At 35.3% G+C, this 72,089-nt stretch overlaps 1 protein-coding gene and 1 pseudogene across 1 annotated transcript; one reads left to right on the forward strand and one right to left on the reverse strand.

The window, feature by feature from the left end:
* Window positions 1-24,747: 24,747 nt before the first annotated feature.
* LOC125813516 (YTH domain-containing protein ECT1-like) lies at window positions 24,748-35,761 on the forward strand. The gene is made up of 8 exons (XM_049493007.1): window positions 24,748-25,009; window positions 29,593-29,630; window positions 29,736-29,910; window positions 30,738-30,814; window positions 30,906-31,406; window positions 33,450-33,974; window positions 34,270-34,482; window positions 34,836-35,761. The coding sequence occupies exons 1-8, from the start codon at window positions 24,955-24,957 to the stop codon at window positions 35,064-35,066; spliced, it is 1,815 nt and encodes a 604-aa protein (XP_049348964.1). The 5' UTR covers window positions 24,748-24,954; the 3' UTR covers window positions 35,067-35,761.
* Window positions 35,762-36,701: 940 nt separating this feature from the next.
* Window positions 36,702-46,005, reverse strand: LOC125813517 (serine/threonine-protein kinase STY13-like; annotated as a pseudogene).
* Between the last annotated feature and the right edge of the window lie 26,084 nt (window positions 46,006-72,089).

Consider the following 72,089-nt stretch of genomic DNA (forward strand, 5'->3'; position numbering starts at 1 on the left):
TCCACTGAAACTTAGCTACCTTGTGTGTTAGCTTAGTTAAAGGTGCAGAAATAGAAGAAAATCCTTCAACGAACCTTCTATAATAACCTGCCAACCCTAGGAAGCTACGAACCTCTATGGGTGTTGTTGCTCTTGGCCAATCTTTCACGGCCTCTATCTTTTGTGAATCAACCCTTATTCCTTCATCAGATACAATATGACCCAAGAACGCCACTGATTTTAACCAAAATTCACATTTAGAGAAATTGGCATACAACCGTCGATCACGAAGAACTTGTAATACCTGTTGTAAGTGATTTGCATGGTCCTCTTCTGATCTTGAATACACCAAGATATCATCTATAAATATTATCACAAATACGTCCAAGAATGGCTTGAACACCCTATTCATCAAATCCATAAAAATTGTCGGTGCATTTGTTAGCCCAAATGACATAACGAGAAATTCGAAATGACCATATCGTGTTTGAAAAGCTGTCTTGGGTATATCCTTCTCCTTCACCCTCACTTGGTGATAACCTGTTCTCAAGTCAATTTTTGAAAAGCACTTGGCACCTTGTAACTGATCAAACAAATCATCAATTTTGGGGAGGGGGTATTTATTCTTAATTAGTAGGAAATCGAAAAGCCTTACATACCTTGTTGTACCACCTTGTAGTTACCTTGAAGTACCTTCCTTTCTTTTCAAATACTTATCTACAATAGAGTAGGTGATAAACTAGTATTAGTAGTTTCTAAACATGCTTAGGCAGTCCAATCTCACTCAATAATAATGCTCGGGCAGCAAACCCGTAATTACCAAACTAAGGGTGTTCTTTCAATCCATGCCTTATTTTATTGCATTTGTACACTACACAACTATATTTCAATATCAACAATTTACACCCTTTCCAGACATCAACCAAGCTGTCCCCAATATGTTTACACATCAACCTGTCCCAAAACAGTCCTAACAATCCAACAAACAATAGAGGACGTGAAACCATAGTTTCCCATCATCATCCCACGAGTTCTTATCAACAGTATACTTAAAATATCATAATTAGACTCGTGTTTAAGGAAGACAAAAATAGGGCAGTCACTTTACCTTAATTCTTAGAACTCGTTTTCTTTTAACTTTAACTCTTCAATAACTTGAGTTTCCCTTTAAGAACCCTAGGAAACTTGTGGCTGCTGCTATGCTTTGAAAGAGAGAGGAGAAGCTTAGAGAAAAATCTGATTTTTTTATCTATTCTTAAAAGTGAGGAAATGGCCAGCAACTTGGGAATTATAAAGGTCTTATTTTTCCCCACCTCTTAAGTTTTAATATCAACCACTAACTTGTCAAAGTGGTCCAAGTAGGTGATGCATCTGCTTGGAATTATATATACACAAAATGGGCCCTTTATGTACTCATCTTGGGCTAGAATCTTTCCCCTTTCTAATATTAAGCCATGGGCCAGAATTATACCCATAATTTGGGTCTTAATCTTTATTGGGCTCAAGTAGTTGGACTTGGATAGATTGGTGTGAGGCCTCATCTCCATTCCCTTTTCCTTTTTATTTAATTTGGGCCTCAAGTGAGCCCACTAATGCATGAACTAATCTTCCCCATCTACCTAGCCCATTTGAGCTAAGCAAGTAGGTGACACCTGCTAGCTTTATAAAGTCCAACAAGCACCTCAATTCTTTTATTCGTTTTCTGAGCGTAATCTCCTTAGTTTAACTCAAAACTTATATACACTTGATCACCTTAACTTTTAGACTTACATATATCCCTTCGATCAAGAATTTAAATACTTCTAAAATTTAACGTTCACATGATCATGCGATATTGCAATGTACGGTAGTTACCCTTATAATTTCTTTATTGTCACCATTCATCTAGGAAATCAAGTTCATTACTTATACCACCAAGCTAAATCAAGTTCCATATGTGTAGAACTTGTACACGTAAAATACGGGGTGTTACAAATTTGATCGATTATAGGCAAATATAGACATATGGGTAATTGCAACTATTAGTAAATAGCTAGATATTAGTGAGTAGGTTGGACTATAAGGGAGGTAATTTTCTCTCGAACAATTACCCTGAATCAAGTGATTTCTCCCGAACATCAACAAACATGCAAATTAAGAGCAACCCATACCTTAATCCATTCACTCTTTCGAGCTAAATGTGTGAGATTGGGTTTAAGATTACTCTCTCGAGCTAAACCCAGATCAACCCAATACCCACAAACCATCAATCAAATTTCTTAGTTCTAAAACCTCTCTCTCTCGCAAGCTAAGAACACAAACATAGAACTGCATTTGCAACTACAATTCTTAAATTAAACCACAATTGATGATTAAACCCACTTTTAAATAGCATTTAAACTAACAATTAGACATTATAAAAAAGGTAAAAACCGTTACCAAATTGATTATCCATCAACTAGGTAAGAGTAATTTCGTCTTTACAATGCTCCAATTTATGAATCTCAAAGACCCACTTCCAATTTCTCAAAAGTGAATTTCTTCAATCCTTCAAGCTAAAGAAAACTCAAGAGAAAATTGTCTCAGATGTCTAAAAATTAAAAGGATTACTTAATAAAGGATTCCTTGATACTAACTAAATGTTCAAAATCCTATTTATAGTTGCCAAAAATGTGCTATGAAAGCCCATTCGGCGAAGTAAGTCGGGCTCGCCGAACCACTCGGCGAGCCGCCCTTTGGTCTCTTCCATCACCTTTTTGCTTCGGCATTCAACATCCTCAAGTTCTGTAACTTTGGGCGATCTATCTTGGCTTCGCAGAATAACTCGACGATCTGTCGACTGCTCTTTTTCATCGCCAACTTGGGTTCATTCCTTCAGGGCTTGGCAAACTGGAACTTTAGGCGGTTAGATAGCCATTCAGCAATTTGCCAAGTGACCTTGGCGATCACCAGGCTTGCCTTTCTTCATTCTTCCAGTTTGTTTTGTTTAGTTTTGCATGTTAGTGTCCTTGCTTTGTTCCTCAATCCATGTACAGGAAAATTAAGGATTTTTCATCAGTTTATGGCACAGATTAAGCATTTAAGGACACTAAATTTATATAACAAAGCCTTAAATGAGTCCAAATCATTTGCCTTCATTGATGCATATTAACTCTTTAACATCACTTCTGAGCTTAAAATAGGCATTGAGGACACTAATTCCTTGAATATTAAGTTTAAATGAGCCCATAACTTAAAACTTTTACTTGTCCTCAAGTAAAACACAAGATCAATCCAGTCAACATGGATGCCTACAAATAGTGATACTTGAGACTCAACATGAATGCACACGAGGTTTAATCTACCCAAGGCATGTTCAATTGTGCATTAAAAGTTTCAAACTATAACTAGTCATCATCAAATAGAAGTCAAGCTCACAATGCTTGCTTCAAATGCAAATTTAGTACGCCACAAATGACTTTTAGCGGCCATTATTTAAGGGTATTACCATAATTGCCTCCAATTAGTATTATACAGTCAACTTATCCCTGCAATTAAACATTAGTCGGTAAACACCACCTTTTTAGTGACATTTAGTAAAAATGCCCAACAAAAGTTAGTGTCAACTGAAAAGCAACGTCCATTATTTTATCTTTTTCTTTTACTTATGGCCCGGTAAAATCTCATCTCAAACCTAGATCTCCATAGCCTCCGATCTGAAGCCTCTGATCTCCTTCCATGGTACTCTATTTGTCCCTCCATTATGCTTTCATCGAATCACCTCTTGTTGTTATATACCAGTGAGGTAATAAAAAAATTCTAGGGTTTGGATCTCTCTCTTCCTATATTTTAGGGTCTTAATCCGAAGACATAACCCAACTAGTATGTGGATGCACAGTACATTGCCTTCAGTCTACTTGATGGTTCGTTACTCAAACACTCCGATTGTTTCAATCAGGTTGGTTTGATTATCATTTTCATTTAGTTTTGAAGTTTTTATCAAATGTGATATTATGTTGTGTTTGGTTGAACATTTAGGCGCTTACAATTCTCCTAATGTTAAGTTCAATTTTAAGGTAATCCTGATTGATTTTTATGTTATGTTTTGTCCCATTGTTTGAATAGAAGTTTATAATTCTCCCACTGTTAAGTTCAGTTCTAGCTAATTTTTGTTGATTAATGGGAAAAAAAGTTCAGGTGTCATGTAATCTTAGCTTTGTAGAAAGGGATTGAAGTGTATACTTTTCTGGCTATCAGGCTCAATTTTAGCTATTTTTTGTTGATCTATGAGCTCCTTTTTTGGTGTTTTTGAGTGCTATTTTCCATATGAGTTTTGTAGAAAATGATACATTTTCCTTAGATTTTTTGCTATTGTTCTAATCCACAAAATATAAAGTGTCGCCTTCGATATGGAAGGTCATATTTTCAAATTGAATGACAGGTACAATGTCCCTCTCAAGCACTTTCTAAACACACATTAGGTGTTTAAATTCAGTCAAGGTTGTTCTATCACAAAAGGAAAGAGACATTCATTTTAAGACAGACTAAAAGAGAATGTAAGACAAATAAATTGAAACAGAAGGATTAACTAATTTCTGTCATATTGATGAACCTATTACTATTGAGTATCAAGGGACAAATCTCTTTCCTAGTAACTTGTTTTAATACATTCCCATAAATGTGAATTTATTTTAAGACACCATGGAAGCCACTACTTGTAGTTTGTTTAGAATGATAAATACTCCATGGAAATCTCTGTCAACTAAATGATTTTAGTACTAACTTTCGCTAAAGATTCCAAAAGCTTTTGAGATTACAACACCAAAGTTCATTAGCCTATCTTGTTGCTTAGCTCATGAATTGGCAGAACTACAAAAGGACTAAGTATCACTTGTTGCTAACGATTCCAAAATCTCCCACTAATTGTGAATAGAAGATGCAGATCAGTAAGCTTAGCTTTTGGGTAAAATAGTTGTATAGGCAGGATCTATGCTAATGGAAGGAATAGGATTGAATTTTAGGGTAGAGACAGGAAGATAAAGAGGTGGGGATTGAGCATAATAGGCTTCAAAGCAACTGCTTTAGGTGACAGTCATGTAGAGAAGTTGAAAAGTTCTATGATGTCGTGGTCTATCCCTCCGATCATACTTTTGATATTCTCTCTATCCATTTGATCATACTTTCAACATGGATTTTGTTTCACAACGTTTATTGTTGTCATGAATTCTTGAGTCCTAACAATTGTCTTAATTATTTTGAATTTAGGGGCTTACGAGAAGAATGATTACCTAATGGTTTCGTGCAATTGAGGGCTAAATCAAATGAGGTCTATGGTGAGTGACTTACTTAATAAATATCAATTTAGTGGCTTGTATTGGAGTATTTTGATTAGAGTAACTATTGTGAGTTATATAGTTAACAATATTCTTTGTTGGTTATCTCTTCCTCTTGTTTACGAGGCTATTGATTATCAACTGATTTATTAATTGTGATATGATGTTTTATATCTGAACTAGGTATGTGAAGGAATCATGGTTGGTGCTTTTATATTGTTTCTGTGTTTAAAATTTTAGTCACCTGGTTCTTTGTTAGTAAGCTATGCATTTTGTATGTCAATATCGTGTCATCTGACCATCTGCATCTAAATGTGTACAGTGGGATATTTTTATTCTTTCAAATGGTGAGATTATTCAAGAAATGACACATTACAAATAGTTGTGATCCAGGAAGCTAGGAAGTTGACAGAGTTTCCCATTGTAGTGGTTTGATTTCGTTATTTTCTCCATTGTAGAACATATTCTTTCTATATTGAGAATTCATATTTTCTTTTACTGCTACAGGAAAAGAAAGTGGATTTATTAGAATTGATTGTTCTTATTTTAAGGATGTTGCCTCATGTTTTTGATGAATTGAGCCAGTATTGGAACACAGACAAGTTCAAGGCGATGTCCGAACAAGCCAAAAAGGCTAGAGGCAGTCCTAAGGGTGCTTCATTGCACACAGGAGGTGCAAAGCGTTGGAACAATTACAAGAGAGATGGTAAGTTCTAATTCAAACTTTTAAATAAATAATTAGTTGATTAATATCGTTATAAATTTCATTTTTTATTTATAGGAAAAAGAAATGGGGCGCACTCCCCTTGAACTGGAGGTTTTCAATATGACTCATGTGAAGAAGAAAGAAAATGAGTCGGATCCGGATATGTGGGTGGAGGAAAGGGCCGAACGAACTTTTGTAAGTTAATTAATTAATATGAATAATGAATATGAATAGTGAAAATTTATATATATATATATATATATACTAGTTTTATGGCACGTGCGTTGCACGTGTGTATCGTATATATAGTATATGATGTTATAAAATATTACTAAATTAAAACTTTTTAGTAAATAATTATAATTGAACAAACATAGGACATGTGTTTTTAAAGTATTAATACATATTGTATTTTAAGATCAAAATGACCAGATATCATTAAAACATTTTAAAATACATTCAAAGTTTACATATGGGAGCAAGTGACATTTCTTTAATAATATTATTTCTTACTTCACTCAATTTTATAAACAAATTTAACCAACAAAATAGAAAAAAATATATCCATTAAAAAAATGTCACCAATAGCCGTTCCTCTTGAGGTTATGAACATAAATGATGTACACCGTTTAAGTATAAATTTTATCTTAAATATTCATACTTGAAATTTGGTATACGCATGACACTAATAAGGATTACCATAAGTATTTCAATATTTTATCTTTATATGTAACATATCTTTTACAAAAAATTATTATTTTATTAATATTTGAGTAAGACTATCATACAGTGGTAATTTTACCAAAATGTGTACTTGGTTGTTATCATGAATGATGGTTATATATATACTTAAATAGAACAATTTAATTTTAATATATGAATAACATCACCTATGGTGAAAAATATTTCATTTCATTAAGTTTCTACCTTATCTTTGTGGAATTGTAGTCTTCTCTTTTTTTCTGCCGCATATATATTATATAGTTGTTGTCTAATTGTCACGACCCGGGGCTACCCCCTAGAAGTAATACGACGTAATTGACCCCGAAGGGGTCGCATACAAGCCTCATAGAATTCATGAACATTAAAGCATAGGAAAAAGTGCAAAAATTTAAAACTTTTCTTTACAATCGAAGTCTCTTTAAAAAACGAAAGAGTATCTATGATACTATGTCTCAAACCATCTATTATACTTGGAATAAAACTCTTTAATACAAACTTAGGGACACAACCCTTAAAAAAGTCTAAAAACATAAAAGTAAGGACAATAAGGGACATGTGGTTAAGCCCTCAAATACAATGAGGACTCACCAATCTTCTTCTTCTTGATCTCTTATGAACTTAGCCACGAGGATTGAATCCAATATCTCCAAAGCCTACACTTGGTGAAAATGTAGAAAGAAGGGGTTAGTACAAAAAGTACTAAGTATGGAAGTCATGCACAAAACCATTTAAAACATGCATGAAAAGGGACATTTCAATTGAAATCGTGTTTTATGCCATGTTGAACATCATCTTTGAAATAGTTGGAGAATGTAACTAATAAGACAACTCACATACATTTCAATATAACATGAGAGATATTATTATAATAACAAGCATAGTCTCCAACATCAATATAATACAAATCCCAATCTTCACAATACATAGCCTCCAATCACATGGTAGTGCAAGTCAAATACCAAGATCATCCCATCATTAAGTAATCATCATATGATCAATCCCTAAGAAACACTTGTTCAATGTATAGTAACTAACATGCATTACAATGTACAACACAAGCTAAGATCACTTTTATACTCTTTTAATAGTAGATCCATTGGAACTTAACCTTTTTCTGAGTTAACTTAGTCAATGAAGAGGCTATGGATGAAAATCCTTCCACAAACCTTTTGTAATAACCTGCTAGACCCAAGAAACTTCTGATATCTGTAGCAGAGGTAGGTCTGGGCCATTGTTTCACTGCTTCTATCTTCTGGGAATCTACTCAAATTCCTTCACTAGACACAACATGCCCAAGGAAGGCAACTGATTGTAACCAAAACTCACACTTGTTAAATTTTGCATATAACTGGCGATCTTTGAGAGGTTGGAGAACAACTCTCAAATGACTTGCATGTTCTTCCTCATTCCTAGAGTAAATGAGGATATCATCAATAAAGACGATAACGAATAAGTCCAAGTACTGCTTGAACACTCTGTTCATCAAATCCATGAAAGCTGCATGAGCATTGGTTAGTCCAAATGACATAACTACAAATTCGTAATGACCATACCGAGTTCTGAAGGTTGTCTTCGAAATGTCACTATCTCTGACTCTAAGCTGATGATAACCTGATCTGAGGTCTATCTTTGAGAAATGACTAGCACCCTAAAGTTGGTCAAACAAGTCATCAATCCTGGGGATGGGATACTTATTCTTGATTGTGACTTTGTTCAACTGCCTATAGTCAATACACATTCTGAGAGAACCATCTTTCTTCTTCACGAACAACACTGGTGCACCCCATGGGGAAATACTGGGTCTGATGAAACCCTTATCTAGAAGGTCTTTCAACTGTTCTTTCAATTCCTTAAGCTTAGCTGGAGCCATTCTGTAAGGAGAGATAGAGATAGGTTGGGTATCTGGAAGGAGATCAATTCCAAAGTCTATTTCCCTTTCGGGAGGAACTCCAGAAAGATCTTCTGGAAACACTTCTGGAAACTCACTGACTACAGGAACTGACTCAAGAGTTAGGGATTCGGAACTAGAATCCTTAACCCGAACTAGATGATAGAGATAACCCTTAGAGATCATCTTTCTGGCCTTAAGGTAAGAAATGAATCGACCCATAGGCGCTAAGCTACTACCCTTCCATTCTAGGATTGGTTCATCTGGAAACTGAAAACGAACAATCCTAGTTCTACAATCGACTGAGGCATAACATGAATGTAACCAATCCATGCCTAGAATGACATCGAAGTCTACCATTTCTAACTCTACAAGATCTGTTGAGGTGACTTTCTGAGAGACTGTGACAGGGCAATTTCTGTATACCCGTCTTGCTATAACTGGGTCACCGACTGGAGTAGAGACTGAGAAGGGTTCTGAAAGAGTTTCTGGGCTAACACTGAATTGGATTGCTATGTAAGGAGTTACAAGAGGCAAAGTAGCCCCTGAATCTTTCCATTAAGTGAACCATACGTGAGCCACATCCTTAAGCTGGTAGGATGCCAACTCAACCCTACCATTACTAGTCACTTACATCACTCCAAAGATCTTCTTGTCCTCATCAATGAAGTTTTGTGGGTCTTCACCAACTTGTGACCCTAAAACTTAGGTGGATTCATCCTTATAAATATCTCAAACTCTAGCTGCCACTGATACACCATTTCTATTAGTAGGAATTGGAACCTGCTGATTGTTCTTGTTGGTCATACTCTGAGCCAATAGTTGGATCGCATTCTGAAACTCTTCATTCTTAACCTCATGGTCTGGGACTAGAGGAATTGCGTTAGCATTCCTGGCGTTAGCTCTACGGGGAGGCATGATCTTAAGCGCATAACGATGGATTAGAAAGGAGATCATACCAACGCACGATAGAATATCAAGAAAGTGAAGTTTTCCTAAAACACTTCATAGACTCCCTCTCATTAGATGTGGTGCACTTCACACCCATGAAAATGACTCTACTTAGTGCGGCTTTTCAGACATCCTAGGACACTTAAACCTAGTGCTCTGATACCAAGTTTGTCACGCCCCGAGCTACCCCCAAGACGCGGACACGGGACCTAGGACCACAAATGATCCCAAGCTAACCCTGCTGGCATGATTATGAGCATACTAAAGATAATAAACTGATGCGGAAGCTAATTCATAAATAAATCTGAAAAGATGGGGAATACACATATACTATAACTGAATATATCAAATCTGAGAGTTTAATACAAAAGAAATATCAAACTCAAAACACTAAGCTGAATCTAACTATGTCTGAAATAAGCCTCTAAACTTACTAGAAATGTTGGGACATGCCCCAACTAGATCTAGCAAAACTGAAACTAAAGACTAAAAGCGATAAAGATAAACATGTCACTAGTCCTCGAAGAATGAGGACTCACCACTGATGCTGCTGAACTAAAGATCGAGAACCGATCTAAGCGTGATCTGTATCGTAGAACATGAACCTACATCACGAGAAGATGTAGCGCACGTATGCGTCAGTACTTGAAAGGTACTGAGCAGGCAGGATAGAGTAAAGCTGAAAGAACATATAACTGAACAAAGCAATGAAATAATCTGAACATGATATAGATACTGAATATTGAGCTAACTGAATGCAATGACCAATTTATAACATGCTGACTGAATACTGAATGTACTGATAAATGGTCAATGCAATAGAATCTGACTGAACTGTGGGAGCTACTAATAACTGACATAAAACCACATGAGCTAAATGTGGAGTCCGATGTATACGCCCCATCGAGAGAACCCAATATACCCTGCCAGAGGTATAGAGGCATGCTGGTGTGATCACTAAACGGATGTTGCCCACAGAGGGGACTTACACCTACGTGGCTCGTAGTTCTGGGACTATATGGGTACGCTGAAACCCTAGTCCAACTCGGTATTATGCTACTCCCAATGAATTAAGTGGTTAACTGGTTATGACTGAATTTCTGTAAATACTAGATAGCTCGAAACTGAACATGCAAACTGAGAATGCAACAATTAATCTGATAATGATGCATTCATAAACTGAGGCATGTATAACTGAATATATTATGACTGAAATACTGAATAACTCAAAATACTGGCATGTAGATACTCATACTTGAAAACCCCTTTTTGAAAACAATTCAACATCATATTATACTATGATCATTGATGACTTGGGAGGTCATACTGCATAAACATTGATGGTATATCCAGATACCATACTATTCATGCATTGATGACCTACTCAATTGTCATACTAATCATGTTTTAGAAGCTCTTTCTCAAAACTCATCTTAACTTTCTCAAAAACTCAGTTTAAAACTCAAGTGTTGTCTTAAAGAAAAGCTTCTCATGATTTATAACTCAAAATAGGGTTTATGCTGAAATATACTGATAATGTGGCATAAAATTGGAGCATGTATATCTGAATAACTGAAATATCTGACCTAGCATATGTAATTCAAGAACTAATGAAATACATAGCTAGGGTTCTGAAATTTATGTAAGAAACTGAGCAATAACATGATAATCTGATTTGGAACATTTAAATAACTAATTCATGATGATCTGTTGAAATTCTAGAAACCCTAGGTTTGTTCATAATCATGGAATCAAGAATCTGACTGAATTCTAGGGACCTAATGGGCGAAAGGAACCCACTAGTGAAATCCCACATACCTGGTGACGAATTCCACAGAGAAATCTTTCGATTTCGGGGCTGGAATTGATGGAACCTTATTGCGTTCTTGAACTAGGGTTCTTGACCTTTTTCTCCTCTCTTGCTTCTAATTTTCTAAGTTTGATTAATGATTTTGACTAAGGTAAGTTCTAGTTATGTTTCTAGGCTTAAACTGATTAAAACCTCATGATTTAGGGTCTAAACGACGTATCTTAGGGGTTAAATGAAATAGGAAAAGACCAAAAGACCCCTGAATTAGCTGCTGTCGGAGTGACTGACGGACGGGACTGACGATCCGTCAATCAATCGACGGTCCGTCGATTGGGTCCGTAGGTCGAGTCTGCCCGATAGGGTTTCACTAAAACGGAAATAACTTTTTACTCGGAGGTCGAAATTTAGCAAACTTGGTGGCGTTGGAAAGATAATTCAATTATATATCTAAACATAGGTCATGGGACACATAATTCATTTTGTGCTAAGAGTTATGACCATCTGAAGTTGACCCATCAATATTTTTCAGCTAACCTGCTGACCCTCATCTACGGTCAGACCTACGGACCGTGGATTGAATGACGGTCCGTGCTGGTCGACCGTACTTTGTGTCAGAGGCTAGGTAAGGGAAGTCTCGATCCACGGACACAGACCACGGACCGTGGTCTGATCTACGGACCGTGAGTCTGTCCGTGAGTTGGGACTTAGCCAAATTTTCTGACTGAGTTCTGGGGAAGTTTTCTGTCACGAACCACGGACCTGCAGGACGGACCGTGAGTCCATCTACGGTCCGTGGATGGTGTCCGTGAGTGCCACCTGTAACACCAGAAATCTGAAATCTCTATTTTCGGACACGGGGTGTTACATACTTCATCCTTAGACCTCATTATAATAAATAGTCACAATTAAGGATATAGTCATGTACATTACTTGAATTATAAGGAAAGTCATGCATAACAACTATCCAATCAATATACATGCATGTATTCAAATCTCATCAAAATGCAAAGGAACCATCATATAACATCCTATTAAGCCTACTTGTGCAATGTAAAAGTGAAGTCTCATACCCCTACTCCTACTAAAGAAAGCTCATTAAGAAGTCATAGCATAGTTCATATTTCATTCATTATCTTTATTATATAGGGAAAAGTAGCCTTAACCGACATAGACCATGTGAGCTACATGAAATCCGATGTCGTGTAAACCCACATCGAGAAAGGTGTCCTACTTGCCTAAGGTAGGACTAAAATGTCTAGCTATAAGGTGGATCCACTATCTAAGGTCCTATGTTGGCACATAGTTATAGGATAGGGAGATTGCTTCTAGAAATCCACCCTATTGCATTGGCGGAGGGACTTTTATCTCATGAGTTCCCTAGTGGATGACCCTCCCTATTGCATTGGCGGAAGGGCCCTTCTCTCATTGTCCATATCCATTTGGTGCTAAGCAATATTTCCCAAATTATACGTCATTAGTCTTGAATTGTATTTACAAGTGTGAAAGAGTTCTCTACCCTTCGATCAATACAATTCATAATATAGCTCATTGATCCATTAAAGTGAGAATGTACTTTCAACTTTAGAATCATAATTAGTATGTGAGAATAACTTTCACACCAAGATCATGTGTTCTCATGATATTAGACTTTCAATCAACACAATAGGATCAACATGGTTTATGTACATTTCATGCATAATAATGAGTAAAGGTGCATATGAGAACTATATTTTCAATTAACACCATTTGATTACATCATAACCATGTTTATGCATGAAGTGTATGTGTGTGTAATTGTCCTTGCACAACCCAACAACAACACTATCATCATCCGAGACAATTCATATAATATCAAGTGTAAGGGTAGGGGAAGAACATCCTTTCAACAATACCAACTTTACACATTAGTCATAGGAGAATTACTTTCTAAGTGAATCAATAGTTTATACACATCTTGCATTCATGCACAAACCTTCACAATATGCCCTTCAAGGGCTATGGATTAACTTATCCCAACATATAGCAATAGCACAATAGATGATCCAACAACTCATCAATACATTAATCACATCATGATTGGCACATTATACTTCAAGTATTCATCAACATGCACATAATATCATGATCAAGTCAATTCATGTCTAGAAGCATTTCCCTAAACCAATTCAAGTCTAGGTGTTCTAATCTAAGGCATTACATGAAGAAACTCATCATTCTTGGAGGATCACCTTTAAACTTTCAATTTGTCTCTTTCATGACACAACCCTAGACTATATCAATTCACCTTAGAAATCTTAGGTTAATCAAGTATACATGTAGAATCATACTTAGTCATATCTAGGGTTTGTAGGGAAGATGAGCCTTATCTCAACACCACAAAACACATGACAAGTAAGCACCTCCACCTTTCAAGTGGATCAACAATTCATACATAGGATACATGATAAGTAAACACCTCCACCATAAGTGGATCAACAATTCATAACTAGAATACCTATCACATGGAATTCCTTCATTCATGGCCCTCAAGGCTATCATCAATATTCGACCCTACTTCTTGAAATTAGAACATTATATATGGTAAAATCATGATATAATAACCAATTCAAAGTAAACTTATTAGATTATCAACCTACATTCATCAATCAAGCCATACAAGGGTTTATAATTGAGGAAGAAGGGGAAAACATGGGTCATAAGGGGATTTTGTTCATAAACCAACAATACACCATGAATACACCCACAAATTATCATATCTAAACATAAACAATCACAATTAAACAATTGAAACGTTTTTAGAAGGTGACCCATGCTATTGATTGAAAACCTAGAAATTGGGGAATTTGAAAACATAGTTGAAGGGGCATCTTAGTGATAGCTAACCAAGAATGAAGAACTCCCATACCTTAGGTGTAGAATCCTTTCAAAATCCTATGAAAAATCTTCCATCTTCAATCCCTAGATTGATCTCTTCTTGGTTCTTCAATGGAGGTTCTAGAGAGAAGATTCTTGGAGGGAAAGGTAGTTGGGTTTTTGATTTAGGGTCTTTAGTTGAATGAGTTAAAGTGATTAGTTTAGGGTCCATTAAACTTATATAGGAGGTAATTTAACTAATTAACCGACCTATATTAACCCCTAATCAATTAAATAATTCCCAAACACCTAACTTAAACTAAAAATCTGTAAAAATTGGCAGCATTCACGCTCACCCATCCATGGACCGTGGATGGGTCTACTGGATGTCAATCACCTCCGTGGTTGGGGTCTGAGCTTCATTTGCAGGGATGTTTCAGGCCTTGACCCACACCCATGACCTATGGGGCGTCACGCAACCTACTGGCCGTGAATGGCTATTCGTATGTCACAAGAAACTGTTTTTGGGGGGCGCTGTTTTGTAATGTGCTGAAGGCTTAGTTTAGGGGGTCTATTAACTACTTATAGTAGGTTAATTAACTAACTAACCATCCATGCTAACCCCTAAACTAAGTACTGACTTAACCTCCTAAGCTCTAACTAAAAGTTGTCAAAATGCAGTCCAACCCACGCCCACCTTCCATGGACCGTGGATCAATCCACTAGCCGTGGTTGGCTTCTGTGGTTTGGGAATGTGGCTCTAAATGTTGCAGGCTTCAAGTAAAACTAAGTATGGACCTACTCCCTTCATCTATGAACTGTGGTCTGGTCTACTGGACGTGGAAAACATTTGTAGGTCACCACTTAGGTGATCAAACCTTGCTGTCTATGCAGCTTTGGGGGACTGTTTTGTGGTCCTCCTCAAGGACCCCTCGAGTGGTCTTTGGGGATTCGTACTCGGACGTTTAACCCCTAAACATAAAGTTCTAAGTATGAGAGTCACTTCTACAAGTTTTCACCCTCATACAACACTCTAAACTTCAACGACAAGGTTCTTAGAACTCACTATTTCAACTTACTAGTTTCCGGATGTTTTGGTCGTTTCTTGACGTTTGACCTCCAAACTCCTAAATCTAAACTTGAAAAGCCATATTACATCATTTGATCAAGTTTACAACTTTGACTCACATGTGAGGCTCTAGTTTCATCTGCTAGATTACGCCAAGCTTTCGTTAGGTCTTACTAGTTTCTACGGGGTGTTACACTAATGAAAGTATCTAGTATCTTACAAAAGTTGTATCATGATATAAAATATTTAAATTTTTCAATAATAAAAATTAATAGATGAATAAAATGTAAAGTATTATTTATAGAATCATTAATTTGATTTAAGATCATTTTATGATCAATCACTATTTTCTTATCTATTTTTATATAACTAGTAAGGAGTGTATCTTGTGACATAAAGAAAAATTATATGGAACAATACATAGAGACGAAATATGTTCATGCTATATTCACTCTAGTTTTTCATTTGATTTAAATCTCTTGCCACCAACACTTTACTTTCTCCGTTCATTTTTACGTACATATCTATTAAAAGTAATTATTATTATGGCTATGTTATCATATTATAAGTGAAAGTGAAAATCTATTTTTGAAATAGTGAATTTAATATCAAAACTAATAATTCAATGGACTACGTTGATACCCATTGTTTTAGAAAAATTAGGAAGAAATTCCTCTGTTTGAGGGAAAAGAATAAAAAATAAGAAAACAAAGAAGAAATATCTTACTCAAATAATAAGCCTTTTTTCATATTTGTTTAATATTATTGTCTCTCCCACAACTTTTCGTCACTATTAACTCATGAAAATGGTAAGAAAAATACGAGTGTGAATTGATAAATGATTTGCTACAATTTTTTCACCAACTTTTTCTTATGAGGTACCTCGAATTTCGTTGAATTTCGAACTTAATCATTTTTTGCAAATAACACTCGAGATTTTTTAAGAAGAAGAGGAATAGAGAACTTAAAGAAATTGTTGTTTAAAAGTGTGAGGAAACCCCTCTTTTTATAGCTACCAAATAGTAATATGAATAGGTGTTAATTGTGCCTTATCCGAAAAGTCACAACCTTTCGAAAAAGTCACTACTTATCGGGAAAGTCACATCCTTTTGAAAAAGGCACAACTCATCAGAAAATGCACAACCCTTTGGAAAAGTCACAACCCTTTGAAAAAATCATAACCCTTCAGAAAAGTCACAACTCATTGAAAAAGTCACAACCCATAAAAACATGTCACAACCCTTTGGAAAAGTCACAATCCAATTTGAAAAAGTATCTACTTTCAATATAATAAAATTAATTAAATTGATAAATAAAATAAATTGAGTATTTTTAATTGGGGGTATTATACTAATTCAACATTTAAGTTTGAGAGTTCATGCTTTTAAGGTAGTATATAATATAATATAATATATATATATTGATGCTAATTTTTATTTTTAATATATAGGGGGAGTATATCAGTACCTGAACTGCCCATTCAAATTTAGACAGAAAAAGTGGTAGGGGGGACACACAAGGGAAGAGTCTATGGTCGAGGCTCTCGAAACGATGTACGACTACTCCTATCAGACTTAGAAGGTATTGGATCGTCACGTCAAGTTGAGGCACTTGAAGGTGTTCAGATTGCTGCTATGTAGGTACAAATAGCAAAACTTATTGCAACACTGGAAGAGTCTAAGCAAAGAAGAGTAGCTAAACAAAAAGGCATGAGTGCGACCGTTCAGCAAATCAAAGAACAAGTGTTGAACCTCGCTCGTTGACCTACCGCTACATCGTCCCCTGCCGAGGGCACCAACAACGAGAGTGAGGAGGAGGATAATTATATAGATCGCACTCCTTGATTAGCTTCTATAGCTTTAGTTTATGAACTTTTTTAAAAGAAAATTGAAACGAATTTCGAAAGACTTTATAAGTTTTTGAATTGTGATTTAGATATTTGCGGGTCCTTGCCGCTACATGAGTGTTAGCTCATGCTCAAAACTCCTCTGACACGTGTCATGACCCGAGCCTACACCCTGGACGTGGCCGGCACTCGAGACTCGAGAACCATTGTTGGTCCCAAAGCGAAGCCCCATCCTGGTTGACTACAAGCGGAAGACTAACTTAAGCATCCAAAGCTTAAAACAAAATAAAATTCATGAAAACTTAAATACAAAGCTTGAACTTATAATAAAACTCTGAATAATATACTATACTCGCCAAAAATAGGCAACTTAAATCTTTAAAACATTTAATACTGAAACTCTACTGTCTATCTATGAAGCCTCTAAATGACAAAGATGGAAGTCGGGACAAAACCCACGGCATCCTGACAAAAGTGAAAAGTAAGTGAAATCCTCCGGAAGCAAGAAGGCTCACCATAGCTACCTTGAACTCCATGTGGTATCAACGAAGCTCCTATTGATGATCCTGAATGCCTGAATCTGCATCATGAAATAATGCAGGCCAAATTGCTCAGTACATGGAATGTATGAGCATGTAAGGGGAATTCTAAAGCATAAACATAAGTTTGAACTTGATAAAAAGGAAACATACTTACCTCTTTTCAAACTTACTCAACTCAAGGAATACTCAAGGATATTCAAAACTACTCAACTTACTCAACTCAGAAGTACTCAAGGATAAGATAATCAACTCAGAGATTAGATACTCAACTCAAAGATATGATACTCGACTCTGGGTACTAAACTCTAGATACTCAGCTCAATATAAAGCAACAATATACATGTAATATATGGAAAGCTTATAAAATAGTAGAAATCAACTCAGTGTATTAAAGAATACAATAACAACTCAATTTATATATAATAAAATATAATATAACTCTGTGGGAGTTTCTCTAACCGACAACCACAACTATAAGCCTAAGTATATATGATACAGCGTCTTGCCCACTCTGCCAGAACTGTCCTATACTTCGTCGTCATATAGAACACCTTAACTAAGTGGATCCACTAGTCTATGCTAAAAATCACTAAGGATTCATCTAAAAAGTATGATTTTTTTTTACCCATGATGGCTACATGGTTTATGGAGACTTGAGTTATCTGAACTTGTCCCCATATCAGTGCTCAATACTACTCCCAAAATATACTAGCCATATGTTTAAAAACATAACTTTTTTGTGGTTTGAGATAATTACTCAAAAATCTATCTCTTAAAAGAGATGGTACTCAAACTGCTCAAAACTCTTTTGAAAATCTCAGTCTCCTCTTATCTTAAATGTGAAAACACTTACTCTTGGGAATACTTAGTTCTCATATATCATTTTAAAGAAAATGAACTCAACTCTGCTCTTTCTCAAAAACATTTTCAAAATCATATTATAATATGACCATTGATAACTCGGGAAGTCATACTGCATAAACATTGATGATATATCTATACCATATTGCTCATACATTGATGGCATACTCAATTGTCATACTAATCATGTTTTAGAAAACTCTTTTCTCAAAACTCATATTTACTTTCTCAAAACTCATTATAAGAACTCAATTTTTGTCTGTGAAAAGTTTTTCAAAATTTATAACTCAAATCATAGGTTTCATGCGGAATTATGGACATGAATGACTCGACTCAAGAATGTTAATGATATCTCTCATCTCAAGACTGCTCGACTCATAGGGTTCATGCGGAATTTTGGACATGAACTATTCAACTCAAGGAACTTCATGGGTAACATTTAGTAGTCCCATAAGTAGGAATATAATCTCAAAAGTATTAGGAACTCAATGCTCAAAGACTTAGAACTTGAAGATACTACTTCGCAAAAAAATACTCAACTGATGGAGTTCATGCGGTATTTATGGGCATGAACGACTCGACTCAAGGGTCTAAATAACAATATGGAACTCAAGAATACGACTCTTCTCATTCTCATACTTACTTCCTCAAAACTTAGCTCAAATCGATAGTTGATCTCAAAGGATTTACAATTGAACTCAAAGATTTTCTTGAACTCTACTCTTAACTCTTTCTTGAATTTGAATTATGAATTCAAGAGTTATGATTCATGATATGAAGGATCTCAATAACAATATAGCAATTCGATAATTAGGAATAGAACTTTTTAAAGAAACATGAACTCAAGAACTCAAAATCAACTTATCTCAAGAATACTCAAATCTAGGGAAAGTATCCTAGATTACTCTTTTACTGATCTGAAAGTAGATTAGGGCGTGAGGACGAACTAGTCCAACATTATATGATAGCCTTATATACTTGAAAGAACAAGGTTCTTGAAGAATCTTGAAAAATCTTGAAGAAAAACTTGATTAGAAGACTTGAAACCCTAGCTTGAAGGTAAACGATCAAGAAAACATTTCTTGAGATTCTTGAATTAGTTTCTTGAAATCTCTATGGCCAAAATTTATTATTTTCATTACTGATTCATAATTGTATGGAACTTGAGTTAGAAAGAATGGAATCTTGGAGAAAAACTCACCTTGAAGAAGAATCTTGAAAAAGATTGAAAGAATCTTGAATGGGGTCTTGTACTTTGATTTTTCCTTAGGATTTTGTCTTAGGGTTTGAGATAGAAGAGAATGATGAATTAAAATATGAAAATCTGATTGTTTTGAGCCTTTTATTAGTCAAGAAATTCGTTTAGGATTTTCTTGGATGTAAAAAAACAAAAACAACCCTTTTTAATATTTCCCCGTCGGCTAATTCGTAACAACATTGTATAGGTTACTAAAATAGTCATAACTTTTTACGAAGAAATTGGATTGACATGAAATTGGTGGCGTTGGAAAGTAAATTCAAGTACCTTTAATTTAATAGGTTATGTCTCACGTAAATCTTTATATTCTAAGAGATATAGTCGTTTGAAGTTGACCCAGGTAGAATCTTACATCAAAACATAATCGGTAAGGAAACTTCAAGAACACTTATCAAGAACTCATCAAGAAATTAGATTGCTCAATATTTATGGATCGATTCGCAAGAGAACCTCATGACTGGCGTGTGGGTGAATGAACCAACACTATGGAAGCTTACATACCTCAAAGAATTAGGTTCTTGGCGAAATCTTGAATTTCTTGAACGAACGCTTAAAACTTTGAATTTTTTTCTCCTCTTGAATCTTCTCTCTAAAAACCTAAATGCTTTTGGGGATGAATGAAACTAATTCTAATCAATTTAGACTCCTAAAATTTTACTAAAAATGCTTAAATTCGATTGGGTAAGGAAAAGACCAAAATACCCCTCATATTTTCAGACAACTTTTCTTAATTGGCAGCTCGACTTCAAACGGGCATATCTCCCTCATCCGACCTCAACTTAGCAAACTTGGTGGCATTAGAAATATAATTCGAAGACCTTTCATTAACTATATTGTATGTCATCTAACTTATCTTGTACTGAGAGTTATGGTCATTTGAAGTTGACCCAAAACTCATAATTTAAGCATAACTTGCAAAATTTCAGATTTTATTATTTCCAATTTAGTTCTTTTTGGAACTCAAGGTTATACATCTAGTGACCTTAACACTTAATAAACTTTTAATTCCTTGATAAAATCTCACTCACTACGAAGAACGGTTCGAGTCTTAGTTCGAATTTTTTTTGGGGTGTTACAACACGAGTTCTAGTCGTTGCGCTGCAGTCCGTTTTCTGGCCTCATGTTTTGAAGATTAATTTAAGTTTGTTATTTTATATCTTGTGTGGGATGTTTATTATGTATTTTTTTTATTGGGCTAAATTAATTTGATTCGAATTGAATTTAATTTACGGGTGGGCAGCAGAAGCAGAAAAAGCGACGGACAGGGTGGTTTTGTCCGTCACTTTTGTGCATTTTTTTCTAAAAAAACAAGAAAAGTGACGGAAAGAGTCCTTTAGTCCGTCGCTTTTTTGGGTTTTTCAAAATTTAATTTCCAGAAAAGCGACGAACGGCATCTCCTTGTCCGTCACTTTTCAAGATTTAAAAATATTATAAAATTAAAAATAAGCAACATAATTTGTCGCTTTTTGGAAATTAAAAAAATTACAAATATAAAAAAAGTGACGGACTTATTCAAAATATTTTCTTGAAAAAAAATCAGAAAGCGACGCATTCCGTCGCTTTTTGAAAAACGTCAAGCCAAAAAGTGGCGAACTTGACTGCGTCGCTTTTCCGCCGATTTTGACCAAAAAAGCGACGCAGTCTGTCGCTATTGGGCATCGTTTTTTGGCAGTTTTTTAGTAGTGTCTATTACACTTGAGCTTTCTCCTTGTTGTAATATGTAGCTTGTTTTTGGTCAACAAACAATTAACATAACACATAATCGAACCCAAATGGCCTAAATACACCCCGATTAGAAAAAGCCCATGCCAAAATCATGATCATCCCACTCAATTTAGGGCTTTCCCACAATTTATTCACCTAAAACTACTGATTCCATGGTTACATTAATGAATTACGATAAATAAATTAAGAACAAATATTTTTATAAACAACCCAGGATCTTACACTCCAAAATTCTCATAAACTCAAATTTTCCTACCTTAGGATGAACCCAAACCCTCCCCTAGGGCCAAAAATACCGCATCTAATACTTAGAAATCAAAGTACCAAATTGGGGAAATGAATTACCTACCTTTACGAGGTCCCTGATGAAAAACCCGCTGAATTTCACCCTATGTTGCCCTTGATTTTTCCCAAAATGTGATTGTAGAATAATGAGCGGTTTTGGAGAATTTTTTGCATTAACTATGACTAACCTCGCTATTGCGGTTCAATTCCGCTAATAGTGGTGGCTTTGTAGCAGGACTTTTTGCTATAGCGGGAATTAATTCCACCATTATAGCGGTGTGTACCTGCTATGGTGGCTTACATGCACAGAAACTCGAAATCTCCCAAAAATGTCTATTTCGCAACACACCTTCAAACTTTGACGTTTCAAACCAATCACTTCACGTTAAGTTAAGTATCAAAAGTTCTACTCACCTGAATTCACTTAAGAAAAGTCCTTGAACTCCTTAGCATCGTCTTAGCCAATAGAAAAACAAACTCAAGCTTAGACATTTACCCAATCCTTCCCCGAATTTCCCTAGATCTCGCCTTGCTCATATTCATCTGAATTTCTCCTAGCCTGAAATTTTTAACGCACTACTCCAAAGGTTTTCTTGTCCGAGTTCTTTCATTAACCATTCCTCCATAACGATGAGGGAGGTCATTACTAATTAAGATTCAAATATTTATTCAGTGTTAAAAATAAGATCAAACAAAATTATTAGACCTTAGTTTAATTGGACATGCCGTTAAATAATTGAAAACAATTGTGTTATTTTTAATCTTAGACTACACATATGAACATAGCAAAAATATCTTTGAATTTTATAGTGTAAAAAATATCATATTATTTTTGTGGAGGTTTTTTGAAAATCTCAATTGGTTTATAAAACAGACAAGGGCCTAAAATGCCTCTCAACTATTCTGATTGGTAAAAATTACACCCTCCATCCACCTTTCGGCTCCCAAATTCCCCCGACGTCAATCTTTGGGCTCAAAAATACCCTTGATATTAACCATTTGGCTCATATTATTTTTAACAGCTCCCCTAAAGTAAAATCATTACATATTTATTTATCATGTTGCCTAATCTGATTGGTCCAAATTTAAGCTCTTCTCAAATAAATAATAAAAAACCACATATAATTCATATTTTGACCAATATGCTTGAAAATAATATTCAAAAGATTATTAATTTTATGATATCTCTCTATTGACCTATTTTAAATCAATACTCAATTTATTATAACCCAACTCATAACTTGAAATTTATCTAAAATTCGTGTTTGAATGTCCATCTAAAAAATGAATATTATTTTTATAAGTATAAAATTTTCTATTAATTATCCAATTGTCTTGTTTATTCCCTCTTTTTATTATTTTTTAATCTCTTATTCTTGATTAGGATATCGGAGACTCAAACTTGAAATGAACTTACATGTTCATATTCTTTTAATTTATATCGTCATCACGGTGGGGTAGGGGTGGGAATAAGAGTAGATTATTTTGAATTTTGGGTACACACAAGAGAAAAAATGCTATTTAATTATGTTCTATTGAACTATATGAACGTCCTCATTATTTTCCTTCTTTTTTCTCCCTTGTTTTGTTGAAAATAAAAAATCAAAATTTAAATGGTGGAAAAGATCCAAGAAGAAAAAAGAGTGGCAGAGAGAGAAAGTGGGAGAGGGGGAGGTGATTTTACTATGAAACTCAAAATTAAGTCAATCATATAACCTCATATATTAAATAAATTATTTTAATGAAAAATGACCTAAAATATCCTTAAACTATGAAATTTGGTAAAATATTTCTCTCACATCCACCTTATGAGTGTGGACCGTTAGAAATAAGAGTATTTTTTAGCCAAAAAATTGACCTCAAGGGTATTTGAGAGCCATAAGGTTGACGAAGAGTAGTTTTATACCAATTCAAATAGTTGAAGGGCAGTTTAGGCTCTTTTCCATTTATAAAACAATACTTCAATGTGTGTTTGACATGCAATTTGTATGTCCATGTACAATCCATATTTGACCCGCGCATGTCAACTTGATATTAAAACTAACCTAGGCTTCGACATATGACACAACATGTGGATCGTATATGTCCAATATCTGACTCGTATGTTGTTCCGCACTCCAGAATTATGGCTTCAAAATTTGACTTCTCAATATGTCACATAGGACCTAACATGTGGTATGTATGTAGTTTCGTGATTTGTGTGTCAATTTCATATTAACACATATTTCCCAAACTTAATATTTTCAGTTTTCTTCAACTTCAATCCTTATTGTCCATCTAATACATACTAAGACATCAACTTTAACATATGCTTACATGTGATTTATTATAAAACAAGTCGAATTATAAGAAATTTGATGGTTCAAATCTATCCCAAATTTACAGAGTGTTACAATTGAGTTGTCATATTTTAACACAAATAAGCTTAAACGATTAATTATATCGAATCCATAACCACAATATTAACTCCATCCGGATGGTAATTGATAATGTGGAAGATAATAATAATATTGATGGTAAGCACTAAGATGTCATCTTTGTAGAAATCTTTGAAAAAATTAACATTTGTTATAAAGTTTAATTATTTAAATCTATTAAATATTTTATATACAAAAAAAAAGACAAATGCACTTTCTTTAAATTTATTTATCTCATTTGCTAATTTTCTTTTTTCTTTTTCTTTCTTTTTCTTTAGTTTCATACATTTCTTTCAATATTGCCAGCTCTTTTTCTAGTTCTATTATTTTAGTATTTTTTACTTCTTCTAATTGTTGTACTTTCTTTTTTGCTTGTTGTTTTATTTTTTCAATTTTCGTTTTTCTATCTATTTCTTCATTTTCTTTTGTTATTCTTATCATAACAGTTAAACTATCTTCTAATTTTATTGTTTCTTTTGTCACCTATTTTCTTATATCTTTTTTCTAAATTAGAAAATATTATCTTTATTTTTAATCTGTCGTAGAAGTGAAACGGTAAGTTGGAAGTTGTGGGAAGTAAATACCCTAAACCCCTTTTTTATGTCTAATTGTTTTCATTTCAAACCCTCCCGCGAAGCAAAATCTCCCCTTTTCTCTTTGATTCTTCAATTCGAATAAGAGAATTGGGGATTTGGGGTTTTCGTATCTTACTTCTCAAAATCATCCTCGATTCCATTTTCAATTCAATTGATGGAGGATACCAATCAACAGAACATCGATCCATTCACTTCTGTATCATCTTCAGGTTTGTACATTTCTTATCCCTTTTACTTTTGTGGTTTATGCTGTATCAACAGTGGATCTATGGTTTAAAGGAAGTGAGGGAGGGTATTTTTCAATGAATTTTTCGATATAGAGAGACCTTGATTACGAGGTTCTGTTTTGGCTGGAGTCTGCTTGTGCTGACCTTGTTTTATCTTGTTGATTTGAAGATTCATTTGGGTGTTGTTTGATGATCAAATAGGATTAGTCCTATGCACAAAGTGCTTCCCTTTGGGTTTTTGTAAAAATGTTTTTTTTTTTCTGGAATTTGTATACTGGGTCACTGAAATAGTAACTCTACTATTGAGATAAAGCTCGCCCTTTGCTGTTTGTCTGATTGTGTGAGTGGGATCTTTATTTCTTGGTCTTGCAAAGGATTGGTTTCTCTTTCAAGATTTCCAGAAAGGATTATATGGGTTCTTTTAGGTTGTATCTTGTTGACAACAACATACCCTGTGAAATCCCACAATTGGGGTCTGGGGAGGATAGGGAGTATGCAGACCATACCCCTACCTCTGGGGAGGGTTATATCTTGTTAAGTTGGCTATAATTACAAGGACCCTTTGTGGTATCTCAAAAAATAATTACAAGGACTTCTGTTACAGTAAGTTGTTTTAATGGAATTTTGTATGGGTATCATCTATTGAAGGTGATTTCTGAAGAATTGTTATCATTTAGAAATCATGATGTGTAGTTTTAGTATGATAAGATATGCAACAAGATTATGATTGTCGTCCCTCACTAATATCTCATCCCAGAATTGACAAAGGAGCAAGAACCCTAACAATTTTTTCTACACTGAATCAGTGAAACTGCCTTTGTCGACTGGATGTGTACCCCATACAAAGTACATACTGCATATTTTTATAAACATATAAATGTATGAGTGTATCAGTTGGTACTCCTATAACATCTGAACAAGTAAAATCACAGTTTTACCCAATTTCTCTTAAAGTACATAGATAATAACGTGTAAGATGATAATCTGAGATGGTTTGTCATGTTTTACGTAGAGATTAGATGCACAATCTGTAGTATATTATGACTCATTGTAATGAAAGGGGATGAAGTCATCCTAAAGTTGTATGAACAAATTTTCTCCACAGACAAATATTTCAGAACAATCTGGCGATAAGTCAGAGCAGAACACAATGGAAATTGAAACAAAACATCCTTGTAGCTTCTTGGTAATAACAAATAGTTGGGATTAGATCTTAGTTGTTATTGGTATACTTACATTAGGTCCATCTTTTGGAAGGAATCGTTGATTCTAGTCTTAAAAATGATCATGTAAGGATGAATATGAGAGAACATTGAGTTTTAGAGGCTGACCACTGGATTTAATAACACAAAGGATGAGAATCCCAAAACTAAAGTATGAACTAAATTAATGCAGAAGCAGAACTAGGAAACAGATTGAAAAGGCTAAACAAGAATTTAAAAGATGAGGGAAGATTTAAGGAATTAGCTTCAAGAATTACCAAGAAAGCAAGTTCTAAAGATTGACAAGATCCAAGTAAGAACGAATTAGTTACTGGATGAAAACCAAACGCCTTTACTTGAGAAACGAATCAAACATAGAATCGAATCTTGAACACTTTGTGAGTAATGTTAGCTATTAGTAATGAGTACTAATCACCTTCTAAGAATACCAAGAAGAAACCAAATATATCAAAGAAGAAGTCATCTTATTATCTTGAACTATGAACTAGGTAGGTTGAAAGATAAATCCCAAAGCAATCTGCCACAAAGGTTCAAAAGAACTCAATATTAATATTCTTCAAATGTTAGTTACAATGAAGCAACAAAGCACCCCTTTACGTTGTAGTTTATACAGTAGTAAGGGGGCTAGTCAAAGACAATTAAATAGGAGTGATATTCCCTAGGGGCATAGAAGGCTGCCCACACTTGGTCCAATGCAGTCAACATAGAAATAAACAACTCTTAAGTATCAATTCTAGAAACTAGGTAAAAACGCACACTAGTTTTGGGCTGCTGCATTTTCGCCTTTTTAAGGCAGATTTGAGCCCATTCCGCCTCTTGGACTTCAATTTGGGCCTCTAAATAGATGTAAGACTTGGACAAAAGATCTTTTTTTTGGGTTGGAGCTTTTCTTCCATCACAAGACACTTACTAATTGCCAATTGCAGGTCATTGAGTTTGTCTTGAAATTTCTTTGTTTGGGATCTTGTCAAGGGTCTTCTTAGAACTTTCAAAGTTTCATCCATGTCCTTTAATGACATTGAGATACTATCAGGATTGATGACTTTATTGAGACTTGCCAGCATGCATAAATACATCCTTATGTGATAAATATGAATTTTCTTGAATTGTTGTCATTGAGAATCTAGCTCGATTTTAGAGACTTCAAAGTGAAATAGAGAAGTATGGGTAGAAACTGGTAGCAGTATAATCACACCTAGATCAACTTCATCTCAGAAAAAGTAAATTAAGAGCCTCTGAACAGTTGATGTTTGAATTGTGTAACTACTGCAGTTTGACATTGCAAAAGTAATGTAATATCCCAAATATTTATATTGGACATAATAATCTTTTGACTGTGGGTGGGCATAGTTTGGGCCAACCCTAAATCCAAGCTGAAATTTGAACTTCTTGGATATTTCGTTTGGATTATGGATTGGACTTCAAATTTTATTTTTAAAATTTATGGACATCGGATTCAGTACTACGAATGTTTGGATATCTGAATAGCCAAAATTTGTATACCTTATATTCATCCATTTCCAAAGGTTCAACAGATTAGTGCCCTACATCCCTACTTACTATAGTATTAAGTCTAATATGGAATTACACAACACAACATTACCAAGTTAAAATTAAATAAAATATGGAATTACACAACATGGCCATAAAAAGTTATACATTTCAAGGAGCAAACTATTAGGTGAATTGAGGTTGTTAATTGTCATGGATTGCCTTAAAGGTTCAAAAGTCAACCTAAATATCCAAATCGATTAATCCAAAACCAGACTTAGTTGATTTCTTCCCATTTGTCCTAGCTTTGGTGGACAGAGTTACCTGATACTTGTTGGTGAGAGGTGCCAGGTATTCTAGGATTAGGACCACAAAATTAGCTGATATTTGTTGGTGGGAGGTGGCAAGCATCCAGGTATCCTAAAGAAAAAATGGTGGAGTCCCACACTGCATATTGTGGACTGTGTGGAAGGAAAGGATAGCAGAACCTTTGAAGATAGGTCCAATTCCATTCATAGAGTTAAATAGAAATTGTGTTATATCTTTTTAGTTTTGGTGTAAAGAGAGAGACAGAGGAATCAGAGATTGTAGATCTTTTAGGTTCTCTATAAGTAGTTTCTCCCCCTTTTTGTTCCCCTTTTGAAGGTAGTCTGCATATCCTCAATGGTGAGGAATACAACATTACTGGTTTCCAAAAAAAAAACCTATGCTCTTGGGCTGTGGATACTGGATCATCTCATTCTAATTTAGAGTGGTCAATAAAGCCTTAGGTGAACATCCTCTTAATTTTAGCACAAGTCTAACTCACGGTCAAAGATTCAAAAAGTCACTCTGGTTGACGGGTTCGAATTTCTGAACCATGACCCCCAACAGATTTAGCGAGAGAGAGGATTCCAAAATGCTAATCAAAATTAAGTTTTGGTACCATTTTGCCCTCTGAATCGAAGATCTGCTTGAAAACCCTAGGACTAAGACTTCCTCAGCTCCCCTCACATTTCCACTATAAAAGTTTACTCATGATTACATAATAAACTCAAATAAAAGGTCAGAATCATTAGCTCGACGATTTGGGTTGAAAATCCCTTTTGTGTTTGCTTACTGTATTGCTCCTCTCTGTTTCTTTTTTTGTATCTTCTAATGTCATTCATTATCTCATGATTACATAATAAACTCAAATAAAAGGTCAGAATCATTAACTCGACGATCTGGGTTGAAAATCTCTTTTGTGTTTGCTTACTGCAAGTATTTGGGATATTACAAGTTCTTAATTCTACTATAAACCCTTTTTTATACAAATTGAACACCTTGGGATCTTAAATTCTTAATTGAAATGTTGTTGGGATTCATTTTTATCCTTAAACAATTTTTGAAAATATATTTATGAAAAGGCTGTCTTTTTCAAGTTTTCTTTAGAGTGGAGCATCATTTCCAATTATGCGATCCAAATTTTTAGCAATAGTTCCAAATCTTTCCACAAAGCACAGACGTTTGAGGTTTTACTCTCTTATTGTAGCCTTTGGGAGAAAGAATCCTGCTACCCCATTGCCTTGCACAGCAGAGTCTCTGCATTTATCATTTGAATTTGTCCCTGTGAAATCCATTCTTCATCTTTGTTCTTTTGCTTATCAAGTAAATGAATAAAGCTGCCCACGAATTGGACAGTTGGGTTGTTTAAGACCTACCGCGTGTGTGTGTGTCAAAAAAAAATTCCTGTGAGTGAAATGAAGTTAGATTTAGCAGGGTCCTCTCATGTAATGTTTTCACACTTTTATAAAATATCTACATATTATTGAGTTATTACTGCAACATTTTGGTTTTGACAAATAACTGGCTTGTTTGATGTGGGTATAGGTGAAAGAGTTGTGGAGCCGCATAATGCTGCAGAACAGGTATACTGCTAATAGTTCTCAGTGTTATTATAATTTATCTTTTGTATAGTTTTGCCAGCATAAATTACGTACTCAGTTGGTACTTTTGTTTTTATCCATTATCAGCCTATTTCACCTAAAGATGAAAGGATTGGTTCTGCAAATGCTTCTCCAGATGCAGCAATCCCTGGGGCTTCAAGAAATGCTCAAGATCACCCTGTTACCTCTGAAGGTGGAGCTATACCCACCTTTTATCCACTCAATTCATATTCTCCTCAGGACCAAGGTCTTTACTATGGAGGTTAGTTCCTGTGGCTAATGTTAAGTTGATGTTGCAGTTCACCCAATTTCACATGAATACAGTCAGATGCCGAAGAATGAGTTTTTAGTAGATCATTTCTCCCTCTTTTACAAGTGGTCCTTGTGTATCATTGTAGTACATCCTGTGATATTCTAATATACCAAAAGGTTGTTACTTCTAAAATAGTTCAATGCTTTTGGGATACTAGCTTAATGCATGCAAATATGCTTTTGTGAAATCCGAAAAAGTTTTTCTTGTCTTCGTTGTTTGGTTCAACTTCTAATAGATTTGATCTTTTATGGTTGACAAGCTTTCTGCTCTCTCCCTTTACATATTTCAATTTGTTCCACTAAAATCTCAATGCAATGTGATTGGATAAATGTAATGTAACCTTTTTTCTTGGTTGCATTTTCTTGATGTTACTACGTCTTGCCATCTCTTTCTTTACCAGATCACTAGTTTTGAGCTTTATTTGATTGTGAAGGTAATGGAAATAAAAGTACTACAGTACTTGAAGTTTTGATTAATGGTTGATTGTGATTTGTAAAGTAAAAGACAATTTTTACTCACTAGATGGTACCTCTGCCAATGGATTCACCATCTTTTTTGTACTTCTTGACCTTAATTCTAGGATTTCGTTTGTTAAACGCCGTCCCCCTCCTATTGGTTTTATGGGGGCAGTACACAAAAATCTACAGTACTTGAAGTTTTGAATAATGGTTGACATTGATTGTGATTTGTGAAGTGAAAGGCAAGATTTTACTCACTAGAAGGTACTTCTGCCAATGAATTCACCATCTGTAACCTTTATTTGCCTTCTGGCTCAGGTTACGACAATGGCACTGGAAGTTGGGTTGAACAATCTAATGATGGCAACGTGAACAACTTGCATGTTGTTCCACCAGTAAGTTTTGATTCCAGTTTTTTGTGTGTGGTAGCATTTATATTCCAAACAGTGGGTCACCGAATATTAATTTCTCCTTGACCCTTTGCAGGGAATGTTCAATGAAAATCCACTCTTTTTCCCTCCTGGTTATGGCTTTGATCCACAGATGGCATTTGGACAGTTCTCCCCCATTGCTAGTCCTCTTTCTCCTTTTATGATAGATGGTCAGTTATACTCGCACCAGATTCCAGTTTCTCCACCTTACTATGCACCACCTGTTTCCCCTGGCTTGCCCCATGTTACATCAGCTCTTCCAGCTTCACAGCCTGATCTGGTGGCACCAGGAAGCACTGGCCATGAAATTGATGGCACACATTTTGGGCCAGGATCAGGTTACTACATCCCTGTTGGACCGTTTGGTGGAGGTGAGCTTTCAGGAAGCAGCAACATGGGTTTCTACAATTACCAAGGTGAAGTTGGATCTGGTCAATCTTTACCTAATCGACCTAACCCCGTGGACTCTGGAAGATACATGTCTCAAATGACATCTGCGGGACTATATCCACCACCAGTTGGCATACTTGGATCGTATGAGCAAAATGCCATGCAGGTTTGTATCATTTTTCTTTTCACTGGTAAATCGAGTGAAAGAGAGGCAATGAATTGGGAAATATCTGTTACTTATTCTAATGATAAGTGTTTTATCAACTCAAATATCATTTTCATAATATGATTATATGCTACTGCATGCACCAAAAGTTATACTACCCTAATAACTAGCCAACCCAGTTTTAGTGCATAGCCTAGTAAGAGATTTATGTTGTACTTATTTCAATGTAAGCTTGTTCATTAGTGGAAAAGTTTTAACTTATCGGAAAAATTAAGGGTAAGCACCACTTCAGGCATTAAAGATAGCATTTAAAACTATCAATTATGACTTATCTGGCTTTACATATTTCATTCCTTCTTTAACTTTCACCTTACCTCACGCTAATGGATACAACTAGGTTTAGCAATGTAGCCTGGACTCATCTTGACGAATTATTCGTGCCACAATCACTAAGGCTTCATAGGTGTTTTGCTAAGTCATTAAATAGCTAGTTAAAAGTTTGTATTCACAAGATTCAAAGCCTTTATTTTCAATAGCTTTAGTATTGGATATTGGCATATGTCCAATCCGAATGCTTTTTGAATGTTTCCATCATTTGTAGTAGAAAATACGATATTGTCTTATGTATCTCATCAGTACCCTGTTTGGTAATGTCTGATAGGATAGCATTAGGATTAAGGAGTATGTATGGCAATTCTATTTGTAGGAGAGAAATAAGAGGACTTTTGACGGGCTTTTGTGTAGAACTAAAAGTTACCTTTTGTTTTGGTTATACTTGGGACTGATGAGAATATACTATATTGTACAGATGGTTTAATATTTTGAGTTTCAACGGAAATTCCTTATATATGTGAATTATCAGTGAAATAATTTGACTAGTAAAACTTCTTATTACCAATAAATTGGACACATCATGTGCACAACACTATATATAAGAAGATGCCTATCCAAATTCATCTTAGATTCGAAATAACAACGGATTATCTTATTTTAATAGCATTGGAACTGTCAACTGTTCCCATTTGGTGGCACGATAAGAAACCAAGAAAATGATCCTAATGTGTTTCATCTCTTTAGAAATGGCCTTGTGAATAAAATCCTGCCTATAGTTTCTTACTTTGGATTTTAAGATGTACAGATATCAACACTAATTTATGGCCCCTTTTATCAAACAGTATAATATCGTTTTTCTCCTTGTAGATGTCATATTTGTTGTCTCTTTTTTGTAATTTTAAAAAAAAGTAATGATACTAATAGCTTATCTACATAACTAACGGTGATGGTTTTAGTGTACACAACAAATATTTGGGAATTATGAAGCATTAGTCTTTCGCTCCCACCTTTAAATGATTCTACTTTAGTACTCCCTCCGTCCCTATTTAGTTGTCCATATTTCCTCTTTTAGTTGTCCCTATTTAGTTGTCCATTTTGACAAATCAAGAAAGGACAACAAACTTTTTCCTATTATACCCTTATTTAAATAAAGTTGTCATAAATAAAGTAAATAAACTTATGAACTTCCCAGCATTGATTAGTTATCTTGAGTGAATTTATTTTAGAATTGTAAATTGTACTATAAGGGTAAAATTGTAACTTCACTATGCTAATCATTGTTGCCTTAATCTGTGTGTCATTTCTAAAGTGGACAACTAAATAGGGACGGAGAGAGTATTGTTAACCACAATGATTGGGTTTGAAATGATAGCCGTATGTTCTTATGTACCTTCTTACTCTTTACATTCTGCTTATTGTACTCAACAAAATAAAGAACATGAGTGCATATTATAACTGCAAAATCTAGATGATGGTCATTAGACACTCGATTCACTACCTTAAAAATGAGATTTAGTCGATGATATATTATTTCTCCTAACTTCAATACTGAGATGCACCATCCCGGAAACACAACTGACTTTTGTCATCTGAAATAAAAAATTATATACAGGGTTATCTTAGGACCTGCCTTGTGTGTCTCTTGAGTTGTTTATCGTCAGTAGCTCCTGCTGTTATGAATGACTTAACTACTTATTTGATCTAAACTAGGCTTCACATCAAGGTCTTGGCTTTACACCGGGCTCCTCATCCAGGCAGTATTCCCAAGGCAGTCTTTATCCTAGTGCGAACTATGGTAGTGGGTCCAGTTCTTTGTGGGAACCTGGTCACAGAAATTGGCTGACTCCAGACAGAGGTGGAAGACGTGAAAGGGATCGGCATTCTGTCAACATTTCCACTGAATCACTTGGTATGGCAAGTGAACGAAACCGAGGACCAAGGGCATTAAAGCCAAAGAGCAAGGCTTCCATTGAGGATAGCTCGTCTTCTGTTATTCGTACAGAAGTTGAGTTAACTTCTATTTTGCAGCCTGACCAGTACAATCGGCCTGGATTTGTCACTGATTATGAGCATGCTAAATTCTTTGTCATCAAGTCTTTCAGTGAAGATAATGTTCACAAAAGTATCAAGTATAGTGTCTGGGCTAGCACTCCTCAGGGAAATAGAAAGCTTGATGCTGCTTATGCTGAAGCAAAAGAGATGAATGCTAATTGTCCGGTTTTTCTCTTTTTTTCGGTATGTTCCTTCAATACTTATATTGTTGCCATGTTAATTTAAAGAATGCAGTACTCTCCTGGGAAATGGTTCATATAAGTTGACAACATTTGTCATTATTCTCGGAGGACACCCAAATATAATGTCTTTCAGTTTTTTTTTTCTTTTTCCGCTTCTGATTTTTCTATTGCATAGCCTGGGGGTCATTATCATTGGAAAATTTGTAAACACCAATGTCTGCTAAAAAATATTGATACACTTCTATATGATAGACATGCTTAACTTTTGAGATTTTATTTTTTGGATACAACTCTAGGTCAATGCTAGTGGACAATTTTGTGGGGTTGCTGAGATGGTTGGACCTATTGATTTTGAGAACAACGCGGAGTACTGGCAGCAGGACCGATGGAGTGGGAAATTTCCTGTTAAATGGCATGTCATTAAGGATGTTCCTAACAGTCAGTTTCGTCACATACTTCTGGAACATAATGACAACAAGCCAGTGACTCACAGCCGGGATTCCCAAGAGGTACATGTCTTCTACTATACTCCTTGTAATCTTCTACTGGTGTTCTTTCTTATCTAATGTCTAAGACTATCACCCAGCTCTCAATGTGTATCACCTGTTTGAGCTGCAAGTTTTATGCATAATGCTTATCTTGAATGTAGCTAGTCCAGATCTTTTGTCTTTATCATCACACAAATTATTTCAGGATAGTTTACATATATTGAATGATGACTGCTTGAAATTTCTCTCCTCTTTTCTGTATGCTAATATTCAAAATCTTGCCAATTAACAGTCTTACTCTTGCTCGGCTCATGTGTCCTATAGTTTTGGGTTACCAGTTGCTTCATATTGTTTTCTCATTCTGATTGTTTCAGGTTAAATTGCCAGAGGGATTAGAAATGTTGAAAATTTTCAAGAACTATGAAGCGGATACCTCTATCTTGGATGATTTCACCTATTATGATGAGAGGGAGAAGTCCTTGGTTGAAAAGAAGAGTAAACAGCGTCCTCTTCCACCTGGTAGTGCTGCAGCTGACACAATAAGTCAACTAGCCGATAGTCTTGCTGGCACACTTAACTTGGAAGGCAACAAGAAGTTGCCTTGATAGAGTTTGTAGTGCACTACATTAAGCCAGTAGCAGATTCCAGAGGCAGGGTTTATTGCAGTCATTCAATGTTTATTTGGTTGGGCAACCAGCTGGCTCATATAGTTAAGAAGTTGCCTTGGATAGAGTTTGTAGTGCGCTAGCAGATTCCAGAAGCAGGATTTTCTGCAGTTATTCAATGTTTATTTGGTTGGGCGACCAACTGGCTCATATAGATAAGGAGATAGCTAACGCCTAACAGCGTTTTGGGAGGTGGCCTTTTCATCACCTTCGGATCAGAAAACTCTCTTTCCTTCATTTGTCAGTTGTTCAATTAGTTGTTATTTGCGGTTCTTGGGCAAGGAGAGAGCAGCCAATAGTGTTAGTGCTTAACTGTTTTCCCATTATCTCTTCGTTGTTTCTATAAAGTAGGTGATGGCAAGCAATACAAGAAGCCATCCGACATTTGGAAATTTGTGGACCTCTCCAGGCTGATGTCGTATTGTACTCTAGCTCTTCTTAGTTTCAGGAGGTACCCAGGGCTGCTTTGTTATTGCTGTAGAATTGCCAAAATGGGTGATAATTGGCAGGATGCTGCAACATGTTTACAGAAATCAAACAACTTTTATATTGAGCCTGTATTTCATGATCAACTCAAATAATGTCTGGCTTTGATAGTCAGATTATTTCTTTTATGGAGTCAGGTATCAATGTTTTCTCTGTTGCATTATTCCAGCAAGATTCCTTACCCATATCTGTTATGTGTGGTATAGCTTCTTTCGTCGATGTTTTGCACGATATGAAAGGAATTTCACTCAATTACACTATCCTTAGAGAGTACTTTTTCCTTTCTGGCTCAACATAATCATTGCCCAAGGGAATTCATCTCGAGCATTATTCCAAATCAAAACTCTCTTTTCTTACTCAAGGAATTTCACTCAATTACACTATCCTTAGAGAGTACTTTTTCCTTTCTGGCTCAACATAATCATTGCCTAAAGGGACTTCATCTCGAGCGTTATTCCAAATCAAAACTCTCTCTCTTACTTAGCATACGATTGTTCGAGATTGAAGATGGCTTTATTTGGAACTTAGTTGTCTCTGTGTACACCCTTTTCGTGGATTGTAAACGCAAACTTCAAATCAATTCGTTGTGTTCCTGCCTGAGAACAACAATGAAGCCCCATGGCAAGCTGGACCAACTAGGATAGTTTAAGGAACTTATGATATCCAGTAATTGGAGAAATCAGTCCCCAAGAACTCACTCTCATAGACCTGCTGCTATATTGTGATCATATAAGTTGATTTGAGTATGTCCCATCTCCAATCAAAATGTCATTCTTGCTCCCCAATAGTTAAAACAAATTCCAGTCCTACAATACCTTTCATACATATGAATTGATTTCAATATACCTTCAATCATCCAAACAAAATCACTCCTGCAATGCATGATCAACCATTTGGGGGCTATAATACAAAGATGAGGGTCTGGGCGTGGGTCAGAAAATAAGATCTTGAGGACATTATAATTTTTATCAAACTTACAACAACAAAGGGTCCAGGGATACACATCAGCCCTCTCTATTACTACTAATCAGCATCTTAAATCCAAAGAGAACAAAAAAAGATGCAACAAAGAAACAAAAGTACTTATAACTTACTCCCTTTCCTATCTGAACAAAGAAATTATGCTTGATAGAGATACATAGGAGTTAAAATCAGCTGTTTTTTTGGCTTCCCAAAATTTTTACCCCTGCTTTTACTGCTTCTAGTTTCCACTTCCCACATTAATCAGTAGTCATAGGCTGACTCATGCAGCACCTAAAATGGGCCTTTCTGACAGTTGTCATGATCTCTGTTTCTGCACTTCGAGCATTCTGACCACCTGAGAGAATGGTGATCGATTATCAGGGTTTGCATCCCAACAGCAGGTCATGATTTCACTTAGAACAGGCAAACAATCATTGGGGATTGCTGGACGAACACCTTTTGTTGACTACAACAAAAGTTGCCTGCATAGCGGTCATTTTCTGGAACGGAAGCATACCTGTTAACAGTTCCCACAGAACGATGCCAAAACTATAAACATCAACTTTGTGGGTGTAAGGTCGATGCTGAATCATCTCCCTGCAAACAGAGCAAATGAAATCAAGTGACATGTTAAACAACTTTGCATGTTCTTTTTTTGCAAAAGAAAACAATCACAACATATTGCAAAAATTGCTAGAACTAAATTCAACTTATTCAAGTGAAGACTCCCATTGTCAGGCAAGAGCACTATTACCAGAAAGCATAATTTTTCATATTTTCCATTCAACAAGTCACCCATTCTGTGTTCTTTAGATTTTTTTTTATCGGATGTCCCCGAAGGGACTGTTTTTTAGATACATCTACCATCACAGTGATGTACCCATCCCAACCACATGCAAAAAACCTAACTATTTCCAGAGCCACCTCATACATATATTCTGATCTCAAGAATCTCAGCCTCACTATTTCTGGCAGCGACAATCACCATGTTTTTTCAGAGTAAATTTCTAAAAGAAGTGTGCTATAAGAAAGAAAGAAAAAAAGTAGTCCACTTTTCACCTTTCCAGCCAATATAAAGCTTAAACATAAATCTGGAGACGGACAATCACCATGTTTTTCAGAGTAAATTTCTAAAAGAAGTGTGTTATAAGAAAGAAAAAAAAAAGTAGTCCACTTTTCACTTTGCCAGCCAATATAAAGCTTAAACATAAATCTGGAGATGGACGGACACTGGAAATCAGAAGGTACTGCTTTGATTGGGAGATGGAAAGACATTTTTCTTTATATCAATAGCTGGCAGCAGAAGCATCTGAATCCTGACGCATAATATGGAGAGCACATAGAAGTGGGAAGGTTTCCGTTAAAACTCATGCATGCTGTGTGATATATGCAAGTTATAACAAAAGTAACCTGCAGAGAATTAAGAGGTAAAGTGTATTCCAACAAATACTTGTTGTGCTTCAAGGAGATGGAGTACAAGCAACCAATTCTTTTGCTACTGGGCAACTTTGAAGCTTGTTTCAGAATATGATTCGGCTAAATTGGGTGATACATCTGACACTAATAATTCTTTTATGCTGCTAGATGGGCTACAATTCGTAATTGGGAACTGGGTATGGAATCTCTGTTGTACATTATGGAAAGAGAGATGCATTGAGGGTTCCATATCATTCTCTTTCCATCTTGATCACCATGACAAGCTCAAGAAACAAATAACTGACTGACCTCTTCTATTTTTGGTAAAGAAAAGGAAATAACTGACCTACCTAGTACATTAGTGGTTCCAAGGAATTCATGATTGGTAATAAGTTATTAAATTAATGAAAGAAATAAAGTATTAATTATTGCTCCAAATTGAGAAAGGCATCGCTATAGCAATAAAGAAATTAAACTCTTAAACACCAATAAGCAACTTCACTCATTTTTTTAGAATACAATGATGCCTCCCATCAACTTTCTATTGGATGGCACCGCGACATACTTCCGACAAAATGAGACAACGCATCTCGTAAGTGCAAAACCACATAGCCTGAGGCAATAAAATGAGAAATCTGGCCAATATTTTAAAAGGCATGGGTGTAAGGCGAAGCGTAAGCCCAGGGAATGGAATGTAAGCTCCATGGATATTTAATTTTTAATATTCTATAAAATGAACAAGCCAACATATAAAAAATATAATTTTTTTAAAAATATCTTAAAATAGTAGAAAAATGTATATATATAAACATGTTAACATCTACATGAACATCGGAAAAGAATTGTTTTTCTTACTTGAAAAAGAGAAAGACGTAAAGATGCATTGTACCTATAACATCACTATGATAGTCAGGGGCGGACCTGCGTGGTTGCAAGCGGGTTCAGTTGAACCGTCTTCATTCCGAAATTTATTGTATATGTATTGAATACAATAATTTGAACCCATGTAACACTAAACTTTACTTTGGAGCAGCGGTCTAGGGGTTCAAACTCACGCCTAATGTGCGGGTTCGAATCCCTCCTATATCATCTCATGTTTTTTTGCTACTTTTAATTCAGCGTTAAACTATTACTCCCTCCGTTTTATTTTATTTATGACAACTTTTCACTATAAATAAGGGTATAATAGGAAAAAATTTGTTGTCCTTTCTTGATTTGTCAAAATGGACAACTAAATAGGGACAACTAAAAGAGAAAATATGGACAACTAAACAGGGACGGAGGGAGTAATTAATTGTCTTTGCTACTTTTGGTTCAATATTAATTAATTGGCTTTGCTCCTTTTAAAAAAACGAAAAAAATTAACTGACCATGTTAATATGCTAGCTCAAAAATTTACTAGGAGTATATTAATATTTTCTTCTTCTTTTTTTTCTATTTCACTTTGTATATTTTGTTTTTTAATTATTCAAATTCAATAAATTTCTATAATCGTATTACTTCAACAAAAAATTATACTTTTGGTGATTGGATTTTGGTACTTTAATTCATAGATTTTTAACAAAAATATGAAATTATTTTCATTGAAATTATATATAGTTTGTTAATTTACTTTTGATTTAGTTAGTTAAAATAAATGTATAAAGGTTCTTTGTAAATTTTTAATCTTTTTTCTCCTTTATTAAATAAAAAAGTTTTGAGCTGTAAAAAAAAGAGAGGTTACATTACTATTTGTATAAATAAACAAATAAAAAAGTAACGGGGTAAATCATTTGTTGTGCTCGATGTTGGTTACACTATTGAATATTACTATCGATCTCTATTTACTAATTGAACTCACTTATGTAAAATGCTGGATCCGCCACTGATGATAGGACATACTAAAAGTTGTAACACCACAATTATCAAAATAGATGACAATAATATGAAGTTATCATTGGAAAACTTAAAACTAGTAATTAAATCATAAAAGTTCATATTATAATACAAATAGGAAAAAAGAGAGAGGAATAAAGCCATAAACTATAAAGACTCAACATCTAAACTATATTGATACCAAAAGAAATTCTAAAACCAACAACATGAAAATAATAAATTAACGAGAGCAAAAAAATAGACGAAAATAAAGCATAAAGAAGGAAACTGCAAGCATGGAAGCAGAGAGAATATTGGAGGTTAGAGCTCTTGCTCTATAGTTTGCACATTGCAAACAAAGGGTAGAAATGCTAGCGATTATTGGTTACTCAGTAAACGACAAAAGGAGAATTGAAAAATCAGAATAAACAATTCGAAGAGGCCTTTGAGTTATGAGTTTTTTTGGTATGAAAATTTACTATGAGTTCATTTTTGAGTATCTAACTATTAAAAAAAAGGATCTATTAAGCAATTTTGGTTCCAATTTTAAAAAGTTCCCTGGGCATATGCCACAAATGAACGCCCAGAATGTTGGGATTTATGCTTAAGAGAATGCCCTGAATGTTGGGACTTATGCTTAACAGAATGCCCTGAATGTTGGGACTTACGTGCCACGATACTTGCATCCCAATTTGTAGGCGTACTAAGAACACACCAAGGCATACACGAGTATTCTAGAGATGAGACACATACTGAGATGAATGAATCACAAGAGAACCTAAACAACACTATTAAGAGAGGTACACTTGATTTCGGATGTAACCTTTTGACCTTTTACATATTTGGAGAAACTCTTTTGACCATTTACACACAGTGACTGAACTTACCATAATAGAACAATCCCTTTATTGTTCACATTAAATATGTACAATCTCTATGCACTGAACTCCCACAAATACTGACAAGAATTTAAACACTTCATAGAGTCCAAAAATATTAAGACACCGAACAGTCATGATTCAAGAGAAGGTAGAAAATGCTTATTTTTAAAAATATTCGATATCCACTATGTCAAAAAGAAATCGATATCCAGACCAAGGATTTAAGTCATAAAGGAGGAAAATGGGATGAAATTCTTCAGTACACTACAGGTTCTTGGTACCACCTAATTCTTTTTTCCTTAATAACCACTTTATATTACCTTTTTGTTTGAGAGGAACTATTATGCTCATATATGTATGGTACTTTATTTTCTGAAATTGTGGGCTTCACTTCATACTTTTAGCTTCAAGTCCCTTCAATTATTCCGGCATTTTTAGGTTTTTCTCCTTCAAAAGCACAACCAAACTATACAAGGGAGCTTTCTACTCCTCCAAACACTCTTTGTTCCTCTCTCCATATCGTCCATATGGCAGTTGGCACCAAAGAGCTACTTCTCAATTCCCAAATTCTACTTCTTCATAGCATCTAGTAAGACGTTGCTGATTTAAATACAAAGTTTTGGAAGAATTAGATTGAACTTCCAATTCTCTGGAGTCCTCATCTTTTCGACCTACAAACGGAATCGTTGCAAAAAGTCGAGAGACAAAACTGATCCTCTTTTCAGAAGAAAAGGTAGCACTTTCGTGGCTCTCGGCGAAGTTGATCCCTTGAATGTCTAAGAATAAAACTATTGAACTGACAAATTTGTTTGATGAGAAATGTGAAGTGAAAAGGAGGGATTAGCACTTTGTTCCTCTCAATTTATTCCAATAAAGGAGCTAATCCCTTGTATGTTTAAGTCTAAACTTTCTAAATGCAATAAAAGGTTAAAAAAGAGTTCCCTGGTTACAATGAAATTATACTCCTTGTTCCCTTTTTAATAGCAAGTCAATGCCTTAACCCAAACCATACTTCCAAGTCGTTGATCAGCACTGGAAAATCTACAAGTTTTCTAGATCTAGAATGTGGTGTTAGAAAATATCTCGAGTAATGCGAGCACCATCTTAGGAAAGAATGAACCTGAAAGGTAATCCGTCAACAACGTTTTTATTTTTTAAAAGTAGGTCAACATTATTAAAGTAGGTTAAATAGATATTTTAGAAGGCGCAGAGATATTGCACAAACTCTGATGCGATGAAAAGGCTAAGTGTACAATTATATTGAAGGTATCTGTAAGATCAATTATCCCTACTTAACAGAGTACACAATCTCTATAGATGCTAACAACTGCTATAAACAAAGTAGGTATGACCTGGAACTAATCAACCAAACCATCAAACGAAGGTATCAGCAAAATTAACTAAACTGTAACTGAATCACTGACTATAGAATGATCTTCACAAGGAGTTTCCAATCAAGAATAGTTGAAGAGTAGGCAGTTTTCAGTAGTGTTCATCATTGAGTGGCCTCTCGCTATCTAGGTGATAAGATGGTCTGGAAGCAGCATCTCTCCCGGTAAGCAAGATGAGATCACCAATTCTCGCAGAGTGATCTAAACTAATCTACCCTTTTTTACGAAATTGGTACGCAAAAAAAAATAAATCAAGAGTAGGAGTCTGAATTAATAGTTGATATGGCAAGCTAGTGATATTTTCCCTGCAGGAAATAAAAAACAGAGCTACCTATATAGTTGGAAGAACTGAGCTTGAATAGCACTTTCTCCAGCAAAGGCCACAGTATGGAATCACTAAAATGTGCTGACCTGATCACTTGACTCAGGTTCTTCTTGTTTATGACTTAAGGACCCTAACCCCAGACACTGCATCAGCATTCCTCCCAAAAACTTCATCATTTCAATGTCATGCATTGATAGACATCTTCTGTTGATACTATTCTAGTCTCTGAACTTGACCAGAACCAATAATATCTATTTGAAATCATTTTGGTAGTCAAGGCTATGTTGTGCACCATGAATGAGTTGCTAGGCTTTTTAGAAAAGCAATTCAAATAAAATGAGTTGAACTCTATTCCTAGAGGTCAAAATCTAAGACATGACACAAGTCTGCTGCATTTGTGGTCTAAGTTCGCTTGTACTTAGGTGCAGGTGCCAATATGGGTACAGATCGGAGTGTTGATAAATTAAGAACACCCACATTCAGAAGATGAATGTAGTAGAAATAAGGATGTTTAGATGGATGTGTGGCATACTGAGAAAGATGTAAGAAACGAAGATATAAAGGCAAGGTGGCAGTGGCCTTCATGGCAGACAAGATGAGGGAGGCGAGGTTGAGATGGTTTGGACATGTGAAGAAGAGGTGTGTGGATGCACCCGTAAGGTGGTGGCAAAATTGGTTAAAATAGAAGTCAGGAGGGGTAGAGGTAGGCTGAAGAAGAAAAGAGTGAGGGAGGTGATTAGATAGCATATGACACAACTTACCTAACCCTAGATAGGAATGTTGGGGTTAGAGGATTAGTGTAGAAAGTTAGTGGGTCGCCGAGTGTTGTCCATTTCATGTGGGAGAGGTAGGGGATAGCCTCCTCTCCATTTCTCCTTAATCGTAAATCATAATATTATTTACGAATCACATAGTTTCTTTGTTCTTTTGTGTTTATTACTATTTGTTGCTCTATTTGCTCTATATTCTGTTTTTTGTTGTCTTATTTTCTTATAATCGTACGTTAAATTCTTCTTCTTCTTTTTGAGGTTGATGATTTACCGGAAACAACCTCTCTACCCCCATAAAGGTAGGGGTAAGGTCTGGGCGCATCTTACCCTCCCTAGACCCCACATGTGGGATTGTAGTCTTGCACTAGTATATTGTTGTTGTTTTGTATTTTGAGAAAAATGGGAAGAGTGTCAGATTGGAAGAGATGGTGTAGTGGACATATCAAAGAAACAGAAGAATAAGGATTATGAATAAGCATCAATGTCACCGTAATGCAGACTAGTTGGCATTAGGAGGAGAACTGTTTCAAAAGAAAGTATAACTTGTCACTCTTTTTGGAGAAATACTTCAAAGAGACTGTTAAAGCATCTCCATTGGTAATAAGAGAGCACTCCCATTTTGTTATGCTATCAAAAATTACATCATAAAACCGCACTTTAGCAATTTTTACTCAAAAAGAAACGAACATAATTGCATATTCTTAAGTACCAAAGTCAATAATTCAGAAGCAACCACAACTAGCGTGGAATTAAGGCATAACTATTGTAGTTGTAGTTGTAGTTATAGTGGTACAAAATACCATCTCCAGTTACTTTTATTCTTCAGTAACAAACAATTTGCTTTTAATCTGATGGAAAGTAGTCAAAACAATAAAATGACAGTGACACATTCTATTTTTTCTTTCTTAATAAGTAGTGAACTATTTTAAAGTCTTCACAATTTTTTGAATAAAGTAAAAACGATAATAAAAAATGGGAAAATTTTAGAAAATAAAACTTTACAACTAGAGTCTTTACCCAGTATATTTCCTTTTTTTCCTTTTTTATTTTCTTGTAAGAGAAACATGACACCCTTAATTAGTTTTTAATATTCAAATATGAAATATATTAATCCTGGACAGATTAAATAGTAGTACATCCATAGTTCATATAGTACTACAATTATTAACTACCAGAATAGTGGAGTACAAAATAGGCATGTTGTACATTTAACTTTAGGCGGAGCATACAGAAGGGATAGGGGTATTAGTTACCTTCTCTCTTTTTTAAAGGATAATGGTATTACCTTTCCATAGTTCAAGGAAAAAAAGTTCAAAAAACAGCTTATAAGTGGGCATTACCTTTCAATTTTTAAAACAATATGCAACATGCAACTATATTTCAAACCATCAAGAGAAGGTTATATTGTAAAAAAAATTAATATCCAAGCGAATATCAGGCTGAACAAAATTTATTTATGTTTGCAGCCATTCCTCCCTTTCCTTGGCAAGTAAGGTTGTATTGTATGCACCACTAGGCCCACAGGCCCCCTCAAGTGCATGTCTGATCCTTTTTTGCATGTGCCAAGCACATGAAAATTCTTTTTTAACGACAAGTGGCAGTGAGATTCGATACCGGATCTCTGCCTGCTCTGACTGCTCTAATACATTATAAAGTGTGCTCTCTGTAATAGCTTAAGATTATATTTACTTAACTATATTCTCAACAATCTATATGAATCCAATAATAGGAGGACATTGGGAACTATAATAAAACTAACACAAGAAGATGAAATAATCCAATAGGAGTAATGAAAAGCTAAAGTAGTTTTCTTATTGGCTTTTGCCAAAAGGCCAAAGACTGGAATAAGATAATAGGATAAACAAAGATTCTAGAGAACCCAAACACTTACGGAGCCATCCAACAGTATGTTCCACTGGTGTCATTCCTTCAGTTTGCACCTCAATACGAGCAACCCCAAAATCCGCAATCTTGATTGACTTATCCGCAACAATGAGTAGATTGTCAGATTTCAGGTCGCGGTGTATCAAATTCAGGTCATGTACATATTCCATCCCCATTGCCACGTCTAAAGCCTGTTTCACCGCTAACTTCAAGGTCACATATCGATTTTGTCGTCTGGTCATAAACTGACGCACTGATCCACCTTTTGCATATTCAGTCACAATACACCAGACCATAGGTTTACGAGATGCACCAATAAAACACACTATATTTAGATGCTTCAACCTTGCCAACATCATAACTTCCTGCTGAAATGCCTGCTCTATCAAATGAGCTCTCTCAAGATCATTTTCTGGCTTCTCTAGAAGCTTGATAACAACATCCTCACCATTATATGTTCCCTTGTAGAGTTTCCCAAAAGTCCCTTGAGCAAAAGTTGAGCCCATGTTCAGCTTCCTCAAATCAATCGTCCACTCATCATAATTCTCAAGTCTATCAGTAGGAAATCGAGGATCCATCAAAGCTTGAGCTAGGGCATCATCACTCAACCCATGAGAAACTTTTCCCCTGTTTACACTAGCTACCACAAAATAGTTAATGCGGACACGCTTGAGGCCCTGGTGGTTTAAAATACGAGTGTGGAAACCATATGATCCAACACTGTTGTTATCCATTGACATCGCGACGGAACCTCCACCATCACTCAACTGCAAGCTCCCGTAACTGTCAATTGACATGTTTGATCCTTCACCAAGCTTATGGTAAAAAATTTGAGTGAGACCATAATTATCAAGGTCCTCATTTAAGTCTATAAGTCCTGCAAACTTTGGAGCCTCCAACATTTTCTCTGATAAAGCTACTACAACACAAAAGCTTCAAGTCTAGCTTATTTACTCTGCATGAGGATTTGCACAATCAAACTTTACTCTCCATAACCCTGAAAAAAACATGACAAACAAAAGGTCTTATTCAAAATCCAATGCAAAAATCCTTCTTAAAAAAAATACTCTCCAGAAAATCCTTATTAAAAATCAGAATGCAATTACCAGTCGATTAAGGGAGAAGAACTACTATTGAAGTGTGTGGCCATCTCATCTAAAAGCTTAAGCTGTTAGAGAGAGCACATTTTTAATAGTTAATCATAATCTCAACACGCCCCCTCACGTGCGGACCTGATTCTATTTTCAAGGACCAAGCTCATGGAAATTTTTTATTTTTTATTTGGGTGGTGGTGAGATTCGATCACAGGACCTCTGTCTGCGCTCTGATACCATGTTGAAGTATGTGATCATCTCATCTAAAAGATTAAACTTTTAGAGAGAGCACATTTTTAGTACTTAATTATAATCTCAACAACTACACAAAGATTAATGTTTCAAATTTCGAGAAAGGGTCAATAATGCCCTTGAACTATGCAAAATTGAACAAAAATGCCCTCAGTTAATAATTTTTCTTTTTTTGAAATAGGTGACTTTAGTCTTTAAATGCCCTCATTAAATAATTTGGTCTAAGAATGCCTTATTGTTACATAATGGGTCAAAATGCCCCTTTTCCAAGTAAATATGTTATTTCATTTCTTTTCAAACACAGTTTTTTCTAAATAATAATTTTTTATTAGCAAATATTTATCCTACTTCAATTCGAAAAAGATTAAAAAGTACAAATATTTTCTATTTTATTAGAAATATTTTTATTGTTATCAAAATTAAACTAAGAATGGGTTACTATGATCTTATATATATTATTTATGTAATAATTTTATTAGGAGTGAAATGTGATTAAAAGTAAAGGAGTTAATATATTTATCCGAAAAAGAACATATTTGACCCATTATGTTTATCCGGAAAAGGACATTTTTGATCCATTAAGTAATAATAGAGGCATATTCAGACCAAACTATGGACGACAAGAGTATTTTTAGACCAAACTATTAATTGTGGGAATTTTTGTTCAATTTTGCATAGTTCAAGGCTATTTTAAACCTTTTTGGTTCAAATTTTAATGATATTAAAGAATCCATCAATCAATTTGATTAAAAATGAATCTTGAGCATAACTCAACCTCAAAAGCTAGCTCATGAGGTGATGGTCGTCCAATACCACATAAGGAGATTAAATGACCTATCAACTATTGATATGGTAACTCAACACGGCCTAACAAGTTCAGGAACGGACATCTAAGGCGTTGAAAATATAAGATTAGAGCCTAATATCAGGTAAACCATGAATTGAAAAGGGCATGACCCAGACCTTATGAAAAGGAAGAGCAATAAGAGAGGACACTATGGGAACACAATTTCTTGAGTTGGAGCACATGATGTTAGGGTTTTGCCCTGATTTTCTTACCATAATTTAAGATTTATTTTTCCTTAAAGAAAAGACAAAACATTACCATAAATATTTTTACTTTTCTTGAAAGGAAAATATAATATTCTTTCATATTTGGTTTATTCTTTCCTTTTAGGACAAAGTTTTGGAGTAGCTAGTTATTTTCTAGTAGGAAAGATTTTAGGCCTCTATAAATATAAGTTTGTTTCTTCTAACACAATAACAATAACAATAACATCCACAATGTAGTCCGTTTAAGAGTCTTGTTTATGGGGAGATTTATTCTCTCTAAAGTTTCAATGTTTTTCTTTATATTAGTTTTGATATAATAATATTTTGATTTTTAGTATACGTTTTTTGTTTTCTGATTTATCAACCATATTATTTGCAATTGTAAGTTTTCGCATGACGCCCTATTCACCTTCATAACCCAACAAGTGGTATCAGAGTACATGGTTCAAAGATCCGGTGGTCTTATGGTTCAACGATGTTGAAGACAAGCTCAAGATGGTTTCAAATCAATTTGTAATCAATTTGATGATAATGAAGACTTTTTGTCAAGCTACATGTGGAGAAGAAGTTTCAACCATATTTTCAACATTTCTGTTGCTGCAATTTTTAAGAATAAAAACAAAATATTTTTAACCCATGTATATTTAACTTTATTTTTAACCATGACAAGCAACAATGATGAAGATTTTGTGAAGAACAAGATTATCATGCAATGAAGAAGACATATCAAGTTTTGTCAAGAAAATCCAACCAAAAGGGGATATTTGTTAGAGTTTTGCCCTGATTTTCTTACCATAATTTAAGATTTATTTTTCCTTAAAGAAAAGACATTACATTACCATAAATATTTTTATTTTTCTTGAAAGGAAAATATAATATTCTTTCATATTTGGTTTATTCTTTCCTTTTAGGACAAAGTTTTGGAGTAGCTAGTTCTTTTCTAGTAGGAAAGGTTTTAGGATTCTATAAATATAGGTTTGTGTCTTCTAACACAATAACAATAACATCCACAATGTAGTCGTTTAAGAGTCTTGTTTATGAGAAGATTTATTCTTTCTAAAGTTTCAATGTTTTTTTTTATATTAGTTTTGATATAATAATATTTTGATTTTTAGTATAAGTTTTTTGTTATCTGATTTATCAACCATATTATTTTATAGAATGCTGGAATTTGGTAGAATCTTTTTATTTTTTTAACTTTATTTCTAACACAATAACAATAACATCCACAATGTAGTCGTTTAAGAGTCTTGTTTATGAGGAGATTTATTTTCTCTAAAGTTTCAATATTTTTCTTTATATTAGTTTTGATATAATAATATTTTGATTTTTAGTATAAGTTTTTTGTTATCTGATTTATCAACCATATTATTTTATAGAATGTTGGAATTTGGTAGAATCTTTTTTTTTTTTAGTCTAAAAATATTTTATAGTATTTAATTTCCTTTCAAGTCTAGAGTTTACATTAATTGTAAAATATTTAATTTTATTTTAGTTTAGTATCTAGAATGATTCTTCTTAAGGAAATATTCTCTTAATTATTTATAAATAGCGATGTACTCTTCTATTTGAATCAATGCAAGAATAAATACAAAGAGTTATCATTCATTCTCTCATTAATTTCTCTTTCTAGTTTCTTCCATTCCATAACAGTGGTATCAGAGCCTTCCATTGATTTTAATGGATCTGTGAGTTCATTGAAAAAGAACTTTCAACCACTTTATTTTCATACATATTATCAACCCAATTTTAACCCGCGCTTTTATTTTTAACGCAGGGCTACTTATAACCAATTTTAATCCATACTATTTTAAACCTTATTTTCAAACCATGACAAAACAATACTCTTTCTTTCAATGTCCCACAAACCTTCAATGGTGAAAATTATCAAATCTTGGCAGTTAGGATGAAGTCTTATCTTGAGGCTTATGATTTGTGGGAAACTGTAATGGAAGATAAACTCATACAACCACTCACTGAAAAAACTTATTATTCCACTGCTGAAATTAACCTTCACTCAGAAGGGAAAACCAAAATATACAAAGCCAAAATTGTAATTCAAAATTCAGTTGCAAATTCAATCTTCTCTAAAATCATTGTATTTGAGACGACAAAAGAAGCTTGGGAAAAAACATGAAAAGGAGAGATATTCTCAAGAATAACTAAATGTTCAAACTCAAGTTAGATACACCAACTTGAGTTTGAGGGGGAATGCTGGAATTTGGTAGAATTTTTTTCTTCTTCTTTTTAGTCTAAAAATATTTTATAGTATTAAATTTTCTTTCAAGTCTAGGGTTTACATTAATTGCAAAATATTTAGTTTTATTTTAGTTTAGTATCTAGAAGGATTCTCATTTAGTTTAATATCTAGAAGGATTCTTCCTAAGGAAGGATTCTCCTTAATTATTTATAAATAGGGATGTACTCTTCTATTTGAATCAATGCAATAATCAATACAAAGAGTTATCATTCATTCTCTCATTAATTTCTCTTTCTAGTTTCTTCCATTCCATAACACATGAGGGTTCCAATACTATTGGTGGTACTGCTATGCAAAATTGTTTCTTTTCTACAATGATTATTTTCCATAATAAGAAATGAATTTTGGGCATAATTAACCTCAAGAACTAGCTCATGCAGGGATGGTTTCCCAAATATCATATATAAGGAGACTAAATAACTTATCATCTAGCGATGTGGGAACTCAACACAATTCAACTACACCTCAATTTAAAATTACTTCGGCAAAACTACATATGTTCTCTTTATCCATTTTGCGCTATTCAACACCATTTTATATAAATCACTAAATAATTTGTCTTTGATCGCAAATTAGAACTTCTTTAAAACCAGGATCCTCCAAACAATTACTTATCCTTACACAGACATGCAAGTCTCTAACAAAAACACCAAACCAAATGTCAAGTGTAAACTAAACCTTGATAGCTCATATCACATGTATGAATTATTTACTTCTTAGCTAAGTACGCACTGATCCTCAAATAGGTAATGTCACTACATTTAATTCCCAAATCGCTCAAGAATGAAGATAAACAATCAACCATAAATCCTTCTAGAAACATACATGACAAAACATTAATCATGAAGTACATAAACTTAATTTGAAGAGCCTAAAACCTCCTAAAGATCATCTCGAGAAAAAACAAAAATAAACCCAAACAATCCATTTACCCTTCCACAATTTTTCTTCCAGAAATGAGGGTTAAATAGTAATTTTTCTCCATCTCAATCCATCCCCCATAAAGAAGTCAAAAACTTCAACCATAAGCGGCAACACAAAACAATTACCTAGCTCAAAATTAACAAAAACTGCTGAAAATTCCCATTAATACAAACAAAAAAATCCATCACTCGATAATCAACAGAAAAAACTCAAGAAATTTAGTGATCTGAGGGTAAAATCGATGAAAAATGATAAAAGTAGGTTGATCAAATATGGCTTGACTTTGCAAACTTACTGTTCCAACTTCCAAATACCCGATCGATTCTGCAACAACCGAAGCGGTATACGAACTCCCTTGTGCTCTACTCCACCGCGCTGAACGCATAAAAAAGGGAAGGATTACAAAAGAAAGATGAGAGGAAGGAAGAGGAAAAAACAGCACACACACAGTGATGAATGAATATTTTCTTCATCGATCGTTTTTCTCTTTACTCGGAGTGGAGGAAGAACTATTGTATAGTCGCTCGTACTCACAACCGGGTATGCTGTGGGGTCATCAATAATCTGTCCCCTTTAATAAATTCAACTTTGACTGCTATGAGAGTTTTGGTTCAATATTTTTTATTTCAATTTATGTGACATAGATAAAATTTGGAGAGTCAATCAATTTTTTAATAAATTTTTTAGATATTTAAAATTATTAATCATTGTGATTCATAGTACTTTTTTACGCAATTTTTAAATGTATAACAGATTAAAAAGAAAAATAAGACAAAATTAAAACAAAGAGAATACAAAAAATTTAAAAATACCCTACGCTAGAAGCAGACATATCACACATAACTGTCGGCTTCTATATAATACTTCTGTCGTCTCATTTTATGTGGCATTTGATTTGTCATTATGTTTCACAAAAAAAAAACTTTTGAAATTTATGGGATAAAACAATATTATTAGATATTTGTGTGATTGTAAATTATTTCATTAAGAATAAAAAATTTAAATTTAAATTATTTATAATTATAGTTAAAATAACATTATTTTTTAAACGAATTAAAAAGAAAAAGGTATAAAATAAAATAAGGAGGAGGAAATATTAATTATTCATATTCAAAATAAAGAATTTTCCCAAAATCATGAGGTGACAAAGTAGTAATAATTCATTTCAACAGCCATGTGGTGGCAAAGTAGTAATAACACACCAACATGGGTTGTGGTGCACTGGTGGAAGTGTTTCACTCTTAACCAGAGATCTCGGGTTCGAGCCTTAGGTATGGAGAAAATTATGTTGGGAGCACCACTCCTGAATGAGCCCTGCAGAGCGCGATCTAGATTTAGTCGGAGCTCCAATGTGGGTTCCGGACACCGGGTGGAAAACCAAAAAAATAAATAGTAATAACACATTTCCACAACCAATGCAGTGACTCTTAAATATATGCGACTTACATTTAGCTACCATAATATAATGTAGTTCATAAATAAAATGACAAAACAGCCCTTAACCTTAATTTTATTGACAAACAACTAACATGTTGATACCTCTCCTAAACCCCCACTTCTAATATAGTAAGTAAAAGTAAAGTAAAGTAATATATCCCACTTTAAATTATATTTTATTAATCCAAAAAATCTTGCAACTACTTAAAAATTAACCAATTTCATCTTTTTGTTAAATTTTATTAAAAAGTTAACTAATTTCACACAATTTATTATATTCTTAACAAAATTTTACTCCATAATTTTATTTTCCGTTGAAACAAACTTCCAAAAAAATAAATAAATTCTTTAATATCCTTGTTTGTTGGAAAAAATATATATAGTTAATGTTTGAAAACTATATGGAGAGCGGAAGCAAGCCAGAATTGTATGGCTTAACGTTCATGCTGGAACACATATAATCATATGCTAGAACACATAAATTTACTGAAATTTAATTCAAGAATTACCTCTTGAAGCGTGAGCAAATACTTTCAAGAGAATCCACAAGTAATTTGACAGACCTTCAAACGTGTCACGACCCGAGAGCACCCCCTAGTGGTAACACAGCGTACTCGACCACGAAGGGGTCTTATACAAGCCTCATAGCATTCATTCATCGCATAGGTAATAAAAATAGTGCGGAATTAAAACTTTTCTTAATAAAACCAACAATCGAAAACTCAATTTTAAAGCAGTGGAATACTAAAGTCTCACATGGCCATCTTAGACAAAACTTTATACAAGATAGGATCACGACCTTTACAATCGAAGTCTTAACAATAGTCTTAAAACATAAAAGAACTAGAAACATTAAAAGTCTGTGTCCTCGATCTATGAGGACATACCAAAAGATGTCTTGGAAGAAATCTAGTCCAAGTTCCAACTAGAGAGATACTCAATTACCGCAATCTACACTTGTAGTAAAACATAGAAGAATAATGGGTTAGCACAATTAAGTACTAAGTATGATGGCCATGCAAAAACATGCTTAAAAAGGACATTTGTTTGAAAGCCATGCTTTAATGCCATTTTGATAAAAACTTCATGAAATACAAGTATAAGAGTCATAATACTTAATCATAGCCAACATACAAGTCATTATTCACATTAGAACATACTTCACATATAAACCATTCCTTTACGTTTAACTCTTCACCTCAAGAAACCCTTAGGCAACCCTTTGTGCAATGTATGTATAGCGTCCCATACCACCATCCACACCAAAGCATCACCCTAAGGTCACCAAAGGTGAACTCACCATACTACCTTTCCATCTTTACACAATAGTCACACATAAGAGACACCATATTACATAGACATAATCATCACATAGGGACCATCACCTAAGATGACTCTAAGTCACACTTGTGCAATGTGCAAGTAGCATCCCATACTACTACTCACACCAAGTGCTCCTTTGAAGTCACCATAGATTAGGCACACTCATACTCAACAAGTCATACAAGGAAGTAACTCATATATATACAATTCAAGTATAGCATGCATCTTTACATTTGAACATATAAGCATTTAAGTCTCTCATTCATTAACTTCATTAAGAAAACCTTCATTCATTAAGACATAAGATCAACATTCTTCATTAACATAATCATAAGAGTCCATTCATTTCATTAACATTATAAGGAACACACCATGACTCCTCTCAAATGCCTACCTGTGCAATGCATAGGTGGCGGCCCATACCACCACCCATTCTAAGTAGTACATCCTTAGGAAACCATAATTCATTAACATTCTTTGTGGGGGTAAGCCTTAACCGACATAGATCATGAGAGCTTGACATGGAATCCCGGTGTCACCCTCACCGGATAAGGGATTCCTACTTGCCTAAGGTAGGACCATTGTTCTTTAGCTTAAGTGGATTCACTAGCTAGAACTATGTGGGCACATAGTTATGGGATAGGGAGATTGTTACTAGATACCCCGCCTCAACTCACGGATGAACATCCACCTCACGAGATTTCTACTAAGTACCCCACCTCAACTCACGGATGAGCACCCATCTCAACCATATCCTCTCGATGCTTAGAATTATTCCCCACGGAGTACATTACATTCATTACTTTAATTCATTATGGGATAAGGGATTGCTTCAAGATACCCCACCTCAACTCCCGAATGGGAATCCATCCCAACCCAACTTTCATTCGTTCATTGGAAAGCTTATAGATTCAAAGATAGCTTTTCACCTAGGAATCCCATATTGTGAGAATGTCCTTTCACAATATGTATTTTCATTCATTAGGGTACAATTGAGAATAGCCTTTCAATAGACTCAACACCATTAACATTATCTTAGAAACTTCATTCATTCTTCATTCAAAGTGTGTGCGTATGTGAGAAAAGCCTTTCACACAATCACCATCATTCGCAAGTGTTAATGGAGAGATACCATTCAATCCTAACACAATTAGCTTCTAACCATGATCATCATTCATTCATTTAAATCACACACCTGCTTCACATTATAGTCACACATAGTAATTAAACACCTCCACCTTTCAAGTCGATCAATAGATCAAACACAATTCTACTTCATCATGTAATTTAACCATAACTTGCCCTTTAAAGGCCATGCTCACAAGTCATCAACAAACCTTCAATTTACCATAAATAAGACATACATAATGATACAATTCAATAACTCAAAGCAATTTAGACAAATTCCATTCATAAGCCTTCATAATCATCAAACCCACTTCATAAAGGTAAAGTTTAGGAATTTAGAGAAATCATGGGTTCATAGAGTATTTTCATCATAAATCATCAATTAAACATTAATACAATCATTATTGGTCATTAGATTTGAAATCATTTGATGAAAGAACCCATGAGATTGAGTAAAACCCTAGGTTTTCATGATTTGAAATCATCTTTGAATTGGCTCCTTGAATGGAAAATTAGACAAGGATCAAGACCACCATACCTTTACTAAGAATCCCCAAGCAATTTGAGGAAGAACCACCTTGGAATCACCAAACCTTAGCTTCAATGGCTCCTTTCTTCTTCTTCTCTAAATGAAGGATTTCTAGTGAGAAAAATATTTGAGAGGAGATGGGTTTTCTTTTGATTCTATTTGGAGTGACTTAAATGAGAGGATTTAGGTCTAAAAAGGGTCTTATAGATTCTAGGAAGAGAATAGAATAATAAGGACTTAACTTTGGAAAAGAACTAAGGACCCTTAAAGTTGTAACTTAAAATTCTGCCTCTTCACGACTAACCTCGCCCAAATGCTCCTCTTGGCTCGCCAAAGGCACTAGGCGACTCATGAAATGCACCCTTGGCTCACCCAATTTTCCAGTGAGCTCCCTTTTTGGGCAGTCCACTAGGCGATCTAGAGGGGGGAGAGGGGCGACACGACAATCTAGTTGACGAGCTTGCACCTAGGTCACCCTTTGGTCCAGCATCTTGGCCAAAATGGGGCAGCCACTAGGCGATCGCAAGGGCACAGGGGCGACTCGCCCAACCCTTTGGGCGATCAAACAACCCCATCGCCAAAAGGTCCACCAAAAGACAAGGTTTCTTTCACCCTATTTTGTTAGTCTAAGTCTTTGCTTGCACCCTAGGCTTCTTCCTTGCCCCACTTAGGTTTTAAAACAGCCTAGACATCAACCTAAAGTCACACTAACCCAAACGTTAAGGCTCTAGTTCAACATATAATTTTACGAGTCGTTACAAAACGAATCCACAAGATAGACAACAACTTTGCAGTCTTCTACAGTGATCTCAATTTCACATCTGAATTCTCTCAATACTTGGGTGGGAAAGTATCATATAGAAAACTTATTTTTTTCTAGGTTATAGATATTTCTTCTCACTCCAAAAAGTAGAAGAAAAACCCACGCCTCTTTTCTTGAACAAGAAACACACGCGTTATTTCCTCATTTTTCCTTAGAAATAGAATTTTGAGTTCTAGTTAAATATGAGCATTGTAGGGACCACATAATTAATTACTGAAGCTTCTATCATGGAAATAATTCTAAATAAATAATTTGAATTATTCTTACCATAATAAATTACAAATCGTTTCACTAGAAATTTGTAATTGTGCTCCTCTATTTATATTTTGAAATTTCTCATTAAACACTTATGTAATTACCCATGTTAAGATTACAGATATTAATCAATAAATTAAATTATTGACAAATTTAATTCAAAGATTAATTTCCTTTAGACTATTGTTTAACTTATTTCAGGTTCGGATTCATAAATACACTTGCAAGATTTGACATGATGAAAACTTATAAGCTTCTGAAAAAGACATATCATCAATCTCCATATCGAGACATGGATTCCATCAACCAACTTATTATTTTACCAATATATATTATTATCATCTAATCTACCAGGCATATAGACCCATCTCACAATCTCACCTTTAAATAATATCAAAACGATAATTAACATATACAAATCATAATAATTATATCAAGATTAAGAATATATGTTCATTAATAGCTTAGAGAATATGCTTTTGCTAGTTAGTCTAAAGAAACTATCTCTACTCTGTCTCGTTTAATACATGCAAAATGCACTAGCATAAGAAGTTGGAACTATATCATTCCCTTAATCAAGATAAATTATATATAATCTTGTGCTACAATCGTACCGATGGCATGCCCAATTTTCTTCTTAGATTGTGAACAAAAAAGTTTGTACTTGTAAGAACCGATGATTTAATTCTTAGTGTATAAGTTAAACTCTATACACTAAACCATCTACTATATAAGTAAACAGACGTAATAAACGAATATATGATTCATTGAAACTTTTATTAAAAATGAATAAACAATTGTTCTATAATAAATATTATATCTAAACATCTGGTTAATAGTATATATCCCAACAATCTCTCACTTACACTTTTAACCATCACAATCGTTATAATGTGCTTTATCTAAATGCATGATTAATAGTATATACCCTAACAATCTTCCACTTAGATGTTTAATCTTGCAAATTGTTAGAATACTATGTCTAAACACATGACTAATAGTATATACCTTAACAACCTCTCATTTAGACTTTTAACTATGCATCTACAACTTTGATATTTCTTTTATATCTCCTATCAAAAGGATCTTACCAAGTTATTTTCTTATGCAACTTCGTCTAGTAGTGCTTTAGTGTAACTTATCGATTTTGTACTGGATCTTCAGAGGCCCTATCATGAAACCCTCCAAGAGTGTACAAAACAAATCAATCTTCATTATGATTCTCCATCTACGACTAAGTACTACAACTATAATCACACTTTCATGTTCTTGAGTCTTAATATTTTCTTCAAAACCTTTCGATATTGAAATATTAACAACTTTCTGATGTAGTGTTCTTTAATTTGCTTATCATCACTCTCACTACTTGAGGTAGTAGTTTTCTTATATCTAGCAATGTTTCTCCCATTACTTAAATGTAATGGAACACCAAATACCGATCAGATGTTTTTGAGCGTCTGAATTTACAACTAACTCATTTGATATTTCTTTGTTCAGTTCCTATAAAACTAGTTTACTTCTAGGAACATGGTTTACTAAATGATCCTTTTCTAAAAATATGACAATTGTGTTAACAATTGTTTTATTTTCTTTAGGACGGTAAAATAGACATTTTTTCATTCTTTAGGATATCCAATTAACACACATATTCCTTTGTTAATTCCAATATGATTATCCTCCCTCTGAGTACATGTTCTGGACAATCCTATATCTCAACATGTCACATATTAGACATATGTCAAATCTAACTAGTTGTAGACTTTTCCAAAGGTACCGATTTGAAAGGAATTAAATTCAAAATGTGATATATTATTCTTAGAACATATCCCTAAAGAAACAAAACAACTACAAATAAGTCTATCATTGATCTTATCACCTTCGTAAGAATTTCTTTTCTCTTTTAAACCATGTTTGGTGAAGACAATTGAAATCCAATTATTCTATCAGATAAGTGACTCATCAGCTTTGCAGAGAGGTATTCATCATTGCAATCAGATTGCAGTAACTTTATATTTTTTTCATGATGCTATTTTGATTTCTATCTTAAATATATTGAGTTTATCAAGATATTCAAACCTACAAAACATCAAAAAATACATATTCATATCATGTGTAATTTTCTAAGAATCTCAGAATACTCAAATTCACCTTTTGCCTAAATGATTATTTATCGCACAAATCAGAATAGATTAATTATAACTTATCACTACCCGTATTTTCTTTTTAAGAGGAAAGATCTTAGATTATTTTTTCCTTCTAAACATGACTCACATATTGGTAGTGACTTCACTTTCAATGAACTGATATGTCCATTCTTTAATCAACCTCGAACTACTATCCAGAATAAATGACGTAGACACTAGTGCACGAATAAGTTTCATTCAATTTGAAAGATATTTTCTGTTATGAGATTGATTAATCTTATTCAATTCATGAGAGATAATGAAACGCCTAAATTACACCTCCCTAAAGAAGTATAAGCAGTCGTTGTCAAATAAAGAACCTAACTTGAGGTTAGGATCGATCTCACGAGGAATATGGTCTAGACTTAGACTAATTTATGGTTATTTATACTTTTAGTCAATTTACTTCTATAAAAGGGGGGAAGGATTAGTAAACAAAATAATTGTTGATTGATTTGTAGTAACAAATAAGCATAATTTGCAGTTGTAATATTAATATGAGATGAAACTAGGGGATTCGTGTTCCCCACAAGTTCTTAACGCAGTAATCCTAATAATAGTAACTTTATCCTAGTGTCAATATGCAAAGCCGGTAAGTGATGAGTCCATAAATTGGACTCATTTAGGGCTATATTTTGATAGAATTAGTGTCCTCAAATGCATATTTTGTCTCAATATTTGATGAAAATCCTTAAGTTTCAGGTATTTGGAGTTTGAGGCAAAGCATGGACACTAATTGGCAAGAAGGAACAAAACGACTGAAAAAAATGAAGAAATGAAGGCCTGAGAATCGCCGAACCTAGTTGGCGAGTCCCCGATTGGCCTGGAGATCGCCTTTTGTTCCAGTGTGCTAAGCCCTGAAAGGAAAGATCAAGTTGGCGATGAAATGGAGCAGTCGGCGTGTCGTTGAGTAGTTCCGCGAAGTAGTACCATATCGCCCAATGACTCAAAGCGCGAAGAGGCTGAAGGCTAAAGCATGAAGGCGATGAAATCAACCAAAAGGTGGATCGCCGAGTGTATCTCCGATCCCGACTAACTGCGTCGAGTGATCCGCTGCAGCACAAATTTTCAAACACTATAAATACTTGTTGAAGTTTTTAGCTTAGTATCAAAAAATCAAGTCATAGACAATTTTATTTTCAGTTCCAAGTTTTAGAGGGTTTTGGAGACTTTGTTCTAAAAACCTTGAAGACTCAAAGGGTTTCACTTCAATAAATTGGATGTGGGTCTTGAAGATTCTTCACTCTTAACGTGTTTTAAAACTTAATTCTTCATACCCTGTTGATGGAAACTGATATTGGTATTGTTTTTTATCTCTTTTACATGTCTAGCTAAAACCCCAATTCTTCGGGTGTGATTTTGTGAATATGGGTTAGATTATCTATTGGGTCTTGCTTGTTGATGGCTTAATTGTTATTTAAATGTGATTTCGTATAGTAGTTGTGTATGAAATTAATGGAATTGTAGTTGCAAATACAATTTCATCTTAGTGTTTTTGGCTTGCTCGAGAGAGAGGTCGTAAAACTAAGACTACTAAATTTATAGTCGGTGGTATTGGGTCGACATGTGTTCAGCTCAAGAGAGTGAATCATAGTCCTTATCCCACACATTCAACTCGAGAGAGTGAATGGGCTAAGGCGGAGGCTGTGCTTAATGCATCAACTGGATGTTCGAGAGAAATCGAATTGATTCGGGGTAATTTTCTCGAGAGAATTTACCCCCACTATAGTCTAGCCTAGTCACAAATGTTCAACAATTTACCATCAAAAGCATGTACTCGATAATTTAGTCTATCCTGTATTCCTTTCACATCCCAAGAATCTCGTCTCCATATCTCATTTTCTTATATTTTTTTTGTTTTTAGTTGTTAATCAATACAACCCCCCCCCCCCATTGATAATTGACGCTTGCGTCGCCCACTTTAGATTTAATATGTTTATATTCGATAATATCTATAGCTATGACTAATTGTAACTTTATTTTATTTTTCTATTAGTTCTCAAAACCATTCCCTTGGGACTCGACCCCAACCCTTGGTTGGGTTACTTTACTATTGTACGATCGTAGACACTTGAATTGGAAGTTGTGTCTTGATTACGCAAACATCAAAATGGTGCCACTGCCGGGGAGTGGTGTTAATTGAGAATTTGTAGTTAAGTAAATTTTTTTGTTCTTCTTAGTTATAGTTCTACTTACTTAATTTTTAGTTTTGTTTTGTTGGTTGTGTGACTATTTTGGGAAAAATGAGTGAGAACGAAAGCTATGGGTATTAAACGGATCACTCTCTCCTGAAATTATTGAATCTTAGGGACAATCTCCTAACGTTCAAGCAAGTAGGGGATGAGAACATTCAAGAAATGTGGCTGAAATTTCAAGCAGTGCTTCAACCATGCCCAACTCATGGGATGACCGATAAAGTGCTACTAGAGTGATTCTATAGGGGTCTTGGACCCGAAAATAGAAGTACCACTGACCAAATTTTCACGAGTGGTTTGCTTCACCAGCCCTATGAATAAGTGGCCAAACTCCTTGATAGCAAGGTTGAAACCAACAAGGAAATAAAAAAGAAACAAGAATGGGATGCACTGGTGACTCAAGTGGATTTCTTATCTAAAAAAGTCATGGAATTAGAGGCACAGTCCACGAAAAATGACAAGCGCTTCTCCCTTTGCAAATGTAAAAAGGGGAAGAAGCAGTAGGTTAGACAAAATGACGAAGTCCTTTCACTCATTCAACACATGATCGAAGAACAAGATAAGGTGTTGAAAGAGATAAAAAAGAACATCAAAATGCTGAATCAAACGACAACCTCCAATTCCATGGTAATTCAGCTACATGATGCCCAGATAAACCAATTAATATCAGGTCACTATCCACCGTTTGCCGAGGAGTCACCTAGTTACACCATGGCCGACTTTGAAGATGAGGACTAGGTGTTAACTTGCGTTGTGCCACGACGTTAACTAAGGTGATGTTTGGGAGGCAACCAAAACCATTTATTGCTTTCTATTTGTGTTTTGGTAAAATAATGGTGTGTTGTTTGTACATGTTGAAGTGCGGAAAGTGTTTGAAAAATGCAGGGTGGCGAACAACAGTTCCAGTCGGTGAGTCACCGAAGAGGTCGGCGACTTCGACCTAATCCACCGTTTGACTCAAGACATCTTCAATTTGGAGTATGTAAAACTCGGTGAGCCTCATAAATTATTGGCGAATCGCCGACTATGTCAGCGATCTCGATGGAAATCGCCGTTGGGACCCCCACACTTACTGAAGGCTCTGTAAAACTCGGTGAGGCAAGTGAAACACTTGGCGAAACATCGAAAGGATAGGCGAGCTCGATTAATGTTGTCGACTGGGCAAAAACTGGATGGTTTTGCAAGCCAAAAGTTTAAAAGTTGCAAACTCATTCACTCTCTCTCACTTTTTATCTGCCAAAACTCACACCTGCACCCTAGTTTCTATATTTATTGTGTTTTAAGAGTATTATTAGTGCTGATTTGTGCTCGGGATTGGATTACATTGCTGTCTAGTGTTTCAATCTTCTCTTTGTTGACACCAAAGGTTGGTTTTCCTTGCCCCAAGTTTATTTTATCAAAATTTATACTCATTTGCAATAGCCTGATGTTGTTGAAGTGTTCTTATCCTGCTGATGTGAGGCTAAAAATACATATTTTTAATAATTATTTCCTCACATTTATTATTTATATTTGTCCTTTTTTAGCATGAATTTTATGAATTGTGTTAAATGGTATATTTTATTTGTAGGATTAAATTGGTGAAAAAATGAAGAAGTTTGAAGCTAAAACGAATTAAAGATGGAAGGTTGAAGAAGGAAATCAAGCAGACAACTTAATGGAAATAAGTTAATATAATATTAATATAATTTATTTGCAAATAAGGAAAGAAGAACTTACCTGCTGGTCCAAGTGTCAGGCAGCAACGTCAAAAGAAGTTACACGCACAAAATTGGAAGCTACACACGGAGAAAAAGGAATCCATTTCCTTGTGGTTTTGGATTCCTAATTTAATTTGGACTCAATTATTTTATTTAGGGTTTCCTACATCTATAAATAGTGCATAGAAATAATTATTTGTGGAAGGAGGCCAAGAACCAAGATACAAGACACATATAAATTTTCTTCTAACTTAGAAATTTTGGAAGAGCCGCCGTGGAGGCCGGATAATTGTGGTTTATTCTTTCTTCTCCTATATTATTTATTTGTATTCGTGATTAATAAAAGATAGTTTAGCTATTGTTCTTAACTTTTTATGATTAACACAAGCATATTTATTTTAATAAATTTTGATTGTGTTTTTGAGATAATGAGTAGCTAACTTTCATAACTAGGGTTGTGAGAACCATGAGCGATTAACAAAGTATGAATAGTAAATAAGCAATTCTTGACTAGTATTTTGCATGCATTGATAATTCTTTCGTTTAGAAGTCTTTTTAACGGTGGCCAACGTTAGAACTCGTCTTGTTACTACTTGCCGGCCCAAGGAGGTAATTAACAAGAAAAGAATTATCAACATAGATTTAGTGTGATACTATCTAATAGGCTAGTGTCGATTGGTGCGAAGTAATAACTAAGCCAAACATCGATTATGATGTCTAATATAAGGTAAAGGCAAGGGTTAGTAAATTATACACACGTAGCCGGACCAAGGTGAGGGGTGAAATTCTCTAGATGCCGTACCATGGATTTAGAGATACCTAACTTATCACTTTGCATGTAATACACTAGAAAAAGATTACTATTATTAGGATTACTGCGTTATGAGCTTATGGGGAACACATTCCTAGTTACTTTTAATAATCTGAATATAAATAAATACTTAGTTCAAAGCTATCTTTTTATTGTTTTTATTTTATTTTATTTCAATTTAAATCCCCCATTTTTATAACGATTATTGAGTTAAATATTTACTATTGACAATATTCTTCCATATTCTCTGTGGATCGACCCCGACTCATAGTTGGGTAAATATATTGCATACTATCATTTATATTTCTTTTCAAGAAGTATATTTGAACGTTATCACCTGCCTGATAGGAGTAGATTATTTACATGCATGATTTAATTTGATAATACTGCTCAAGTAGTTGTGACTGTTAAGTTCCTAAAATTGCATGCCTTAAACTAGATTAAAATTCGAGGGGTTGTGTTTTGATGTTATGGGTCCTACCTTAATTGTACTGGTGCATGCTTTGATTTTGCTTTCGGGGGGTTGCAGGGTTGAATTCGAGAAGTTAGGTTGAAAATAGACACGTTGGGCCATTTGGCGAGCTGGGTCGAGCTCGCCGAACCACTCGGAGGTTCACCTAATGTACCCATCCCGCTTTTGATTTCATGCTTTATTTGATGATTGATATTGTAACTTTCGGCGCGAAGCTTGATGTCGCCAAAAGCATTCAGTGACTCGCCGAAAGTCTTCTCTTTCGCCCTTTTATCTGCACCCCTTAACCTTTGTGCACTGGAACTTTCGGCAAGCTTGTCCTTGTTCGCCGAAAGATTACGGCGACACACCGAGTGGTTTTCTCATCGCCTATTTCCTGCAATTTTAGAGCTAATCCCTTCGGCGAGCGCGATCTAGCTCGCCCAAAAAATTTGGCGAGTCAATCTCTAGTTTGGCAAGTCTGTATGAAATTGTTCTGATGCGCTTTTATTTAAGCTTCTCTAACTTCACTCGAGATTTCGCAGACATGACTAAATCTAAAGTTGTTGAAAGAATAACGCCAGCTCAAGAAAAGTCCAAAGGGATTGCGATAAAGGAGGATGCAATTACGTCACAAGAAAAAGCTTTGAAACTACCCATAACTGCTGGGAAAGGCAAGGGTAAGAGACCCACTTCTACTTGGAAAACCATTACCATGTACCCTAATATTCCTTTATGGGCCAGTGGATTTTGCAGAGCGGTGCATGTCTTTCTGGCAGACTCACACTCAACAGACCTTGGTGAATCTGGCACTGTTGTTCCCCCTGAGGTGACCTCAGGCACTGATGCCCAGACAGATGGAGAGACTACATAGATAGGATCCCCTCTTTACCTCCCTCTCTGTCTTACTTTATTTTGACTTTTGGATTTTGTGTTATTTGCATTTAAGGACATTGATTTTTGTTTGTGTTGGGGTGAGGCCCACCTTTGTGCATATTTGTTTTGTTATTTTTGGGTTGAAATCTCTACTTATGCTATACACTGCTTTTCGTGGATGTTTGAACTGGTGGCTCCATCTGTTTTTATTGCAAATGATTTTGATCCTTCCGAAATTTTCGCCACCTCTTGTATGTACTTGATAGTGGTTGTTCTCTAGCAAATTTAAGTCTTGGTTTTGATCAATATCGATGAATTGAATAGTGCTCATAATTGAACAAACATGAATGTACGGCTACGATGAGACCAAATGAAGTTGCACAGACAATATTTGAACTATTTACATCTCGGTTTGATTAGCCATGTATCAAATCGATTATCTTGCGATGAACATTGCAAACTAGCGAAAGTGTAGAGTCTTGTTTGACTTTAGTGTCGATGCCTTGTGTGATGAGCTTACTGTGAACCATACATGATAACACTTAGAATTTGCCCCGTTGGTCTGGTCGACTAAGTAAGGCTATCTCTTGATATGATCTTAGGTAACTTCGAAAAGTGTGAGTCAATTTGACATATACCTCTTTTGTGGCCTACCTTATGAGTGTGTGAACCTCTCTTGAACACCCCTTGAACCTTATCTTTCTTTGGAAGAAATTTGATGACAACATGACCTTTCTTGACGCATTACCCTTAATCGTCGTGAATTGTGGTTGATTGAATAGCCAACTTAGGCCAGAAGCCTAAGTTGGGGGTGTGGTGAAAAGAAAAGGGAAAGTCAAGGAGTGCAAGGAAAGTCTCCTTTAACCCATGGTGTTGAGAAAAATGGAACCCCTCCATATAAAAAAAAAGAAGAGAGAAAGAAAAAGAATGAAAAAGAAAAGTTGTGGAATAAAGTTGAAAAATGCAAAAAGAAATGGGGTTTCCAACACACTATGGAAAAGTGAATAATAGGATGACTTATGAGCACTAAAGAAAATGATGAAGGAAGAGGAAAGGAAGTATTGTGAGCACCACATTTCATGAGGATGAAAGTCACTGAGCCTAAATGACCATACATTTGCACTCAGCCCCATTACAAGCGTTGAAAAGACCTTTTTGATCTTGAGTGAGTTGAAACAAATGTTGATTTTAAAATACAGGCAAACCTATGGGTGAAATCATGCATTGTGTTCTTCTTTTTGAGTGTGAACATTGCATTTGATTCTGAAGATTTAAATGATTAGATCATTGTGTGTGAGTATGGAATCATCCTTTGTGTGAGGGCATTCAAATACTTTTGTTGAGCTTGAACTTGCATTTGAAGCAAATATTGCGAGCATGAGAATGTTTGGTAATGGCGTGTCACAACTTGAATCGTTGGGTACACAGTTGATCCTGGCATGAGTAAATTGAGCCTTGTTGTGTACATTCATGATCGAGTTTTGTGTAGCACTGTTTGACACATCCTTATTGAACTGCTGAACAAGATTTTACTTGAGGACAAGCAAAAGTTTAAGTTGTGGGTGTTGATGAGTCCACAAATTAGACTAATTTAGGGCTATATTTTGATAGAATTAGTGCCCTCAAATGCATATTTTGTCTCAATATCTGATAAAAATCCTTAAGTTTCAGGTATTTGGAGTTTGAGGCAAAGCATGGACACTACTTGGCAAGAAGGAACAAAACGGCTAAAAAGAATGAAGAAATGAAGGTCTGAGGATAGCCGATCCCAGTTGGTGAGTCGTCGATCATCCTGGAGATCGCCTTTTGTTCCAGTGTGTTAAGCCCTGAAGGGAAAGATCAAGTTGGCGATGGAATGGAGCAGTTGGCGTGTCGCCGAGTAGTTACGTGAAGCAGTACCATATCGCCCAATGACTCAAAGCGCGAAGAGGCTGAAGGCTAAAGCAAGAAGGTGATGAAATCGACCAAAAGGCGAATCGCTGAGTGTATCGACGATCCCGACTAACTTGCCGAGTGATCCGCTGCCACACAAATTTTCAAACACTATAAATACTTGTTGAAGTTGTTAGCTTAGTATCAAGAAATCAAGTCATAGACATTTTTTATTTTCAGACTTAGAATATTTTCAGTTCCAAGTTTTAGAGGGTTTTGGAGACTTTGTTCTAAAAACCTTGAAGACTCAAAGGGCTTCACTTCAAGAAAATGGACGTGGGTCTCGAAGATTCTTCACTCTTGACGTGTTTTAAGACTTGTTTCTTCATACCCAGTTGATGGAAACTGATATTGGTATTGATTTTTTATCTCTTTTACATGTCTAGCTAAAACCCCAATTCTTGGGGTGTGATTTTGTGAATATGGGTTAGATTATCTGTTGGGCCTTGTTTGTTGATAGTTTATTTGTTGTTTAAATGTGATTTCGTTGAGTTGTTGTGTATTAACTTAATGGAATTATAGTTGCAAATACGATTTCATCTTAGTGTTTTTTGCTTGCTCTCGAGAGAGGTCGTAAAACTAAGACTACTAAATTGATAGCCGGTGGTATTGTGTTGACATGGGTTCAACTCGAGAGAGGAATCCTAGTCCTTCTCCCACACATTCAGCTCAAGAGAGTGAATGGGCTAAGGCCAAGGCTGTGCTTAATGTGGCAACTCAGTGTTCGAGAGAAACCGAGTTGATTCGGGGTAAGTTGCTCAACAGAGAATTTACCCCCACTATAGTCTAGCCTAGTCACAAATGTTCAACAATTTACCATCAAAAGCATGTATCCGATAATTTAGTCTATCCCGTATTTCTATCACATCCCAAGAATCTCGTCTCCATATCTCATTTTCTTATATTTTTTTTTGTTTAGTTGTTAATCAATACAACCCCCCTCCCTATTGATAATTGACGCTTGTGTCACCCCCTTTATATTTAATATGTTTACATTCGATAATATCTGTAGCTATGACTAATTAGAACTTAATTTTATTTTTCTATTAGTTCACAAAACCACTCCCATGGGACTCGACCCCAACCCTTGGTTAGGTTACTTTACTATTGTACGATCGTAGACACTTGAATTGGAAGTTGTGTCTTGATTACGCAAACATCAGTAAGTTAGGTATCTCATAAGTGATTGATCGTCCATGTAGGGAATTTCACCTCGTAACTTGGTTGGTCAACAGGTGTATGCTTTACTAACCCTTACCCTTGACCCCATATTAACCCTTGCGGTAGGTGGGTCAGGCTATTAGATAGCATATTATCACGCTAAATCTCTGTTGTTCAATCCCTTTCTCATTCATTACTTCCTTGGTCGAACAAGTAGGAATCAGGCGAGTTCTAACGTTGTGCACCGTTAAAATAATTCAAAACGAAGGGATCAACAATACATGCATAAACACTAGTATAGAATAAATTAATTATTAGTTTTACGTTGTTAATTACTCATGGTTACCCCAATCCTAGTTGTGGATTTAGTTATTCATGCTTGAACTATCACAGTTCATATTAGGGTTTCAACATGAACTTACAATTAGAATAGATGAAATCATAAATCTTGAGTTGAAGAACAAACGCAAATTGCATAAACCGATCTTTAAGAATTAAATGTTTGAAAGTGTTTGCAAAATAATTTCCAAATCCAAAATCAAAGTTTCACAAAAAGTCTAACAACCCAAAAACGAAAAATACAACTAATATTTATAGAAAATAAATCCTAAACCAAGTAGGAATAGGAATCCTAAAGAAATTCTGGTTTGGGTAGTGTCGTCGATGGCTGGCAGATGGAACAATGACTTGTAGGTGCCATCGTTGCTCAGCACTTGGCCAAAAATCCTGTTGACGCTAACGATGGTTACGACCTACGACCTGTAGGTCTAAGCATGGTCTGTCATGTTCACTCATTGTTCAAATACTGGAACTCATCTTCTCTGAAGTCATCGACGATCCATCAAAGAGATGGTCCATCACTAGACTCACGACTCGTTAGTAGCTTTCGTGGTTCCTCCCTTAGTCATACTTCCTAAAACTTTCAATCCATGCCGCCATCTACGACTCGTTAATTGAACGACGGCTCGTAGGTGGGCTCGTCTGTTGCCAATTTCCTGCTGCTTCAGACACTTTCAACACCAACTGCTTCAAACCTATCTCCTACAAAATTAGATCCAAATACCATCACATCTAATAACAAAATGGCTAAGATTCTTGAAAAACTCCAAGTTTAATGCATAAAAAAATACCGTAAACTCAAGGTACATCAACGCCCTCAACTTAAAATTGTTGCTTGTTTTCAAGCGACACAACAAACATCTAAACGACACTTATGCACACAAACTCAAGCTATCACATGACGTTTTCTAACAATCACCCTCTTTAACTATTTTCAAAATAGTGCAAACCTTTTTATTTAGAGTTATCAAGCTAAATTATATTGATCAATTTATGACATAGACATACCAATAGACACATTCACATACAGAAACAACAATCACCAAGATACTAACTTCCTAACAATGAAGCTTGTGCCCTTATCGCAAAGAAATGCTTTTTTTACACAAAATTTGATGTTTTAGTTAGGGACTCGATAAACACTAACACTCAGAAGCGAATTCAACTACAGTTTGTCCTCAATGTCATAGGCTTGCCCTTATTTTCTACACTTTAATTGTTTAGATTTGTCACTTAGGATCACTAGGACTTTCTTAGCTTGTAACATAGGTTCAGGGTCAAGTGTAGTATATTTGGCTATTAAATGACTTTTATGTCCTCCTTGACATTACATTGACTATTTTACCTCTTTTACAACCAATTCTAACATTGTCTTGTTTTTTGCTCTTCTGCATATGATTTATTTAAGCACGATTTTTTTTTTTTTGACTTGGTATTCTTGCTTGTTTCATTTTTTCTTTATCTTTTCACTCAAGCATTATCAGTATTTTGTTTGTTTTTGTTTCATTACACCGTTCTTCTCTATATTTTTTTCTCATCTTTTCTTTCTCTACAAATGACTCTTTTCATACCCTTTCTTTTGTTGTTTATCTTCACAATAGTCACCCTCAACTTATGTATTTTGTATGAGTTGAGGTTCATAATATCCTAGGGAAGACCAAGGCCAAAATCAACGCAAACATCTGGCGTAGCCACCCTCAACTTAGGCTTTTGGCCTGAGTTGAGGTGCATTGTGTCCAAAGAGGAGATTTTCAGAGAAGGTGAGTTGGGTATATTGAAAGAAATAGTATTCATTAGGCTCAAACATTTGGATCAAATGAGGCATTTATTTCTTTTGGTTGGTTGCTTTTAGGCTTAAGTGGACTCATTATCAATAACGACCTCTGATGATTTCCCAATTCTCAGTCTAAATCGTTTTAGCAAGAATAACGGGCAAGTTCTAGATTGGCACACTATTTGAATATACAAATAGCCTCCCACACACATGGCACATTGTTTCATTATCAAATCACTAGTGCATCTGGTACAAGTTATAACTTAATTTATATTGTCATATCGGTTCCTATCATGTCATAAAAAGATCCAACATATTCAACTTATCAAGCCCACAAATATAGCACACAAATATTATGAGGGGTATGAATTTTTCATTCTCTTTTTTCCACCATGCTTTCATTTGGTCTACTTCTATATTTATACTATCCTAAACATGCCGGTTCAATAGAAATTAAAACAGTTCCTTTTGAAAAAAAAACACAGGCAAAAATACCCCAAGGAAGGATTATGAGTTTGGTTACTCAGACTTTATCCTAACACTCACAATCCATTCACCCACCCTTACAAAAATATGGTGCAATTTCCCTTAATGCAAAAATAAATGTAATACATAGGGTGAGACAAACCTATGGCGCATAAACGCTGAAGACCCATCAAGAAGCAGGTGGGTCTGGTTGTCCGAAACCCGTAGGATCATCACGAGTGACACCCTCAGTAACGGCCTGAATAGTAGTGGGAAAACCATCACTAGTGCTCCTCGATGCAGATGCACCCACAACCATCTCCCTTGCTCTTTACTGCTGCAACTTCACATCAAGAATGGCACTTGGCTGCATCAAAATGTTGTCGCTCCCTCTTTCTGGCTCGTCTCGCCTCTTCTGGCTCAACAGTGTGCTGTTTGTGCTTTCCAGATGCACGAGGGAGGTCAAGAGAAGGCGAGTTCTCGCCAAACAAAACACTTAGCACCACATCACCAGCATCTTTCTCTGGTGAAAGTGTTGGGACAACCACCTCTAGAGCAACTAAAACATCAATATCAGCTCAGAGTTTAGCCAATTCTGACTAAATAAAATTCATGTCAACTATGGCAGTAGGCTGAGGCCTCTGCATCACCCTAAGCTCAAATTCATCAATCATCTGATGCACTGCCTGGATCTTCGTATCAACTTTTGCCTCCATCCGAGCCTCCAACTCCTCAACAGACTTCTCATCCAGGGCCGAATATGCTATTAAAGAGTAGCCATATGAGTCTCCAACTTCTTGACTCAAGCAAGGGGCAGCATGGCAAATACCATAAGGGGTAGGAGCATGAGGTGTGCTCGCAGCCTTGCCAGATTAAGTAGATGGAGGAGTATTTACATCGGGCTCTGGAGTAGTGGTTGCAAAAGACTCATCAGCAACCTCTTCAACCTCAACCTCAATATCACCACCCAAAGGTAGAAAATCAACTTGTATGCCTCTCCCAGGAGCCGTAGGGTTTGCATCATCTTTTATTAGGCCCACTCGACCATTTTGATTGCCTCCATTAGCCTGTCACAATGCCACACCGACACTGTAGCCTTTCTAAAAAGGTGAAAATGAAGTAGTGAAAGGGCATGGTGGTCGTCCTCCAAAACTACCTCTCATGTATCTCTACGATGATAATTCGAGAGAAATCAATCTCTAGTCTTGCCATTAAAGACGTAAGCATAACCGCTTGGTCCTAAATCACAACATTGTTCGTTGTGTAAGGGGCAATCTAGCCTGTATGATGGACCAGATAAACATGGTTGCAAGGCTCAAGGTTGCCTTTTGGATAGCAAAAGACATATCACGCACCTAATCTGTTCTCTCTATATCCTCAGTAATGTGGCGAGCCATCCATCGAAGTAAGGTCTCTCACTGCTCGGAGTCCTTCATAAAGGCCCTGCTCTGCACAATACCCATCTGGTAGTCGTACTCAGCTGTATTAATTGACTGAGTATGTGTCAAGCCATAAATAAAATGACGGATAGTATTCTCCGATAGGTCAACAGGGATACCCCACACCAATGTAGTCTGCAGATGAGGATGATCCAATTACGTAGCTCGTGGTGGCATGGTATTCTCCACTGTTGCTACATATGAAGCATAAAGCTCCCTAACCATGTCTGAGTTATATTTTCCCGGATTCACCGCCATCCAATCGCATCTGGGCTGGGTGAATAGCTCATAAATCTTTGGCACTATGTGAAGGCTCCAGTTAGTACAGTCTCTCCTAGATAATGGTCCGGGCAAACTTATCATGCTCATTGAGAAAAAACCCATGCTCATATATTTGGTACATCCCGGGGATGCAATATCTATTCGGCTCTGTGGAAAAGAGAATTGGCTCGTATCGAGTACTGGGAGGATCATGAGGAAACCCTGAACTCATGGCATCATACGTCGAGGCTACCACTGAAGCAAAGCTAGAGTCGAACTATGACTCCTTATTCTCAGCATGTGAAGGTTGGCCCCTCTTCAGATTGGG

The sequence above is a fragment of the Solanum verrucosum genome, unplaced genomic scaffold (genome assembly GCF_900185275.1).
Source record: "Solanum verrucosum unplaced genomic scaffold, falcon-dt-bn FXZP01000134.1, whole genome shotgun sequence".
Taxonomy (NCBI): domain Eukaryota; kingdom Viridiplantae; phylum Streptophyta; class Magnoliopsida; order Solanales; family Solanaceae; genus Solanum; species Solanum verrucosum.

Coding starts and splice junctions, on each gene's coding strand:
- LOC125813516 (XM_049493007.1), top strand. CDS start 24,955: ATGGAGGATACCAATCAACAGAACATCGATCCATTCACTTCTGTATCA. Junction 29,631..29,735: donor CGCATAATGCTGCAGAACAG/GTATACTGCTAA, acceptor ATCCATTATCAG/CCTATTTCACCTAAAGATGA. Junction 31,407..33,449: donor ATGAGCAAAATGCCATGCAG/GTTTGTATCATT, acceptor GATCTAAACTAG/GCTTCACATCAAGGTCTTGG.